General features: G+C 43.1%; 1 long non-coding RNA gene across 1 annotated transcript; it reads left to right on the top strand.

Annotated features, from left to right (window-relative positions):
• Window positions 1-41360: 41360 nt before the first annotated feature.
• On the top strand, window positions 41361-42787 carry LOC122722483. The gene is made up of 2 exons (XR_006349404.1): window positions 41361-41716; window positions 42396-42787. It is a non-coding gene; the product is annotated as an uncharacterized LOC122722483 (long non-coding RNA).
• Window positions 42788-72089: the final 29302 nt, after the last annotated feature.

Here is a 72089-nt window from a genome sequence, read left to right as displayed (position 1 = left end):
TTCTCTCTCTGATTATGGGTACCACCCTGCTGGTGATCTCTACTAGCTCAGGCCCTGCCAAGGCCTTCTCTCCAACTTCCTCCCAGCAAACAGGTGACCTGCACTTCCTTCCATACAAAGCTTCATATGGAGCCATCCCGATGCTAGCATGATGGCTGTTATTGTAGGCAAACTCCACCAAAGGTAGGTGCTGCCTCCAAGAACCGCCAAAGTCCAGCACACACATTCTAAGCATATCCTCGATAGTCTGGATGGTCCTTTCGGACTGTCCGTCCGTCTGGGGGTGGAAGGCAGTACTGAAATCCAACCTAGTACCCATGGCATTCTGCAGACTCCGCCAAAACCTGGAGGTGAACTGGGGCCCTCTATCCGACACTATTGAAACAGGAACCCCATGCAGCCTGACGATCTCATCCACATACACCTGCGCCAACTTGTCCACAGAATAGCCACTCCTGACAGGAATGAAGTGAGCAGATTTGGTGAGTCTGTCCATAATCACCCATATGGAGTCCAATCTGTTGGACGCCTCCGGTAACCCCACTACGAAGTCCATAGCTATATTCTCCCATTTCCATTTTGGAATAGGTAGCGGGTTAAGCATTCCAGCCGGCTTCTAATGTTCCAGCTTCACCCTCTGACACACTTTGCAGGCTGACACAAACTGTGCCACTTCTTTCTTCATAGCTGGCCACCAATAAACTTTCTTCAAATCTTGATACATCTTGGTGGCTCCGGGGTGAACGTTGTATCTTGCATTATGAGCCTCTCTCATAATGTCTCCTTTTAGCCCTATGTCATCTGGTACACATAGTCGACTCCCATAGTGGAGGATCCCCTTACTGTCAAATATGAACTCACTATCTTTGCCTGACTGAACAGTCCTGGCAATCTTCACTAACTCTGGGTCCTCATGCTGTTTCTGAGCCACCTGCTCCAAAAACACGGGTGCCACTCTCATCAGGGCCACTAAAGCACCTGTACCAGACAACTCCAACTGTAGACCTTCATCAATGAGCTTGTAAAACTCCTTCACCACTGGTCTCCTCTCTGCCGTGATGTGGGATAGACTACCTAGTGACTTCCGGCTTAGGGCGTCTGCCACGACATTTGCCTTTCCCGGATGATACTGAATCTTGCAATCATAGTCACTCAGCAGCTCTACCCATCTCCTCTGTCTCAAATTCAAATCTCTTTGACTCAGGATGTACTGCAAGCTTTTATGATCTGTAAAGATCTCACATTTTACCCTATAGAGGTAGTGCCTCCACATCTTGAGTGCAAAGATTACTGCTGCCATCTCAAGGTCATGTGTGGGGTAATTCAACTCATGCTTCTTTAGCTGCCTAGAAGCATAAGTAATCACCCTCTCATTCTGCATCAGTACACAACCCAGTCCCACACGGGACGCATCACAAAAGACCGTAAAGTCCTCATCACTAGATGGCAGAGCTAAAACTGGTGCTGAAGTCAACCTCTTCTTAAACTCTTCAAAACTCTCTTCGCACTGGTCGGTCCACAGAAACTTCTGATTCTTCCTGGTTAGTCTGGTCAGAGGAGCTGCTATTTTCGAGAAGTCCTGAACGAACCTCCTGTAGTAACCTGCCAAACCCAAGAAACTCCTGATCTCCGTCACTGAGGTGGGTCTAGGCCAGTTAGCTACAGCTTCCACTTTCTTGGGGTCTACCTCGATCCCATTCTCTGACACTACATGCCCCAAGAACGAAATGCTCCTCAGCCAGAACTCACACTTAGAGAACTTGGCATACAAGCCATGTTCCCTCAGGGTCTGCAAAACCAACCTCAGATGATGGGCATGCTCCTCTGCATTCCTGGAATACAGTAAGATATCATCTATGAAGACAATAACAAAGTGATCCAGGTATTGACTAAACACTCTATTCATGAGATCCATGAATGCTGCAGGGGCGTTGGTTAACCCGAACGGCATTACAAGGAACTCAAAATGCCCATATCTGGTCCTGAAAGCTGTCTTTGGTACATCCTCTTCCCTTATCCTTAGCTGATGGTACCCCGATCTCAGATCTATTTTGGAGAAACAACCTGCTCCGGCTAGCTGGTCGAATAGATCGTCGATCCTAGGCAACGGGTACTTATTCTTGGTAGTGACTTTGTTCAACTGCTTGTAGTCGATACAAAGTCGAAGGGATCCATCCTTTTTTCTGACAAACAAGACTGGTGCACCCCAAGGTGAGGTGCTCGGTCGGATGAAGCCCTTTTCTACCAGTTCTTGCAACTGTTCCTTCAATTCTTTCAACTCGGCTGGAGCCATCCTGTAGGGAGGGATAGAGATCAGTCGGGTTCCAGGCATCAATTCTATCTCGAACTCTATCTCCCTAGCAGGTGGTAAACCTGGCAGCTCGTCTGGGAAGACGTCTAGAAACTCTCTAACCACTGGCACCGAGGCGGGCTCTCTAACCTGACTGCTAAGCTCTCTCACATGAGCCAAATACCCCTGACATCCCTTCCTAAGCAACCTACGAGCCTGGAGAGCTGATATCAGACCTCTAGGTGTACCCCTCCTGTCTCCCTTGAAGACAACCTCTGACCCATCCTGACCTCTGAACCTGACTACCTTGTCCCTGCATTCCAAGGTAGCACCATGGGTAGATAACCAGTCCATCCCTAGAATGACGTCAAAATCTGTCAAATCTAGAACCACAAGGTCGGCGGAAAGGCACCTCCCCTCAACAAAGACTGGACTGCACTGGCAGACTGACTCTGCCACTGATGGATCACACTTGGGTCCACTGACCCAGAGAGGACACTCTAACTCAGAGATCATCAACCCCAACCTCTGGACGGCTCTCGGAGCAATAAAAGAATGAGATGCACCAGGGTCCATCAAGGCATACACATCTGAACAACCAATGACTAAGTTACCTGCCACCACGGTGTTAGATGCATCTGCCTCTTGCTGAGTCATTGTGAAGATCCGTGCTGGAGCTGATGGACCTTCACCTCTGAAACCCGCTGAAGAAGAGGCTGCCCCTCTCCCTCTGCCTCTGCCACTGGCCTGAGTCATGGCTGGAGCTGCTGGCTGAGCTACACTACCTGAAGCCGTCTGCTATGACTGTGTTCCAAAAGCTGCCTTGGGACACTCCCGAGCCATGTGTCCCTCTTGCCCGCATCTGAAGCAGGCTGCTGTCCCAGCCCGGCAAACTCCCCTGTGTAGCCTACCACACTTTGCACAAACTGCATTATCCGCGCCAGAGCTTGAGCCACTCCCTAGTCCCAGACTAGACTTGACTTTGTTCCAAAACTTGTTCTTCTTGGGCTTCCTAGTGGTGTTACTCCACTTTTTGCTACCTGAAGCTGCTGCACTGAAAGAAGAAGAGCCTGGGGTCTTGAAACCAGAAGGCTGTGCCACTGACTGCTTAACTGATCCCTGAACGATGGCACTGGCCTCCATTTTCCGGGCCATATCCACTATGGCATGGAAGCTCTCCCTATCTGCTGACTGGATCAAGGAGGAATATCTGGAGTGGAGTTTCATGATATACCTCCTTGACCTTTTCTGGTCTGAGTCAAGATTCTGCCCTGCAAATGGCAACAGCTCCAAGAATCTGTCTGTGAACTCCTCTACACCCATCTCATCAGTCTACATCAACTGCTCAAACTCTATCATCTTCAGCTCCCTTGAACTATCTGGGAAAGCCCATCCTGCAAACTCGTTTGCAAATTCTTCCCAAGACATGCTGTCTACTCTGGGGTTCACATAATTCTTGAACCACTCTCGTGCCTTCTTGCACTTAAGTGTGAACCCAGCCATCTGAATGGCTCTACTATCATCAGCCCCAATCTCGTCTGTGATCACCTTAACCCTTTCAAGGTACACAAACGGGTCATCCCCTTTTTCATACTGAGGAGCACCCACTGGCTGAGCTAGGTCTAGAAGGTTGAGTAACTGGGGCTGCTGGTTCTGTAGGTGGTGGAGGTGGTGCAACATTTTCTGAGTTAGGGTTTGGATAGTAAGGTGGGGGTGGATACATTGGGTATTGTGAATATGGTGGGTAGTAGGGTGGGTATGGCATCTGTGTGGGATAAGGGGTGAAGCTAGGGTAATCCGATGTACCTCCCATCGAATACCCGGGATTTTGTGAGAAGTGTGGGTAGTGGGGTGGCTGAACAAATCCCGAGGCCTGAGTGCCTCCTTGGGACTCTCCCATTCCCTCTTCTGACATATTAACTCCCAAACTGCCATCCCTCCTCTGCTCTACATCCATATCATCCCCCATGCCTTCTTACATTCCTCCCTGAACTGTTCCTCTGACTGATCTGCTTCTACCCAGATCCAAAGACCTTATAGGGTCTCTTACTGTTCTTTCTCTATTAGACCTACTAGACATTGCCCTAGGCAATGTAGGAGGACGGGCGCTCATGCCCTCATCCTCAGGTGGCACTCCAGTCAATCGTGCAGATCGATGAGTTCCTCTCATCCTGTTTTCTGAAAGGCAGCACATAACAAGCAAACATTAGCATCATATGGTTCATGTGGGCACACATGAACCCTCATCACATACATCACATATCATTAATGCACATGTATATAATCATGGCATTTCACATCATCATGCAAGACAGGACTCCACATCCTATCCTAGCGGACATGATCTTCCTATTGTGCTTGACCTTCTATAACCTCTATGAGCCCGACACTCTAGGTCCGACCATATGAACCTAGGGCTCTGATACCATTCTGTAACGACCCGAAAATCGGACCGCTACCGGCGCTAGGATCCAGATCGGCTTAAGGCCGCGGGGACCCGTAGCAAGCCTGACATATAACCTGTAAACCTGTTTAATCCCATACATGATCAACAACATACATAAAAATTAAAACTTTTCTTTCATACATTCTATCATACGCCAAACCCAACCTGTGCATGCACCGAACATAATCAACATCATAAACTTGACCCCTCTATGGGATCTCATCAATGCCCCCAATGGGTGGCATAACATGTGTTGAGTTGGCTAAGCGTCTATATCATAAAACATCCAAGATCATGTATTTAAAAGGGATAACACATCCATAGGGTCAAGCACAACCTCTAATCCTTAATATCAATATACATAGCATGACTATTCAACTTTACATTTATCTTACAATTTATCGTGTCCACTATCTATCTATTACAAATAAAAGACTTTACTCTTCTTGACTTCTCTGTCTAGCCCGAACCTGCAATCCTAGGGGATTAGGGAAAGGGGGTGAGCTACTAGAGCCCAGTGAGCAGAATAATAGAAAACAACATTTTGAATCTCATGCCATCATGTAATGCAACACATCACAACAAAATCACATCTCGGACGGTATTGTCACCAATAGTCCTCTACATTCCAAAGTGCCGGGTCGTAGAATGGGTACAACCGGGTGTTTCTCTTAATCATAACATATCATGCATACTAATGTGCCAGGGACGTAGAATGGGTACAACCTGGACTTCCATACCATATCATGCCGTAACATCATCATACCATATGAGGACTAAAGGATCATCCAATAACCAATCCACATCAACATCATAAATGCAATGCAACATATTCGTGATTTCTAATGCAAACAACCTAATTCATCACATGGCATTCATGATGCATGAACATGCTCAACTGTATAATTCATTTGTTTTAAAACATAAGAGTTGATTCTACTCACCTCTTGGCTAGCTCTGACAAAGACTGATGCAGCTAACTCACTGCTGGGGTCCTCGGTTCCTCGGGTCCGAACCTACACAGGTGGACTCAAATGAGGGACCAAACAACTAGAACATAACTCTAAAAACATCCCCCAAAAACCCCTTAAAACACCTCAAAACAATCATGCAAAAACATGCAAAGGAAGGCAGAACAGGGCAGGTTCGGCGGCACCTTCGGCGGCCGAAAGTCCTTTCAGAGCCGAAACCCAGGCAGGTTTGGCGGCACCTTCGGCGGCCGAAAGTCCCAGACAGAGACGAAAGTCTCTTTTGGGGGGCAACTTCGGCAGCCGAAAGGCCTGCCTCCCCAGCCATGTTCGGCGGCCAAAAGTTCCTTCGACTGCCGAACCTGGTTTCTGCCAAAGGGCAGAAACTTGGCTCCCTTATGCACATTTGCCTCCCAACTCATACCATCATGCATATAACTCATCCAAATCATGCAAATATACATACATTGGCTCCTAGGGGTTTCAAACTACCTAAAACCCCAACTACAACACACAAGCATACATTTGCAAGCCACATTGTTCAAAATCACATCAAATACCCATAAGCTCAACATAAGCTACACATGCATTTTCTACCCCATGAACTTGCATAAAACTTGTTTAAAACATAATGTAAGCTAGAGATCGACTCTTACCTCTTGAAGATCGAGAGTAGAGGCGATCTAACTTGGAGTTGGGAGAGATTTGAGTTCTTGAACCTCAAACCTCCAAAACTTGCTTAAAACTAGGAAATCTTCAAAACAAGATGAAAACTAGTGAAAAACTTGAAAGATCTGAAGGAAAAGACTCAATATCGGTGAGGGGTGGCGGAGAACTCACCTTGGCCGACAACGGGGAGAAAAACTCGCCCGTTTTCGGCTAAGGGACCCTTTTATAGTGGCTAGCTAGGCCACGTTCGGGGGCCGAACGTGCCTCCGCATGCATGCCATGTTCGGCGGCCGAACTTGAGGTTCAGCGGCCGAACCTGGACTTTCCTCAACCTATGCCTTCGGGGGCCTAAGGCACACCCGAAACGCCTGCATGTTCGGCGGCCGAACTTGAGGTTTGGCGGTCGAACCTGGGTTTTCCTCCAAGGTTGTTTTCATGCAAAAACTCATTTCCTCTTTACTTAAAATCATCAAAACACATTTAAACATTTTATGAAAACATGGTTTTACCCTTCTAGAGGTCTCCGACATCCGAGATTCCACCGGACGGTAGGAATTCCGATACCGGAGTCGAGCCGGGTATTACAGCAGCCTTCGGCTGCCGAAGCCTGCCCCCGAAAGAGGACTTTCATCTCTGGAGGGCAGTTTCGGCCGCCGAAAGTGCCGCCAAACATGCATGAGTTTCGTCTCTGTCTGGGAGTTTCGGCCGCCGAAGGTGCCGCTGAACCTGCCTGACTTTCGGCTCTAGAGGGACTTTCGGCCGCCGAACCTGCCGCCGAAAGTGCCCTGTCCAGCCATTTCTTGCATGTTTTCTATGATTGTTTTGAGGTGTTTTAGGGGATTTTTGGGGGATGTTTTAGGGTTATGTTTATGTATGTTTGGTCCCTCATCTGAGTCCACCTATGTAGGTTCGGACCCGAGGAACTGAGGAGGTCAGCAGTGCTAGCTGCTTCAGAGTCCTTAGAGCATCAGCCAGAGGTGAGTAGAACAGAACTATGTTTTAAATTTAATAAAATGTTTAGCATGATCCATGCATCATAAATGCTATGTTTACGTAGGTTGTATTGCATTAGTAACCACGAATATGATGCATTGCATTTTTATTGTTGATGTGGATGGATGTTGGATGACCCACTAGCTCTCAATATGTAACATATGAAGTCCAGGGCTGCCCATGCCACGCGTCCGGGAAAATGCATGATTGTTTAAGGAAATGAGAGTTATTGGTGACAAGTCCGTCCTTGATGTGAAATGTCTGTGCTATGATGCATTCCATGAAAGCATGAGTAATTAAAATGTTTTATGGTTCTGCTCACTGGGCTTTTTAGCTCACCCCGTTCCCTTAACCCCCAGGTTTGCAGGTACAGGATAGAGCAGGAGGTCGGATAGAGTAAAGTTTTGGTTATGTAATAGCTAGTAGTGGACATGATGAATGTTGTAATGTAATATTGAGTTATGTAATGTAATGACGGTATTGAGGTTTAGAAGTGTGCTTGACCCTAGCTGTGTAATCCCTTTATGAATGCATGATCTTTTATTAATGTTTATGTTTTACCAAACTTAATGCATGATTATGGCACCCCATTGGAGCATTGATGAGGACTCCATGGTGGGGTTAATGTTAATGTCTATGTTAATGCATGCACAGGTTGAGTTTGGTTCATGGATGAAAAGAAAAATTTTAATTTTTATGTATGTTGTTGATCATGTATGGGATTAAACAGGTTCTCAGGATGTATGTTAGGCTTGCTACGGGTCCCGGCGGCCTTAAGCCGATCTGGATCCTAGCGCCGGTAGCGGTCCGAATTCCGGGCTGTTATAGATTGGTATCAGAGCCCTAGGTTCATATGGTCGGACCTATAGTGTGTCGGGCTCATAGATGTTATAGAAGGTCAAGCACAATAGGAAAGATCATGTCCACTAGGATAGGATGAGTAGTCCTGTCTTTTGATGATGATATGAAATGCCATGATTATAAGCATGAGCATTAATGATATGTTATGTATGCTATGTATGTGATGCGGGTTCATGTGTTCTCATATGAACCATATGATGCTAATGTTTATGTTATGTGTACTGTTTTTCAGAAAACAGGATGAGGGGAACTCGTCGATCTGCACGATTGACTGGAGTACCACCTGAGGATGAGGGCATGAGTGCCCATCCCCCTGCATTGCCAAGGGCAATGTCTAGCAGGTCTAGCAGGGAAAGAGCAGTAAGAGACCCAAGAAGGTCATTGGATATGATCAGAAGTAGATCAGTGAGGGGAACAGTTCAAGGTGGGATGTCAGAGGATATGGAGGATCAGATGGATGTGGACCAGAGGAGGGATGGCAGTCTCGGAGTAAGTATGTCGGAAGAGGGAATGGGAGAGTCCCAAGGAGGCACTCAGGCCTCGGGATTTGTTCAACCACCTTACTACCCACCCTTTTCTCAAAACCCCGGGTATTCGATGGGAGGTACATCGGATTACCCCAGCTATAACCCTTATCACTCTCAGATGCCATACCCACCTTACTACCCACCATACTCACAGTACCCTATGTATCCACCCCTTCCCTACCATCCAAATCCAGCAAACCCTACCTCGGGGGATGCTGTACCTCCTCCACCCCCAGCATAACCCACAGTTCCAGAAACCCACATACCTAAACCTAGCTCATCTGGAGGGAGCAAGGTGAAGATGACCGACTACATGAAGCTTGGTGCTCCTCAGTATGACAAAGGGGATGACCCATTTGAGTACATTGGAAGGGTCAAAATGATTATAGATGAGATAGGAGCGGACGATAGCAGAGCCATTCAGATGGCTGGGTTCACACTCAAATGCAAGAAGGCCCGTGAGTGGTTTAAAAATTATGTGAACCCGAGGGTGGACAGCATGACCTGGGAGGAGTTTGCAAATGAGTTTGCAGGATGGGCTTTCCCTGATAGCTCCAGGGAATTGAAAATTATTGAGTTTGAACAGTTGAGGCAAACTGATGGGATGAGTGTGGAGGAGCTCACAGACAAGTTTTTGGAGCTGCTGCCATTTGCAGGGCAAACCTTAGATACAGATCAGAAGAAGGCAAGGAGGTATATCATGAAGCTTGACTCCAGGTATTCCTCCTTAATTCAGTCAGCAGAAAGGGAGAGCTTCCATGCCATAGTGGATATGGCCCGAAAAATGGAGGCTAGCGCAATCAAAGAGGGAAGGGTTAAATAGTCAGTGGATCAGTCTTCAGCTTCTAAGACACCGAGCAGTGCAAAGTGGGACAGATCCAAGTCCAAAAAGAGCAAGTTCTGGAACAAGATAAAATCTAGTCTGGGAATGGGAGGTGGCTCGAGTTCTGGTTCGGGCGGACATGTCTGTATGAAGTGTGGTAGACCACACAAAGGAATCTACCGGGCTAGGACGAACACATGCTTCAGATGTGGACAAGAGGGACACATGGCTCGGGAGTGTTCTAGAGCAGTTTCAGGGGCACAGTCTCAGCAGACGGGTTCTGGTAGTGCAGCCCAACCAGTAGCTCCAGCCATGACACAGGCAAGTGGCAGAGGCAGAGGGAGAGGAGCAGCCTCTTCTTCAGGTTCCCGAGGTGAAGGTCCATCAGCTCCAGCACGGATCTTCACCATGACACAGCAGGAGGCGAACACATCTAACACCGTGGTGGCAGGTAATCTCATCATTGGCTGTTCTGATGTGTATGCATTAATGGACCCTAGTGCATCTCATTCTTTTGTGGCTCCGAGAGCAGTAGAGAGGTTGGGTTTGATAGTCTCTGGGTTAGAGTGTCCCCTCTGGGTCAGTGGACCCAAGTGTGACCCGTCAGTGGCAGAGTCAGTCTGCCAGTATAGTCCAGTTTTTATAGGGGGGAAGATGCCTTTCAGCCGACCTTATGGTTCTAGATTTGACAGATTTTGACGTCATTCTAGGGATGGATTGGCTATCTACCCATGGTGCTACCTTGGACTGCAGAGACAAGGTAGTCAAGTTCAGATGTGAGGATGGGTCAGAGGTTGTCTTCAAAGGAGACAGGGGGAATAAACCTAAAGGTTTGATATCAGCCCTACAGGCTCATAGGCTGCTCAGGAGGGGTTGTCAGGGTTTTCTAGCACATGTGAGAGAGATCGATAGTCAAGTCAAGGAGCCCGCCTCAGTGCCAGTGGTCAGAGAGTTCTTAGATGTCTTCCCAGACGAGCTACCAGGTTTACCACCTGCTAGGGAGATAGAGTTCGAAATTGAGTTGATGCCTGAAACTAGACCGATCTCTATCCCTCCTTACAGGATGGTACCAGCAGAATTGAAAGAGCTTAAGGAGCAGTTGCAAGAGTTGGTAGATAGAGGCTTCATCCGACCGAGTACCTCACCTTGGGGTGCTCCAGTGCTATTTGTGAAAAAAAAGGATGGATCCCTCAGACTTTGTATCGACTACAGGCAGTTGAACAAGGTCACTACCAAGAATAAGTACCCGTTGCCAAGGATCGACGATCTATTCGACCAGCTAGCAGGAGCAGGTTGTTTCTCCAAGATAGATCTGAGATCGGGGTACCACCAGTTGAGGATAAGGGAAGAGGATGTGCCGAAGACAGCCTTCAGGACCATATATGGGCATTATGAGTTCCTTGTGATGCCGTTCGGGTTAACCAATGCCCCTGCAGCATTCATGGATCTCATGAACAGAGTGTTTAGCCAGTACCTGGATCACTTTGTTATTGTCTTCATAGATGATATCTTAGTGTATTCTAGGAATGCAGAGGAGCATGCCCATCATCTGAGGTTGGTTTTGCAGACCTTGAGGGAACATGGCTTGTATGCCAAGTTCTCCAAATGTGAGTTCTAGCTGAGGAGCATTTCATTCTTGGGGCATGTAGTATCAGAAAATGGAATTGAGGTAGACCCCAAGAAAGTGGAAGCTGTAGCTAACTGGCCTAGACCCACCTCAGTGACAGAGATCAAGAGCTTCTTGGGTTTAGCAGGTTACTACAGGAGGTTCGTTCAGGACTTCTCTAAAATTGCAGCTCCCATGACCAGACTAACTAAGAAGAACCAGAGGTTTGTGTGGACCGACCAGTGCGAAGAAAGCTTTGAGGAGCTCAAGAAGAGGTTGACTTCAGCACCAGTGTTAGCTCTACCATCTAGTGATGAAGACTTCTCAGTCTATTGTGATGCGTCCCGTGTGGGACTGGGTTGTGTGCTAATGCAGAATGAAAGGGTGATCGTTTATGCTTCTAGGCAGCTAAAGAAGCACGAGTTGAATTACCCTACGCATGACCTAGAGATGGCAGCAGTAATCTTTGCACTCAAGATGTGGAGGCATTACCTTTATGGGGTTAAATGTGAGATCTTCACAGATCATAAGAGCCTACAGTACATCCTGAGTCAGAGAGATTTGAATTTGAGGCAGAGAAGATGGGTAGAACTGCTCAGTGATTACGATTGCAAGATTCAGTACCATCCGGGTAAGGCGAATGTTGTGGCGGACGCCTTAAGCCGGAAATCACTTGGCAGTTTGTCCCATATTTCGGCAGAGAGGAGGCCAGTAGTGTGGGAGTTCTTCGAGCTCATGAATAAAGGTCTACAGTTGGAGCTGTCTGGTACAGGTGCTTTGATTGCTCAGATGAGACTGGCACCCGTGTTTCTGGAGCAGGTGGCTCAGAAACAGCATGAGGACCCAGAGTTAGTGAAGATCGCCAGGACTGTTCAGTCAGGCAAAGATAGTGAGTACAGATTCGACAGCAAGGGGATCCTCCGCTATGGGAGCCGACTATGTGTACCAGATGACGTAGGGCTAAAAGGAGACATTATGAGAGAAGCTCATAATGCCAGATACAGCGTTCACCCTGGAGCCACCAAGATGTATCAAGATCTGAAGAAGGTTTATTGGTGGCCAGCCATGAAGAGAGAAGTGGCACAGTTCGTGTCAGCCTGCGAAGTGTGTCAGAGGGTGAAGCTGGAACATCAAAAGCCGGCTGGAATGCTTAACCCACTACCTATTCTAGAGTGGAAATGGGAGAATATAGCTATGGACTTCGTAGTGGGGTTACCGGCGACGTCCAACAGATTGGACTCCATATGGGTGATTGTGGACAGACTCACCAAATCTGCTCACTTCATCCCTGTCAGGAGTGGCTATTCTGTGGACAAGTTGGTGCATGTGTATGTTGATGAGATCGTCAGGCTGCAAGGGGTCCCTGTTTCTATAGTGTCCGATAGAGGACCCCAGTTCACCTCTAGGTTTTGGCGGAGTCTGCAGAACGCTATGGGTACTAGGTTGGATTTTAGCACTGCTTTCCATCCACAGACGGACGGACAGTCAGAGAGGACCATCCAGACAATAGAGGATATGCTCAAAATGTGTGTGCTGGACTTTGGCGGTTCTTGGAGGCAGCATCTACCTTTGGTGGAGTTTGCCTACAATAACAGCCATCATGCTAGCATAGGGATGGCCCCATATGAAGCTTTGTATGGAAGGAAGTGCAGGTCACCTGTATGCTGGGAAGAAGTTGGGGAAAAAGCCTTGGCAGGGCCTGAGCTAGTAGAAATCACCAGCAGGGTGGTGCCCATAATCAGAGAAAGGATCAAGACTGCTGCAAGCAGGCAGAAGAGTTATGCAGACATCCGCAGAAGACAAATAGAGTTCCAGGAGGGGGATTTGGTATTGCTCAAGGTGTCTCCAATGAAAGGGGTGATTCGGTTCGGGAAGAAAGGTAAGCTGGCTCCACGGTACATCGGACCCTTTGAAGTCTTGCAAAAGATTGGGAATGTATCGTACAAGCTAGACTTGCCTGCTTCAATGGAGAGAATCCATCCGGTTTTCCATATTTCCATGTTAAGAAAGTTCGTGTCAGATCCGAGCAAGGTTCTTAGTGAGCCTGATGTGGAGATCCAAGAAGATCTCACCTATATTGAACAGCCGGTACGGATCTTAGACACCCAGATCAGAAAGTTGAGAAACAAGGAAATCCCGATGGTGAAAGTCCTTTGGAATCACCACAACATAGAGGAGTGTACTTGGGAGACACGGGAGTCCATGCTCCAGCAATATCCTCATCTCTTTTGAAGTAAGTGTTATGTGTTTTATGTTAATGTGTATGTTGCATGCTATGTATGTTTATGTTTTATGCCATGCCAAGTTTGTTGGTGAACATTCGGGGACGAATGTTCTTAAGGGGGGAAGAATGTAATACCCGGCTAGACTCCGGTATCGGAATCCCTACCGTCCGGTGGGTACTCGGATGTCGGAAACCTCTAGAAGGGTAAAGTCATGTTTTCATAAAATGTTTTAATGTATTTTATGGTTTTACTCAAGTAAGAAATGAGTTTTTACATGAAAATAATCTTGGAGGAAGACCCAGGTTCGGCTGCCGAACCTCAAGTTCGGCCGCCGAACGTGCATGCGCTTCGGTGTGCCTTAGGCCCCCGAAACCATGAGTGAGGGAAGTCCAGGTTCGGCCGCCGAACCTTATGTTCGGCCGCCGAACATGGCATGCATGCGGGGGCACGTTCGGCTCCCGAATGTGGCCTGGCCAGCCACCTATAAAGGGGTCCCTTAGCCGAGATGGGCGAGCTTTTCTCTCCATTTTCGGCCAAAGTGAGCTCTCTGCCGTCCCTCACCGATCTTGAGTTTCTTCCTTCAAATCTTTCACGATTTTCACAAGTTTTCACTTTGTTTTGAAGATTTTGAGCATTTGAGCAAGTTTTGGACCTTGGAAGACACAGGAGCTCTTTTCCTTTGGTTTCCAAGTTTAGGTCGTTTTTCTCTCGATTTCCAAGAGGTAAGGGCCGATCTTGAGCTCACTGTATGTTTTAAACAAGTTTTAAGTTGATCTATGGGGTAGAAATGCATGTTTAGGTTTTGGTTGGTTTTATGGGTTATGTTAAGTTTTGAGCAATGTATGATATTTGTGGTTGCTTGATGTGTTGTAGTTGGGGTTTAAGATAGTTTGAAGCCCCTAGGAGCTTGTTTGCTTGAGTATGCATGTTGTAGATCAGGTTTATGCATGTTTGAAAAGTTTGGGAGGCGTTTGTGCAGGTTGGAGATGAGTTTCTGCCACTTTGGAGAAACTCAGGTTCGGCCGCCGAACCCGCTTGTGTAGGGAGCCTTCGGCTGCCGAAGCCTGCCCCCGAAAGAGGACTTTCGTCTCTGGAGGGCAGTTTCGGCCGCCGAAAGTGCCGCCGAACATGCATGAGTTTCGTCTCTGTCTGGGAGTTTCGGCCGCCGAAGGTGCCGCCGAACCTACCTGACTTTCGGCTTTGGAGGGACTTTCGGCAGCCGAACCTGCCGCCGAAAGTGCCCTGTCCAGCCATTTCTTGCATGTTTTCTATGATTGTTTTGAGGTGTTTTAGGGGGTTTTTGGGGGATGTTTTAGGGTTATGTTTATGTATGTTTGGTCCCTCATCTGAGTCCACCTATGTAGGTTCGGACCCGAGGAACCGAGGAGATCAGCAGTGCTAGCTGCTTCAGAGTCCTTAAAGCATCAGCCAGAGGTGAGTAGAACAGAACTATGTTTTAAATTTAATAAAATGTTTAGCATGATCCATGCATCATAAATGCTATGTTTACATAGGTTGTATTGCATTAGTAACCACGAATATGATGCATTGCATTTTTATTGTTGATGTGGATGGATGTTGGATGACCCACTATCTCTCAATATGTAACATATGAAGTCCAGGGCTGCCCATGCCACGCGTCCGGGCAAATGCATGATTGTTTAAGGAAATGAGAGTTATTGGTGACAAGTCCGTCCTTGATGTGAAATGTCTGTGCTATGATGCATTCCATGAAAGCATGAATAATTAAAATGTTTTATGGTTCTGCTCACTGGGCTTTTTAGCTCACCCCGTTCCCTTAACCCCCAGGTTTGCAGGTACAGGATAGAGCAGGAGGTCGGATAGAGTAAAGTTTTGGTTATGTAATAGCTAGTAGTGGACATGATGGATGTTGTAATGCAATATTGAGTTATGTAATGTAATGACGGTATTGAGGTTTAGAAGTGTGCTTGACCCTAGCTGTGTAATCCCTTTATGAATGCATGATCTTTTATTAATGTTTATGTTTTACCAAACTTAATGCATGATTATGGCACCCCATTGGAGCATTGATGAGAACTCCATGGTGGGGTTAATGTTAATGTCTATGTTAATGCATGCACAGGTTGAGTTTGGTTCATGGATGAAAAGAAAAGTTTTAATTTTTATGTATGTTGTTGATCATGTATGGGATTAAACAGGTTCTCAGGATGTATGTTAGGCTTGCTACGGGTCCCGGCGGCCTTAAGCCGATCTGGATCCTAGCGCCGGTAGCGGTCCGAATTCCGGGCTGTTACATATTATGTATGACTTGTAACTTGATTTAGTGCCCTAAAAAAATATATTTTATGATATGAATTTGATACTATTTGGATCCATTATGTATTTTGAGATATTTTAAGCTTCTTAGTGTTGAACTATAGTAATGTTTTGGACCTTTAGATTGCAGAATTATGAAATGAAGTTGATGTGTATATATTGCCTTTGATGTTTTATGTATTGGAATGTGTGTACATATTGATATTAAAGCAGGTTTATGAATTTATTGAAAAAATGATATGAATTAGATTTAAATGTATTTATTAGTGACTATTCAGCCACAAAAACAAATTAAATAATAAATATTTTTTTAATTTTACTATTAATTTGCGACGAAATAGCGACTAAATGCTCTTCCCTGGTGCGATCAAATAACAACAAAACAGCGACCAAATTAGCGATCATTTCGCGACCAAAATGTAACGACCAATTTACTTCCACACAACGACTAAATGCTCTTCCCTGAGGCGATCAAATAACAACGAAATAGCGACCAAACCAGCGACCATTTCGCGACTAAAATGTAACAACCAATTTACTTCCACACAGCGACTAAATGCTCTTCCCTGCGGCGATCAAATAACAACGAAATAGCGACCAAATTAGCGACCAAAATAGCGACCATTTCGCGACTAAAATTTAACGACCAATTTACTTCCACACAGCGACTAAATGCTCTTCCCTGAGGTGATCAAATAACAACGAAATAGCGACCAAATTAGCGACCATTTCGCGATCAAAATTTAACGACCAATTTACTTCCACCCAGCGACTAATATTTCTAATACTTAATTTGCCATGACACCAAATTAGCAACCAAAAAATAGTCACTGATTGGTCGCTAATTTAGCGACTAAGGGACCCGTAGCAAGCCTGACAAAACCTGAAAACCTGTTTAATCCCATACATGATCAACAATCATACATAAAAATTTAAAACTTTTCTTTCATACATTCTCTCATGTACCAAACTCAACCTGTACATGCACTAAACATAAACATAACTATAACATTGACCCCTCTGTGGGATCTCATCAATGCCCCCAATGGGTGGCATAACATGTGTTGAGTTGGTTTACATCTACATCATAAAACATCTGAGATCATGTAATAAAAGGGATAACAATACCCATAGGGTCAAGTACAATTTCTAATCCTCAATATCATTATACATAACATGACTATTCAACTTTACATCATCTTACAATTTATCATGTCCACTTTCTATCTATTACAAACACATGACTTTACTCTTCTTGACTTCTCTGTCTAACCCGTACCTGCAATCCTGGGGGATTAGGGAAAAGGGGTGAGCTACTAGAGTTCAGTGAGCAGAATAATGAAAAACAACATTTAAATTCTCATGCCATCATGTAATGCAACACATCACAACAAATCACATCTCGGATGGTATTGTCACCAATAGTCCTCTACATTCCAAAGTGCCGGGACGTAGAATGGGTACAACCGGTCTTTCTCTTAACATAACATATCATACATTCCAATGTGCCAGGGATGTAGAATGGGTACAACCTGGACTTCCTCTTACATAGTACCAGGGACGTAGAATGGGTACAACCTGGACTTCCATACCATATCATGCCGTAACATCATCACACCATATGAGGACTAAAGGATCATCCAATAACCAATCCACATCAACATCATAAATGCAATGCAACATATTCGTGAATTCTAATGCAAACAACCTAATTCATCACATGGCATTCATGATGCATGAACATGCTAAAAAACTTTATAATTTATTTGCTTTAAATCGTAAAGGTTTATTCTACTCACCTCTTGGCTAGCTCTGACAATGACTGAAGCAGCTGACTCACTGCTGGGGTCCTCGGTTCCTTAGGTCCGAACCTACACAGGTGGACTCAAATGAGGGACCAAACAACTAGAACATAATTCTAAAAACATCCCCCAAAAACCCCCTAAAATACCTCAAAACAATCATGCAAAGGAAGGCTGAACAGGGCACTTTCGGCGGCAGGTTCGGCGGCCGAAAGTCCCTCCAGAGCCGAAAGTCAGGCAGGTTCGGCGGCACCTTCGACGGCCGAAACTCCCAGATAGAGGCGAAACCCATGCATGTTCGGCGGCACTTTCGGCGGCCGAAACTCCCACACAGAGACGAAAGTCTCCTTTCGGGGGCAGGCTTCGGCAGCCGAAAGGCTTGCCTCCCCAGCCATGTTCGGCGGCCGAAAGTCCTTCGGCTGCCGAACCTGGTTTCTGCCAAAGGGCAGAAACTTGGCTCCTCTTGCCTCCAATGCCTCCCAAACCTTATAAACATGCATAATCCTATTCTACAACACACATACTCAAGCATACAAGCTCCTAGGGGCTTCAAACTATCTTAAACCCCATCTACAACACATTAACAACACAAATCCAACATAAACCTAAAAACTCATAAAACCCTACACATGCATTTCTACTTCAAGGATCAACTTAAAACTTGTTAAAAACATGTAGTGAGCTCAAGATCGGCCCTTACCTCTTGTAGATCGAGAGGAAAACGACCCTAGCTCGGAGATGGGAGAGATTTGAGTTCTTGGACCTCAAAGCTCCAAAACTCGCTTTAAACTCGAAAATCTTCAAAACAAGATGAAAACTCATAAGAAAAACATGAAATCTCGAAGGGAGAAGCTCAAAACAGAGGAGGGGCGGTGGAGAACTCACCTTGGCCGAAAACGGGAAGAAAAGCTTGCCCGTTTCGGCCATGGGGTCCTTTTATAGGGCTGTCCTTACCACCTTTCGGCGCCTAACGTGCCCCCACAGCGCATGCAAGTTCGGCGGCCGAACATGAGGTTCGGCGGCCGAACCTTGGCTGATTCAAACAAGGCTTTCGGAAGCCTAAAGCGCTCCCAAAACCTCCTCACGTTCGGCGGCCGAACATGACTTTCGGCGGCCGAACCTGGCAAAGTCTCCAATGCCCTCTACACTCAAAACTTGGATTTATTTCTCTTAAAAACCATAAAACACCTTAAAACATTTTATGAAAACATGGTTTTACCCCTTCTAGGGGTTTCCGACATCCGAGATTCTATCGGACGGTAGGAATCCCGATACTGGAGTCTAGCCGGGTATTACAAACTCGATCCTATTTCCATTTTGGTATAGAGATTGGTTGTAGCAAACCAGAAGGAACTTGATGCTCTGCTTTTACCTGCTGACAAGTTAAGCATTTCGAAACAAATTTTGCTATAAATCACAACATTCTTACCTGACACTGGTTGTGTAAGGACAGGTGCCTCTGTGAGCATAGCCTTTAATAGATCAAAATTGGCCTGACACTTGTCATTCCATTTGAACTTGATATTTTTCTGCAACAACTTTGTCAGTGGAGCAGCTATTTGAGAGAATCCTTTTACAAACCTTCTGTAATAACAAGCTAACCCCAAGAAGCTTCTGACTTTTGTAATGTTCTTGGGTGGCTTCCATGCAAGGATAGTCTCTATCTTTTTGGGATCGACCCTCATGCCTTCTGCAAATACTACATGTCCCAAAAGAGATATTTCATTCAGGCAAAATTCTCATTTGCTGAATTTAGCATAAAGTTGTTTCTCCCTCAGCGTTTGTAACACAATCCTCAAGTGCCTATCATGCTCTTCTTTTGTCTTTGAATAGACTAGAATGTCATTTATGAACACAACAAACTGGTTTAAGTAAGGGTGAAATATACGATTCATAAGTCCATAAATGCAGTTGGAGCATTAGTTAATCTGAATTGCATGACAAAATTCATAATGCCCATATCGAGTCCTAAATGCAGTCTTTGGAATATCTGCATCCTTTACTCTGAGCTGAACAGTAGGTATATCTTGCACAATGGGTTTCTCCTTCTTAGCCTCCAAGACACAAGCTAAGTATGCCTCACAACCCTTTCTTATCATTCTTCTGGCTGCAGTAGTGGAAATAACATTGGAGAGAAAATCTAATCTCTCACCCACAACTACTACTTCTTCACCTTCTAGTGTCTTTAGTGTGATTATCTTCTTCCTATAGTCAACTATATTCTGATGTCTAAACAACCAGTCCATTCCTAGAATCACATCAAACTCTCAAAAAGGTAATTCACCCAAATCTCTATGAAAAATGTGATCGTGAATCAAGATGGGGCAATCTTTAAATACTTTACTAACAACTACACTGTGGCCAAGAGGATTAGTTACTACTATATCCTAGTCTAGTATGTCTGCTTGTATTTCTTTTTTATTTGTGATAGGTATGCAAATATAAGAGTGTGTGGAACCGGGATCTATTAAAGCATGAACAGACTGGCCAAAGATAGAAAATATACCCATGATAACATTTGGGGCATCCTGATCCTCTCTAGCTTTGATAGCATAGGCTCTGGCAGGTGCTCTAGATTCTGGTCTATCCATAGTCTCTGACACTCTTTGAGTAGAGGCACCTGTCGGCTTATTTCTACCTTTGTTTCTAGTCTTTTGAGTTATTAGTGTAGTTCTTTCTATTGCTGGTGCTGAGGTTGTCTGCTTCTTAGGACAATCCATAGAGCCACATATGAAACAAGCTCCCGTCAGTAGTCTACAAGTACTAGTATATCTCCTTCTGCAGTGGTCGCACTCTAGTGGAAGACTTCTTCCTAAGCCTCCTAAACTGGCCATAGAAGTAGTCTGTTGAACAGACCTACTTGCTAAACTTTGAGCTGATTTTTGGCCCTGCCTTTTGCGACTGGCTTGATCTAGCAGGTTGAAAACTTTTCTTTCTCTTACTAGAGCCCTGTGAAGCTATCATCTATTCTTGACTCTGATTCTAACTCTGAGTCCTTTTTTGCTGACTTCTTTGTCTTCTACTTTGGTCTTCTTCCCTCACTTTTTCTACATTTAAGGCTGCATTCGCCAGTGCTGAAAAATCTCTGATTTGAAGGGCAACTAGAAGTATTTTGACCTCGGTGTTTAACCCTTGCTCAAATCTTTTACATTTTGCCTCCTCTATAGGAATCATCTCTCTGACATATCTGCTCAATCTAATAAACTCTCTTCCATACTCAGCTACTGTCATACGTCCCTGCCTCAAATAGATAAACTCTCTTTTTCTCTCCTCCATATAAATGTCGCCCACATATCTCTTTTTGAACTCATTTAAGAAAAACTCCCATGTCCTCTGTATTGGTTGCACTGTCTGTGCCACAGTGTCCCACCATTGGTAGACTTCTTCTTTTAGTAGTGACACTGCACATACTAGACTATCTTTTGGAGAACACTGTAACTGTTAAAGAATCTTGTCTGTACTTTGCAACTAATATTCTGCTGTAGATGCATCATCTTCCTTTCATCCTTTAAATTCTATAGCACTATACTTCCTCAATTTATTGATAGGAGGCATGGCTGGTGCTGGTGCAGAAGCTGGTGGTGGAATTATAGCTGGCTGAGCTACTCCGGCCACCTGTCTAAAAATCTCTGTTAATTACTGTAATAAAATCTCCTACTCTGGTCTTCTAGCACTAGAAGGAGCCTAAGGCGGTGCATGCCAATGGCCTCAGTCGGTACATGACTTTCTACCTCTTCTCCGACTTGAAGAAGTTCTTTCCGTTCTTCAGTCATCCTACAATATTAAAATTCATAAAATAGATCTGCATCAGAGTTACATCAGAGTTACATCATATCTTTAATATATATGGCATGTACATATTCCTATACCTAACTATTTATCCACATACTGCCTAGAGTCGACTAAACCTGCTCTGATACCATTAAATGTAACACTCCCTACCCGATTATTTAATTAGCTGAGCCGAAGACATCATATTTTGTGACAGTTTTCTGTTTTTTTTCTTTAGTTTATATCATGTAATTCGTTGCCTTTTTTTTTACTAAAAATCCAACAGAGTTTCCCTTGAAATATGGGCTCAATTCCACCTATGAATAGTAAAATTACACTTCTATAAACTTCATCCTTAACTCCCAAACTTCTTTCAAGCTCAACACAATTTCAACTCAAATCAAACACTTCATAAACCATCCCATTAATCTCAATACAAAAACTTATACTAATAACCAATATTTACACCAAAATTAAAATCTTCAAATATATCTAATTCATAACCATATACAACTTCATCTCTAAAACTTTATATACATGCCATATTTTCAAAATCAACTTTATATAGAATTTTAAAAATATACCCCAAGATAATTAATGATGTAACTCTGGTTGGGTTGATACAAATCTTGATCTACTGCTTCTTGGAAATACAACCTGCGCGAGGAAAAATAAATTTCTACGCACTAATCAAATTGCTTAGTAGTGTTCAACTTTTTTTTTTTAGATAAAACATTTAAATCAGAATTCATTTATCAACAATAAATCAAACAAATGACAATAACTATATAGTAAATAATTTGAAATAATTCTAAATCATATTATTATTTCATATATATACATATTTAAATTTTATAATCTCTTTTTTTTTCTCATCATGTAAAAAGTTTTGTTTTCTCTTAATACTTTTATTTATTTATTATTTTTACTTTCTTTTTAGCCCCTATAAATTTAAATAGGATTGTTAAATCAGATAAGACAGTTATATCTATAGAGTACAAAGTGTCAAATAACTGTATAGCTCAAAAGCCGAGTCTAAATCAGTGTAATTATAGTGCAGTATTGCAAGATCTGTATATGTCATGTCACACCCTTAAACTAACTCACAATTCCTACTAAACTTACTAGGGTCAGACTTTAAATAATTTATACATTTAAACATGAGGACAAAAATTTCAATATAGCGTAATTTTAAATTATTCAATCCGTAATACTTTATCATATTACAATTTTGCTTTTAAATATGGTCATATCATATATATTTATTAATTTAACTCAACTACATAAATAACAAATTCATAATTTAATCCTTTATTAATTAACTATTATTATTATTTTTTATCATCTAATCTAATATATTTTTCTATTTATCACGTTACACCGTATCTCATTTCTCTTTTTCTTTTAATTTTTATTTTTATCCAACAATTTTCTTTTAACCCTAATTTAACTAATTTATAACGTTTAACATATAAAAAGTAGTATTTCTTATTTAGTCTAATAAATTTTCTTGTTACTATATCTTAACCAAATTACATCACATTCTACTTGGTCTATAACTTAAGTTTTGGTCAAATTACATACTAATTCCAAAATTTTTTATCTATCAAGTTTATCATTTCTTCAAACTTTGATCATGCAATATAACTAAAATATTATTCACTTGATCTAGTTCTACTAAGATAGTAAAATTTTCAAATAGAACATAATTAACAAATTCTTAAATTTATTCAAATAAAGTTGAGCACAAACCTTAAATCTTCTAAAATCTTCCACAAACTTAAAATTTCTATTCTTCCTTTCCTTTCCCTTTGGAGTTTCCACTATTCCCTTTCACTTCTTCTTCATGAAATATAAACAAATAAATCATATTAATACAATATCCCTCATAAATATTCATATAAATATGATAAGAAACATTTCTACATCAACAACCCCTAACATACCTTTAAATTTTTCAACACTTGGTTACTATTCACTCTCCCTCAACCTTGAATTTTCTCTTTGATTTCTCTTCTTTTCTTTAAGTTCTATCTTGGAAAGGTGTTAGGAGAAAATAGATAATTGATTGGAGGTGGAAATTTAAAGAAATTTGGTGTAGAAAAAAAAAAAGGAGAAATGAGAGTTTTTTCTTGGTTCACGACAAGAAGAAGAAAAATGGAAAAGATGGGTTTCTTCTTCTAGTTTTTTTTTTTTTATTTACAAAATTCATTTGGTTAAGTGGTTAGCATTGAGCCACTTGTATTTAAATTAAAATTTAATTTATCTTTTCTTTTTCTTTTTCTTTCTTTTTTATTCTTTTTCTTCTTCTTCTTTTTTTTATTTATTATATATATTTTTTTGGGATGTTACACTAATACCATGGCTAGCACAAAGTCCCTTCATAAGTTTAATATAGGCAAGCTTATTACAGTCTTCAACCAATATACAAAGCTAAACAATATGCTTCTTGGACACTTTCACACCTTCATAAAGATTCGCCTTCAGCTACTCTTTGTAGACCATAATGGTATCCTCTGCATGAATATGATTATCCACAAAAGTAGAAATAGGATCATCGAAGAAAGAGTCGGAGGCAGAACTTCTACCAATAGAAGAAGAAGAAGAAAAGAAGATGCCCTTACTCATTTCAAAAAAAGGGAAAGTAAACAGGAAATACCCTAAAATAAAAGGGTAAAAATAGAGAAGAGGAGCGGCCTGGACTTTCGTAGACATCAGTTGTAAGCAAAAGTAGAAAAGAGGGTTTTTATGCAATAGCGTAACTTGCAAAGTTTTGAATGCGGCTCGAGAAATAAGGCAATCATCATTTATGAGCAAAAGCAGGCAAAACGACACAAATAGGAAAGACCAATCTAATAATACGACATGTCCCAGATCGAGAAAATAAACTGTCATCTTCGAATATGAAGAATCAAATACTAGCGGAAAATATCTAATGCTACACAAGCATCGCCCAAAGTAAGCTATGAGCTGTCACCACAAACAAAATAGGACCACGTGGCAAGAATCTGATAAGCGGATGTGCGGTCCCGCCCAAGAAAAAGAAGACCTTGACATCGTTATACCCGGTTTTTCATCAAGACTCACCCTCCCCTGAAGAGGTCGAACCTTCACATGAAGTTACCGTTAGCAGGCACAATCGAACATACTCTCGTTACGCCTGTAATAACGGGATCATCAATAAATTAAACCGATGAGATCCCTTATCAAATAGGTAGCAACATTATTATCGAATTAGTCCTCTTACAGTATAAAAACTAATGATCACAGAGACAGAGATACGCAGTCCTCTTATACAACTATTCTCAACTTTTACATTCACTCTATTCTCTAGTTTACTAACTTGAGTGTCGGAGTAGCTGCCTTAGGCACCAACCAGCTCAATGTAACGACTCGAAATCGGACCGCTACCGGCGCTAGGATCCAGATCGACTTAAGGTCGCCGGAACCCGTAGCAAGCCTAACATACAACCTGTTACACCTGATAAATCCCACACATGATCAACCATTCACATAAAAATTTTAAACTTTTTTCATTCACAAAGCTCAACCTGTGCATGCACTATACATTAAACATACAATCCCCATACTAGAGCCCTCATCAAATGCTCTAGTTGGGTCATCATTACTATAATCAAGCTTGATCTTTATAAAACATCATTAAAACGTTTCATTAAAAAGATCATGTACTAAAAGGGATTTATATACACTAGGGCTAAGCACAATTCTATCCTCAATACAATTCGTTACATTACATCACATTATAACATTTTACAATACATGTCCACATCTAACTATTACATAAACACAACTTCAACCTCGAAGACTCCATGGTCTATCCTGTACCTGCAAACCTGGGGGTTAAGGGAAAAGGGTGAGCTACTAGAGTCCAGTGAGCAGAATAGTAAAACATTATATTAAATTCCATGTTTTCATGAAATGCATCACATCACAAACAAATCACATCAAGGATGGACTTGTCACCAATAGTCCTCTACATTCCAATGTGCCGGGACGTAGAATGGGTCAACCGAACTTTCTCTTACATTATGCTGAGACGTAGAATGGGTCAACCGGACTTCCACACTATATCATCATCACATTATATCGAGGACTAATGGGTCATCCAACATCCATCCACAACAACATCAAAGTATGCAATGCAATATATTCGTTAAAAGGGATTTATATACACTAGGGCCAAGCACAATTCTATCCTCAATACAATTCTTTACATTACATCACATTATAACATTTTACAATACATGTCCACATCTAACTATTACATAAACACAACTTCAACCTAGAAGACTCCCCGGTCTATCCTGTACCTGCAAACCTGGGAGTTAAGGGAAAGATGTGAGCTACTAGAGCCCAGTGAGCAGAATAGTAAAACATTATATTAAAATCCATGTTTTCATGAAATGCATCACATCACAAACAAATCACATCAAGGATGGACTTGTCACCAATAGTCCTCTACATTCCAATGTGCCGGGACGTAGAATGGGTCAACCGGACTATCTCTTAAACATCACATATCACAACATTCCAATATGCCGGGACGTAGAATGGGTCAACTGGACTTTCTCTTACATTATGCCGGGACGTAGAATGGCTCAACCGGACTTCCACACTATATCATCATCACATTATATCGAGGACTAATGGGTCATCCAACATCCATCCACAACAACGTCAAAGTATGCAATGCAACATATTCGTTAAAAGGGATTTATATACACTAGGGCTAAGCACAATTCTATCCTCAATACAATTCGTTACATTACATCACATTATAACATTTTACAATACATGTCCACATCTAACTATTACATAAACACAACTTCAACCTGGAAGACTCCCCGGTCTATCCTGTACCTGCAAACCTGGGGGTTAAGGGAAAGGGGTGAGCTACTAGAGCCCAGTGTGCAGAATAGTAAAACATTATATTAAAATCCATGTTTTCATGAAATGCATCACATCACAAACAAATCAGATCAAGGATGGACTTGTCACCAATAGTCCTCTACATTCCAATGTGCCGGGACGTAGAATGGGTCAACCGAACTTTCTCTTACATTATGCCGAGACGTAGAATGGGTCAACCAGACTTCCACACTATATCATCATCACATTATATCGAGGACTAATGGTCATCCATCATCCATCCACAACAACATTAAAGTATGCAATGCAACATATTCGTTAAAAGGGATTTATATACACTAGGGCCAAGCACAATTCTATCCTCAATACAATTCTTTACATTACATCACATTATAACATTTTACAATACATGTCCACATCTAACTATTATACAAACACAACTTCAACCTGGAAGACTCCCCGGTCTATCCTGTACCTGCAAACCTGGGGGTTAAGGGAAAGAGGTGAGCTACTAAAGCCCAGTGAGCAAAATAGTAAAACATTATATTAAAATCCATATTTTCATGAAATGCATCACATCACAAACAAATCACATCAAGGATGGACTTGTCACCAATAGTCCTCTACATTCCAATGTGCCGGGACGTAGAATGGGTCAACCGGACTTTTTCTTAAACATCACATATCACAACATTCCAATATGCCGGGACGTAGAATGGGTCAACTGGACTTTCTCTTACATTATGACGGGACGTAGAATGGCTCAACCGGACTTCCACACTATATCATCATCACATTATATCGAGGACTAATGGGTCATCCAACATCCATCCACAACAACGTCAAAGTATGCAATGCAACATATTCGTTAAAAGGGATTTATATACACTAGGGCCAAGTACAATTCTATCCTCAATACAATTCTTTACATTACATCACATTATAACATTTTACAATACATGTCCACATCTAACTATTACATAAACACAACTTCAACTTGGAAGACTTCCCGGTCTATCCTGTACCTGCAAACCTGGGGGTTAAGGGAAAGGGGTGAGCTACTAGAGCCCAGTGAGCAGAATAAAATATTATATTAAAATCCATGTTTTCATAAAATGCATCACATCACAAACAAATCACATCAAGGATGGACTTGTCACCAATAGTCCTCTACATTCCAATGTGCCGGGACGTAGAATGGGTCAACCGGACTTTCTCTTAAACATCACATATCACAACATTCCAATATGTTGGGACGTAGAATGGGTCAATGTAACGATCCGGAATCCGGACCGCTACCGGCGCTAGGATCCAGATCTGCATAAGGCTACCAGGACCCGTAGCAAGTCTGACATACATCCTGTAAACCTGTTTAATCCCATACATGATCAACAAATTACATAAAAATTTTGAACTTTCTCATTCAATCACCAAACTCAACCAGTACATGCACAACTCATAAACATAATCATTAACCCCACATTGGAGTCCTCAACAATGCTCCAATGGGGTAACATAATATATATTAAGTTTGGTTTGCATAAACATCGTTAAAATCATGTACTAAAAATGGATTAACAACATACTAGGGTCAAGCACAATTCTATCCTCAATAACATCATTACTTTACATAACTGTTTAATACTATTCATTACATTACTGAACTATACATTACATTTTAATCTTTATCATGTCCACCACTAGCTATTACATAACCATAACTTTACTCTAGCTGACCTCCTGGTCTATCCCGTACTTGCAAACCTGGGGGATTAAGGGGGTGGGGTGAGCTACTAGAGCGCAGTGAGCAGAATAACATAAAACATCATATTAACATTCATGCTTTCATGAAATGCGTCACATAACAAACAAATCACATCAAGGATGGACTTGTCACCTATAGTCCTCTACATAGTCCAATCGTGCCAGGGGCGTAGAATGGGCCTCACTGGTCTTTCTCTTAACATAACATAACATAGCATAACATTCCATAGTGCCAGAGGCGTAGAATGGGCCTCACTGGTCTTTCTCTTAACATAGTGCCAGGGGCGTGGAATGGGCCTCACTGGCTATCCATACCGTATCATCATCATACCATAACATACGAGGACTAAAGGGTCATTCAACATCCATCCGCATCATCATCAAATTATGCAATGCAACATATTCATGAATTCTAATGCAAACAACATAGAATATCTCATGGCATACGTGATGCATGTATCATCCTCAAAATTCATTTACTTTAAACATAAAGTTTATTCCACTCACCTCTGGCTGATACTCTAAAGACTCTGAAGCAGCTAACTCACTACTGGGGTTCTCGGTTCCTCGGGTCCGAACCTACACAGGTGGACTCAAATGAGGGACCAAACATACATGAACATGACTCTAAAATACTTCCCAAAAACCCCCTAAAATACTATAAAACAATCACATAAATCATGCAAAGGAAGGCTGAACAGGTCACTTTCGGCGGCAGGTTCGGCGGCCGAAAGTCATGCACCTTCGGCGACACTTTCGGCTGCCGAAGGTTCCCTCCAGAGACGAAACTCATGCATGTTCGGCGGCACCTTCGCGGCCGAAACTCCCTTCCAAAACCGAAAGTCCTCTTTCGGGGGCAGGGTTCGGCAGCCGATACATGCTATCACAGGCAGGTTCGGCGGCCGAAAGAGCCTTCGGCTGCCGAACCTGAGTTCTTCCCAAGGGCAGAAACTCAGCCTCTAACATACACAAAAGCCTCCCAACTCATTCAACATGCATTTACCTATTCTACAACATGCAAACTCAAGCATATAAGCTCCTAGGGGCTTCAAACTATCCTAAACCCCAACTACAACACATCAAACATACATATATAACTCACATTGCTCATAAACTCAACATAAACCAAAAACTCAACATAAACCTATACATGCATTTCTACCCTAAGAAACTTCATGAAACTCAACTAAAACATGAAAAGAAGTATGGATCTACTCTTACCTCTTGAAGATCGAGAGGGAAGACGATCCCACTCGGAGATGGGGGAGATCTCGCTCCTTGGGTCTCCAAGTTCCAAAACTTGCTCTTTTTTGCTCAAATATCATCAAACCAAGATAAAACTTGTTAAAACATGAAAGATTGGAGGAAAAACATCAAAAACGACCATGGGAGGGTATGGACTCACCGTTGGCCGAAAATGGGGAGAAAGCTCGCCCATTTCGGCCATGGAGCCATTTTATAGGGGCTGCCAGACCACCTTTCGGCAGCCTAAAGTGCCTCCAAAACTCATGCAAGTTCGGCGGCCGAACCTTTGCCTCTTTCGGAAGCCTAACTTGCCCACCCTAAACCATCCAATGTTCGGCAGCCGAACTTTAGGTTCGGCGGCCGAATCTGGAAATGCCTCTGTAGTCTTTTTCATTCAAAACTCAATTTCCTTTTTACTTAAAATCATAAAATACATTAAAACATTTTATGAAAACATGGTTTTACCCTTCTAGAGGTTCTCGGCATCCAAGATTCCACCGGACGGTAGGAATTCTGATACCGGAGTCTAGCCGAGTATTACATTCTTCCCCCCTTAAGAACATTTGTCCCCGAATGTTCACCAAAGAAACATACATAGCATCAAACATGAACATACAAGAAAAACACATAACACTCACCTTAGAAGAGATGAGGATATTGCTGGAGCATGGACTCCCGTGTCTCCCAGGTACACTCTTCGATGTTGTGGTGATTTCAAAGGACTTTCACCATCGGAATTTCCTTGTACCTTAGCTTCCTGATTTGGGTGTCTAGGATTCGTACTGGCTGCTCAACATAGGTGAGATCTTCTTGGATCTCCACGTCAGGCTCACTAAGAACCTTGCCCGGATCTGACACAAACTTTCTTAACATGGAAACATGGAAAACCGGATGGATTCTTTCCATTGAAGTAGGTAAATCCAGCTTATACGATACATTCCCGACCTTTTGCAAGATTTCAAAGGGTCCGATGTACCGTGGAGCTAGCTTACCTTTCTTCCCGAACCGAATCACCCCTTTCATTGGAGACACTTTGAGCAATACCAAATCCCCCTCCTGAAATTCCACTTGCCTTCTGCAGATGTCTGCATAACTTTTCTGTCTGCTCACGGTAGTCTTGATCCTTTCCCTGATTATGGGCACCACTCTGCTGGTGATCTCTACAAGCTCAGGCCCTGCCAAGGCCTTTTCTCCAACTTCTTCCCAGCAAACAGGTGACCTGCACTTCCTTCCATACAAAGCCTCATATGGAGCCATCCCTATGCTAGCATGATGGCTATTATTGTAGGCAAACTCCACCAGAGGTAGATGCTGCCTCCAAGAACCGCCAAAATCCAGCACACACATTCTGAGCATATCCTCTATTGTCTGGATGGTCCTCTTTGATTATCCGTCCGTTTGAGGATGGAAACCAGTGCTAAAATCCAACCTAGTACCCATGGGTTCTGCAGACTCCGCCAAAACCTGGAGGTGAACTGGGGCCCTCTATCAGACACTATTGAAACAGGAACCCCATTCAACCTAACAACCTCATCAACATACACCTACACCAACTTGTCCACAGAATAGCCACTCCTGACAGGGATGAAGTGAGCAGATTTGTTCAGTCTGTCCACAATCACCCATATGGAGTCCAATCTATTGGACGCTGCCGGTAACCCCAACACGAAGTCCATAGCTATATTTTCCCATTTCCACTCTGGAATGGGTAGTGGGTTAAGCATTCCAGCCGGCTTCTAATGTTCCAGCTTCACCCTCTGATATACTTCGCAGGTTGACACGAACTGTGCCACTTCTCTTTTCATAGCTGGCCACCAATACACTTTCTTCAGATCTTGATACATTTTGGTGGCTCCAGGGTGAACAATGTATCTGGCATTATGAGCCTCTCTCATAATGTCTCCCTTCAGACCCACGTCATCTGGTACACACAATCTATTCCCATAGCGGAGGATCCCCTTGCTGTCAAACCTGAACTCTTCATTCTTGTCTGACTGAACAGTCCTGGCAATCTTCACTAACTCTGGGTCCTCATGCTGTTTCTAAGCCACCTGCTCCAGAAACACAGGTGTTACTCTCATTTGGGCTATCAAAGCACCTGTACCAAACAACTCCAACTGCAAACCATCATTGATGAGTTCGAAGAACTCCCTCACTACTGGCCTCCTCTCTACTGAAATATGGGACAAACTGCCAAGTGATTTCCAGCTTAAGGCGTCTGCCACAACATTCACCTTACCCAGATGGTACTGAATCTTGCAATCATAGTCACTAAGCAGTTCTACCCATCTTCTCTGCCTCAGATTCAACTCCCTCTGACTCAAGATGTACTGTAGGCTCTTATGATCTGTGAAGATCTCACATTTTACCCCATAAAGGTAATGCCTCCACATCTTGAGTGCAAAGATCACCGCTGCCATTTCTAGGTCATGTGTAGGGTAATTCAACTCGTGCTTCTTCAGCTGCCTATAAGCATAAGCAATCACCCTTTCATTCTGCATCAGCACACAACCCAGTCCCACACGGGACGCATCACAGAAAATCGTGAAGTCTTCATTACTCGTTGGCAGAGCTAACACCGGTGCTGACGTCAACCTCTTCTTTAGCTCCTCAAAGCTCTCTTCACACTGGTCGGTCCACACAAACCTCTGGTTCTTCTTAGTCAGTCTGGTCATAGGAGCTGCAATCTTAGAGAAGTCCTGAACGAACCTCCTGTAGTAACCTGCCAAACCCAAGAAGCTCTTGATCTCTGTCACTGTAGTGGGTCTAGGCCAGTTAGCTACAGCTTCCACTTTCTTGGGGTCTACCTCGATTCCATTTTCTGACACCACATGCCCCAAAAATGAAATGCTCCTCAGCCAGAACTCACACTTGGAGAACTTGGCATACAAGCCGTGTTCCCTTAAGGTCTGCAAAACCAACCTCAGATGATGGGCATGCTCCTCTGCATTCCTAGAATACACTAAGATATCATCTATGAAGACAATAACAAAGTGATCCAGGTACTGGCTAAACACTCTGTTCATGAGATCCATGAATGCTGCAGGGGCATTGGTTAACCCGAACAGCATCACAAGGAACTCATAGTGCCCATATCTGGTCCTGAATGCTGTCTTCGGTACATCCTCTTCTCTTATCCTCAGCTGATGGTACCCCGATCTCAGATCTATCTTGGAGAAACAACCTGCTCCGGCTAGCTGGTCAAATAGATCATCGATCCTTGGCAACGGGTACTTATTCTTGGTAGTGACCTTGTTCAACTGCCTGTAGTCGATACAAAGTCTGAGGGATCCATCCTTCTTTTTCACAAATAGCACTGGAGCACCCCAAGGTGAGGTACTCGGTCGGATGAAGCCCTTATCTACCAACTCTTGCAACTGCTCTTTAAGCTCCTTCAATTCTGCTGGCGCCATCCTATAGGGAGGGATAGAGATCGGTCTAGTTCCAGGCATCAACTCAATTTCGAACTCTATCTCCCTAGCAGGTGGTAAACCTGGCAGCTTGTCTGGGAACACATCTAAAAACTCACTGACCACGGGCACTGAGGTGGGCTCTCTAACATGACTATCCAGCTCTCTCACATTAGCTAGAAAACCCTGAAAACCCCTCCTGAGCAGCCTACGAGCCTGTAGGGCTGATATCAAACCTCTAGGTGTACCCCTCCTGTCTCCTCTGAAGACAACCTCTGACCCATCCTGACATCTAAACCTGACTACCTTGTCTCTGCAACCCAAGGTAGCACCATGGGTAGACAGCCAATCCATCCCTAGAATGACGTCAAAATCTATCAAATCTAGAACCACAAGGTCAGTAGAAAGGCATCTTCCCTCCACAAAAACTGGACTACACTGGCAGACTGACTCTGCCACTGACGGGTCACATTTGGGTCCACTGACCCATAGGGGACACTCTAACCCAGAGACCATCAACCCCAACCTCTCGATGGCTCTCAGAGCAATAAAAGAATGCGATGCACCAGGGTCCATTAAGGCATAAACATCAGAACAACCAATGATGAGATTACCTGACACCACTGTGTTTGATGCATTTGCCTCCTGCTGAGTCACGGTGAAGATCCGTGCTGGAGCTGATGGACCTTCACCCCTGAAACCCGCTGAAGAAGAGGCTGCCCCTCTCCCTCTGCCTCTGCCACTAGCCTGAGTCGCGGCTGGAGCTGCCGGCTGAGCCACACTACCAGAAGCTGTCTGCTGAGACTGTGCCACAAAAGCTGCTCTAGGACACTCCCGAGCCATGTGTCCCTCCTGCCCACATCTGAAGTAGGCTGTCGTCCCAAACCGACATACTCCTTTGTGCGGCTTCCTACACTTCATACATACTGCATTATCTGCACCTGAGCTCGAGCCACTTCCTAATCCCAGACCTGACTTGATCTTGTTCCAGAACTTGTTCTTCTTTGACTTCTTGGTGGTACTGCCCCACCTCTTACTACCTGAACTCAAAGATGAAGGGTCTAACGTTCCCCCACCTGGGGTCTTGGAACCAGAAGGCTGTGCCACTGACTGCTTGACTTTCCCTTCGATGATTGCACTAGCCTCCATTCTCCGAGCCATATCCACTATGGCATGGAAACTCTCCCTCTCTGCTGACTGGATCAAGGAGGAATACCTGGAATGGAGCTTCATGATATACCTCCTTGACTTCTTCTGATCTGTGTCCAGATTTTGCCCAGCAAATGGCAACAATTCCAAGAACCTGTCCGTGTACTCATCCACACTCATCTCATCTGTCTGCCTCAACCGTTCAAATTCAATCATCTTCAGCTCCCTTGAACTGTCAGGGAAAGCCCATCCTGCAAACTCATTAGTAAACTCCTCCCATGATAGGCTGTCCAACCTCGGGTTCACATAGTTTTTAAACCACTCTCGTGCCTTCTTGCACTTCAGTGTGAATCCAGCCATCTGAATGGCTCTACTATCATCAGCTCCTATCTCATCTGTAATCGTTCTGACCCTCTCAAGGTACACAAACGGGTCATCACTGGTTTCATACTGGGGAGCACCCAGCTTCATGTAATCGGTCATCTTGACCTTGCTCCCTCCAGATGAGCTAGGTTTTGGTATTTGAATTTCTGGGACAGTAGGTGCTGCTGGTGGTGGAGGAGGTGCAACATCCCCTGGGGTAGGGTTTGCTATACCTGGGTAGAAAGATGGGGGTGGGTATATAGGGTACTGTGGGTATGGTGGGTAGAAAGGTGGGTATGGCATGTGTGAGTGGTAAGGGCTAAAGCTAGGGTAATCCGATGTACCTCCCATCGAATACTCGGGATTCTGTGAAAAGGGTGGATACTGGGGTGGCTGAACAAATCCTGAGGCCTAAGTGCCTCCTTGGGACTCTCCCATACCCTCTTCCGATATACTCACTCCAAGACTGCCATCCCTCCTCTGGTCCACATCCATATCATCCCCTACATCCTCTGACATTCCTCCTTGCACTGTCCCCCTTCTACTCACATCAAAAGACCTTCTAGGGTCCCTTGATGTTCTCTCCCTGCTAGACCTGCAGGACATTGCCCTAGGCAATGCTGGAGGACGGGCATCTGTGCCCTCGTCTTGGGGTGGTACTCCAGTCAATCGTGCAGATCGACGAGTTCCTCTCATCTTGCTTACTGAAAAACAACACCCATCACAAAAACATTACCATCAAATGGTTCATGTGCAAACACATGAACCCGCATCACATACATCACATACATAGCATATTATTAATGCACATGCATATAACCATGGCATTTCACATCATTATTCAAGACAGGACTCTACATCCTATCCTAGTGGACATGATTTTCCTATTGTGCTTGACCTTCTAGAACATCTATGAGCCCGACACTCTAGGTCCGACCATATGAACCTAGGGCTCTGATACCAATCTGTAACGACCCGGAATCCGGACCGCTACCGGCGATAGGATCCAGATCGGTATAAGGCTGCCGGGACTCGTAGCAAGCCTGACATACATCCTGTAAACCTGTTTAATCCCATACATGATCAATAAGTTACATAAAAATTTTGAACTTTCTCATTCAATCACCAAACTCAACCTGTGCATGCACAACTCATAAACATAATCATTAACCCCACATTGGAGTCCTCAACAATGCTCCAATGGGGTAACATAATATATATTAAGTTTGGTTTGCATAAACATCGTTAAAATCATGTACTAAAAATGGATTAACAACATACTAGGGTCAAGCACAATTCTATCCTCAATAACATCATTACTTTACATAACTGTTTAATACTATTCATTATATTACTGAACTATACATTACATTTCAATATTTATCATGTCCACCACTAGCTATTACATAACCATAACTTTACTCTAGCTGACCTCCTGGTCTATCCCGTACCTGCAAACCTGGGGGATTAAGGGGGTGGGGTGAGCTACTAGAGCCCAGTGAGCAGAATAACATAAAACATCATATTAACATTCATGCTTTCATGAAATGCGTCACATCACAAACAAATCACATCAAGGATGGACTTGTCACCTATAGTCCTCTACATAGTCCAATCGTGCCAGGGGCATAGAATGGGCCTCACTGGTCTTTCTCTTAACATAACATAACATAGCATAACATTCCATAGCGCCAGGGGCGTAGAATGGGCCTCACTGGTCTTTCTCTTAACATAGTGCCAGGGGCGTGGAATGGGCCTCACTGGCTATCCATACCGTATCATCATCATACCATAACATACGAGGACTAAAGGGTCATTCAACATCCATCCGCATCATCATCAAATTATGCAATGCAACATATTCGTGAATTCTAATGCAAACAACCTAGAATATCTCATGGCGTACGTGATGCATGTATCATGCTCAAAATTCATTTACTTTAAACATAAAGTTTATTCCACTCACCTCTGGCTGATGCTCCAAAGACTCTGAAGCAGCTAACTCACTGCTGGGGTCCTCGGTTCCTCGGGTCCGAACCTACACAGGTGGACTCAAATGAGGGACCCAACATACATGAACATGACTCTAAAATACTCCCCAAAAACTCCCTAAAATACCATAAAACAATCACATAAATCATGCAAAGGAAGGCTGAACAGGGCACTTTCGGCGACAGGTTCGGCGGCCGAAAGTCCCTCCAGAGCCGAAAGTCATGCACCTTCAGCGGCACTTTCGGCTGCCGAAGGTTCCCTCCAGAGACGAAACTCATGCATATTCGGCGGCACCTTCGGCAGCCGAAACTCCCTTCCAGAGCCGAAAGTCCTCTTTCGGGGGCAGGGTTCGGCAGCCGATACATGCTACCACAGGCAGGTTCGGCGGCCGAAAGAGCCTTCGGCTGCCGAACCTGAGTTCTTCCCAAGGGCAGAAACTCAGCCTCTAACATGCACAAAAGCCTCTCAACTCATTCAACATGCATTTACCTATTCTACAACATGCAAACTCAAGCATATAAGCTCCTAGGGGCTTCAAACTATCCTAAACCCCAACTACAACACATCAAACATACATATATAGCTCACATTGCTCATAAACTCAACATAAACCAAAAACTCAACATAAACCTATACATGCATTTCTACCCCAAGAAACTTCATGAAACTCAACTAAAACATGAAAAGAAGTATGGATCTACTCTTACGTCTTGAAGATCGAGAGGGAAGACGATCCCACTCGGAGATGGGGGAGATCTCGCTCCTTGGGTCTCCAAGTTCCAAAACTTGCTCTTTTTTGCTCAAATATCTTCAAACCAAGATAAAACTTGTTAAAACATGAAATATTGGAGGAAAAACATAAAAAACGACCATGGGAGGGCATGGACTCACCGTTGGCCGAAAATGGAGAGAAAGCTCGCCCATTTCGGCCATGGAGCCCTTTTATAGGGGCTGCCAGACCACCTTTCGGTAGCCTAAAGTGCCTCCAAAACTCATGTAAGTTCGGCGGCCGAACATGAGGTTCGACGGCCGAACCTTTGTCTCTTTCGGAAGCCTAACTTGCCCACCCTAAACCATCCAATGTTCGGCGGCCGAACTTTAGGTTCGGCGGCCGAACTTTAGGTTCGGCAGCCGAACCTGGAAATGCCTCCGTAGTCTTTTTCATTCAAAACTCAATTTCCTTTTTACTTAAAATCATAAAATACATTAAAACATTTTATGAAAACATGGTTTTACCCTTCTAGAGGTTTCCAGCATCCGAGATTCCACCGGACGGTAGGAATTCCGATACCGGAGTCTAGCCGGGTATTACAGTCAACCAGACTTTCTCTTACATTATGCCGGGACGTAGAATGGGTCAACCGGACTTCCACACTATATCATCATCACATTATATCGAAGACTAATGGGTCATCCAACATCCATCCACAACAACATCAAAGTATGCAATGCAATATATTCGTGAATTCTAATGCAAACACCCTAATATATCTCATGGCATTCGTGATGCATGAACATGCTCAAATTTAGTTTACTTTGAAACATAAAGATCCATTCTACTCACTTCAGGTTGACTCTGAAGAGATTCTGAAGCAGCTAACTCACTGCTGGGGTCCTCGGTTCCTCGGGTCCAAACCTACACAGGTGGACTCAAAATGAGGGACCAAACATACACTAACATAACTCTAAACTACTCTCCAAAAACCCCCTAAAACATCATAAAACAATCATAGAAATCATGCAAAGGAAGGCTGAACAGGGCACTTTCGGCGGCAGATTCGGCGGCCGAAAGTCCCTCCAGAGCCGAAACTCAGCCACTTTCGGCAGGCGAAACTCCCCTCCAGAGCCGAAAGTCCAACTTTCGGGGGCAGGGTTCGGCAGCCAAAAGCTTGCCTCCACAGGCAGGTTCGGCGGCCGAAAGTGCCTTCGGCTGCCGAACCTGAGTTCTTCCAGAAGTGGCAGAACTCAGCCTTTATGCACACTTTGCCTCCCAAACCTTCCAAACTCAAACACAACACTCCTAAACATGCATTTCTACCCCGTAAACCTTCATAAAACTTGTTTAAATCATCGAAGGAGGCGAGGATCGACGCTTACCTCTTGAAGATCGAGAGAAAACGTGACCCAACTTGGAGATTTGGGGAAAATGGGTTCCGGAGGTCTCCAAGCTTCCAAACTTCGATCTTTGCTCAAAAACTTTAAAACCAAGTTAAAACTTGTTAGAAATTTGTAGGATTTGAAGGAAAACCTCAAAACCAATCATGGGAGGGCATGAACTTACCTTTACCCGAAAATGGAGGAGAAAGCTCGCCCATTTTCGGACATGGGGCCTTTTATAGGTGGCTGGCCAGACCACCTTCGGAAGCCAAAGGTGACTCCAAAACTCTACCAAGTTCGGCGGCCGAACATGAGATTCGGCAGCCGAACCTTGATTTTCCTCCATGATGCTTTTCTTTTAAAAACTCAATTTCTTTCTTACTTAAAACCTTAAAACACTTGAAAACATTTTAGAAAAACATATTTTACCCTTTTAGAGGTTTCCGACATCCGAGATTCCGCCGGACGATATGAATTCCAACGTCGGAGTCTAGCCGGATATTACACTCAAGTTCTCTTTGTTGCAAATTTAGCTAATCACAATACAACTATATTTTCTGGTCACATCAATAACCAATCTAACCCAATGGTTAAAATTGGTTGGATATTTTAGATTGAATGGATTTTCATTTAGATAAAACACAAGGAGATTGAATGGATTTTCATTTGGATAAAACACAAGGATTTTGATAGCTCATTTTTTTAGTTATAAAATATCATATTCATAATACATTTATCACAATGATGTCTATTAAAATTATAATGAAAATAAATTCATTACACATTGTTATGTTTTAAAATATTAAAAATAATAATAAAATAAAAATATCGCATCCCCTAAATGAGACTTTTATTTTCAAATGATAGAAGCAACATTCAAATCCATTAATTTTATAATTTAATATTTTTAAATTATGCATATATTCTCTTATTTCGGAGTGTTGGATGGTTAGTTTGGATAAATTTAATAAAAAAATCAAAATATTTATTATTTTATAATTTAATCTAAATTTTAAAAATTAGTATAGCTCAACTTAAAATTTTTAAATTTATTTTTTTTCATCCCTGTTTAGTTTAATGCAAAAGGCTACAAGTTAAATTTCTTCTTATTTACTGCTAGTTTCAACATAAATTGCAACAAATTATATATATATATATCTTTTTTTACCTTTCACATAATTTAATTTGACATCTATATTTTTCATTAAGTTATAATTAGATCATTTTTATGATTCTATTTCATCATTAAAGCGTTCTATAAAAGAATAATGTTTTCATTATAGAGATTCTGAATCCAAATTAAAATAGAATTCTATCATATCCAAATAATTAAAATTTAATTCAACTCATAATAATGGCAGATAAATAAATCAACTTAAAATTAATTTGATTATTAACTAGAAATATATTAATTTAAATTAAATAAATTTATCTAAACTAATTATATAAAATTTTTTAAAAACTTCAGTTATTATTTTATTTAATTTTAAATTTTAAAATATGCAGTTATTATTTCTTTTTTAAAATATGCATCTGTACGTATCAAAGACAAAGACTAGAATTTATTTTGAACTCTAATTTTTTGATACAAATGCATTTTACCATGAGTTAAAGTTATGGGCGTAATAAAATTCAAGGAAAAAAAAGCCAAGAGTCCTATTTTGAAAGAATGACAGACACGAGATTAAGCTGAACTTTCCTATCAACAGCCAGTTAGCGCTTTTAGAGGGTTTAAAATGCACCTTTTCTATTTATTTTGGACTTTTAGAAATTAAAAAATTATTATTAGTATTTAAAGGATAGTTTTTTTTTGAATAGACGCATCATCTTCTACTCTCGATTAAGTTTGGGAGACTGAAAATATTTTTTTTTTTATGTACAACTAAATTATCCTTTCGGTCCAAGAATGATTAAAATTTTAATTTAATTAGTCGTAAGATATAATTGATTTTATTGTTTCATTATTAATTTTTAATATTTATATTTTTCATGAATATTTATTATTATTTTATTAATTATTACAATACGAGTTGGTTATACGATTATTAAAATAATATACTACTATTTAAGTTGATTAAATTTATAATATTTAATTTAATTTAAAATAAGGGGTGAATTTTATAATTTTCATTTATGTGGGGCATATGATTTTTTTTTAATAACATTTTGTGTTAATAAACTAGCTTACTCTAATAATATTATAAGGTAGAACTATATTTGTAATTTTCTACTTTGCTGAAACAAGAAATTTTGAATGCCTGTAGTTTGAGTTCATGTCTAAACGTAATTTCAATTATAATTTGTTTTAAAATTTGAAATTCCCTTATATATCTTATAGATTTTTATTTCAATATATGTGTCTAACATATAATACAGTTTGTTAATTGCATGACTTTATTTGAATAAATAGATGTAATAAATAGTAAATGAAGACAGTTTTCAGTTACATTATGTTTTTAGCATGATTACTGTCAATTAATATTTTTTTTTTAAATTGAAAATTAAAAATTAAAAGAGTATAATATGAAATCTCTTAAATTTACTCGTGCAATCAATGTTTTATATGAAATTATTTCTTAAGAAACTTGTATTTACACATGGAAAAACGTTACTCTCTCAAGGATTTTAATTTATTGAGGATATTGCAAATGAAGCTATCAATTTAGTGTATAAAGAAGTTTTTCTAATTTAATTTGAGAGATGCATTTTTTTTTATTAAGTTATTATGTGTTATCATTTATTTTAATCATATTATATTTCAATTAATATCAAATTAATTTTAATATACTTTCAAAAGCATATTTTGTTTTGCCATAATTAATTTTTTTAATATTACATGAGGGTACTAATAATAATAAAAGTAAATAAATAAATCCGATGGTCAAGATTGGGTAAACTACCAGCTAGACATTGTTGATGATACTCTAAGACAGAGTTGAAAGAATTCCGGCAAAACTGCAGTAGTGGAGAAAATCAAGGCTATTTTGGAATCTGGAAACATCTAAATCCATTATCGTATCCCAAGCGTAAGAAAATGAAGAACAGCGTAGTCGGCAGCCGTATAATAACATAAAGAAAAAAAAACAATTCTATCACAAAAACCAACAAATATTTTTTTTTTTAAGGAAAAAAAAACGTCCCACCACTCATTTTACTCATTCTTATTTCACTGAAATTTCACTTATTTCCTCTTTATAAATAGACTCTTAATGCCCTCTTCTTCCCACTCCTACCATTCAAGTCCTGATAGAGTTTCTATATATAGAGTATGGGAGACTCTGTAAAGCTCAGGAGGGATAGCGCCATAAGCAATGATAATGGTTATTGATTTTTGGGTTAATCTCAAAAAAAAAAAAAAAAAAAAAAAAAATCATTAATGGCGCTATCTATCCTGAGTTTCACAGGTTCTTCTTGCTTTCTTTCTTCTTTTACAGTGCAGTTTCAACTTCAGAGATCACATAGCTGGTATCTGGGTGTGTTTGGACTTCAAAGATGTAGCAAGATTAAAGATCTTTCTGTACAAAAAGGTAGCTAACAAGCCTGGATGCTTCATCATATTCTTTTTCTTTTTTTGACAGGAAACACAATTATTTGTTTAGCATGTCGTTGGGTTTCTTTCGTTGTTAGAATAATTATCAAAAGCAAACTTTTATTTTATTTTTGGGTTTGGAATGAACTCAGTTACATATAATGATTCCCCCCCCCCCTCTTCTATATGGCTTAGCTTTCCTTTTTTCTTTCGTGAATTAGTATCAACTAGCTAGTTTTAGTCTTTTAAATATTTATATTATTTAACAAATTATAATTTTAATTATTTAGTCCCTATATAATTTTAATATTCATACCGAACAAAATTAAAATAAAAGTAAAAGAAACATTGGATTTTACAAAATGTTTAATGATTTTGAAATGAAAATAAACTAATAAATTTTTTTAAGTTGATAGAACTTAATTCTTCCTAGTTTGTTTATCTAATTTAGGTTTTTCTGCATAAATTGAATGATCTGTGGTCTTTCTTAGCGTTTTCTATGTTGAAGGGTCAGGTTTTGCCGAGATTATCATAGCATGATATACGATCTGTGGTTACCCTGATTTTCAGCTATTGGTTGTTCTAGTTTTAATGGCTGAACCTGAAACTCTGAAACCCTAGTCTTCTCCAGAAGATTTATGAAGCAAGGGGTTTTATGTTCTGACTTAAAATTGCAGGCTTTTCAATAATGGGATTAATTACTGAGGATGTTGACTCTTCGCCAACTTCGTTCAGCTCATGGTCTCGTCGCTTTCTTTTCTAATTGCATTTTTAAATTTCTTTTTTCTCTCTCTACTTCTGGATCATCATCATTATATTAATTAAAGAATATATACAATAATAATTTATTTTTATTTATTATTCTGATGCAATCATAGATATAAAAATTACCTAACTTTGCATTTTTTTTCTGATGGTTGTTGATGGCGAGGTTGACTCATAGGAGCAATTCTTTTGTGTTATGTAGTTATCTAGTCTCTGTGCAGATGCAATATGCATCATTGGGTTGGCCATTATAACCAAAATGTAAGGTTAGAATATATAATTATTGTATTCTCTTTTACTTTGATTTGCATTTTTTTAGAAATTTGATCCAACTTTAGGGTACAAAGTGTGCCTTCTTGTTTGGGAACAAAGGAACAGAATTACGATCTCCAAGTTTGTGATATGAATAATATGATCATCATCACAGGATAGTGGACAATGTGCATCAACAGAAACACCCACCTCTCTACAGTATGACCAGTTTTCTTTTATATATAATGCCCACTTTAACTAACTACTAACTCCATAGTGTTAAACAGCTGAGCTCATTTAGAGAATATATAATATTGTTCACTACTCATATCATGTTTTGTCTGCCCCTAACTAAGGGTGGGATGGGAAAGAATTGAAAATGATATTTATAATAATATTTTATTATATATAAACAATTATATGGATTGTAAATAATATTTATAATACAAGTGAAAGAAAGTATATTTATGGAAGATAATTAATTTTACCAAGGACTTAGAAATACACAAAAGAAAAAGGAAAAGAACTCCTATTTGCTAGTATGGTAGGAACTTCCCTTCCTTTCTCACTCCTATTGTCTCCTCATAATATATTGTGCTGATTTAATTAGGCGTGGGAAAGGGTTGATTTGAACTCTCATGAAGATTAGGGAAAGATTAGGTTTTTGACAAAAATAAGTTCTTATCTCATCATCTTTCTCTATCTTCCATATATTCTTAGATTCTTATGAGTTAAACGTGTGAAATTAAAGTGAAAAAATAATATTACCTTTTATATCAAATGCATATCGCGTACATGTGCGTGAGTCTAGTCAAAGCACACAAAAGCATTGGCACTTGCTAGACGAGAAATACAAATAGCATGACTGAAACTTTTTTTCTTTTTCTTTTTTCACACTTCTTTGAGAAACTAAATACTAAAACAACTATAGAAAAATGAAAAAATAAGTTTGTCAATTCTATACATAAAATATGTTGTATTAAAATAATGCATCAATGACAATGAAATAAGAATAAGAAAAAGGCTAACAACCTATGTAACATGTAAGCAAAATACCACTGATGCATGTGAATAGGAGGAAATGAATTTGATAATTAATATATCAATTAATTTGTAATTTATATTAACACATCTTATAACATAAGGATAACATAACCAGTTAAAATGATGACATGTGTACATAAAATATAGAAAAATTTTATGAACCATGCCATTCGGTCCGACCGAATAGTGAAAAGTCCAACCTATACAATATGAAAATTGGACCTCTAGCACCCTGATCTTACTGATATCCAAGACGGGCTGGATGACCCCTTCACAGCCTGGAGTCAATGAGCAAACCTCTTTGAAACATGCGAGACCTTACTAGGATTGTGATTGCGTGTGTGGTAGAGCTAACAGACATGACACACACGATGGACATGATATGAGCTAACTAGTTCAGCATTTATTAGCTTACTGCCAATAATTAATGAGCCGCTTGACATATCTGCCACGACATATTACTATCTAATCCGATGAGACGTCAGCCAGAGGATACCAAGATGATCGGGGTATAAATACCCCTGAACCAACCATACACTATACACACAGATCCTCCTCCAAACCTCAATCTCCACTAACCAGAATTCTACCTTATTAACTTCCAACCACCCATCCAGATCTATTAATTTTTTTGTAAAATCAAATCCCTTTGCCCATGCTTACACATCTCATTAAACCCACTGGATCTCACATCATCAATTAGCACCGTTTGTGGGAAACGAAGGAAGATTATCCAATCACCAGAATTTTTCAAATAAAACTCATTGAGATCCATATGGCTAACTAAGAAAAAAGCCCATCAACACCCGTCGGAAATAAAAACCCAACTCTAAAAACTCCTAACCCTTAGGGATTTCCTATGACATTATTCCCACTCCCCTCAACCCAAACAATGTCTAACATTCCTTATACTAGCAACTGTACTCTAATAAACAGCATTCCTCAAACTCACATATCAAATTAAGACTTACAAGCTATGTTAATGCAACTATAACAAACTATGATGTGGATGAACCAGACCATACAGCAAAGGGGCCTTGCTCCACCAATGGTTATGAACTCGATACCAACTGCAACTCTTAGCCAAATACCCACACCTACATTTATCTCAAAAATAGAAAACGCGAGCAATTAACCAAAGTCCATATGACCAGAAGAAGAAGAGAGGACGAGCCTGTCAGGGAGCCCCCAACTAAATCTAGGAGCTGAGCAGTGAGGAACCTAATAGAAGAGGACGCTAACATGAGTAGAAGTGCAGCATTGGAGAGATACAAAGTAGAGAGCAAAGAAGAAGGAACTAGTTCAAAAACCCTGGGGAATGTCAGAAAAACTGACTTGAAAGAAGAAAGAGTGGCTGAGAAGCTGGAAAGGCTAAAGGAAGAGTTGCTAGCCGAACTAAAAAAGCAAACAGGAGCACATGCAAGTCTGAGGACATCCTCCCTATTCGTGGCCCATATTCAAGAAGAAACCATTCCTAAAAAGTTCCTAATGCTGACCATGGGAGCATGCAATGGCACAGGAAATCCTAGGGACCATATAATCAACTATAAGACTTTCATGGAGCTGCAAACTCACTCTAATGTCTTGCTCTGCAAGGTATTCCCAACTACCCTAACAGGGGCAGTCTTGACTGGTTTAACAATTTGAAAGAATAAAGCATCAAGACTTTCTATGACCTGGCCAACTCGTCCATGAGAAGATTCATAGCTAGCGTCTTAGCTCAAAGAAAAACCAGCTACCTGGAGACAATCAGACAAAGGAAAGACGAAACCTTGCGAGAATACATGGCTCGCTTTAATGCGGAACCCTTCAGATTCCAAACTTGGATGAGTCTAGAGCTATAGAGGCAATGTAGAAGGGGACCATCTCTGCCTAGTTCTTTGGGTCTTTAAGCAGGAAGCCACCAACCATATTGGCAGAACTGATGCAGCGGGCTGAGAAGTACATTAGGCAAGATGATGCCATGATGATCAGTAGATTTGTTAAGGAGTCTTGGGAAAGGGATTTGATGAGGGGATGTCTAGAGGACTGAAGGAGGGAACACATAGATCAAAGGCCTAATCGAAGCTTGGGAGCATTGGGAAAATACCACGGTAACAGAGAAGCTGAGCAGCAACCTAGACCCCCTTAACACCGGACGTCACTCCCCTAAACGTCTCCATAGCGGAAATCCCGGTAGTGGTGCAAGATAAAAACTTGATATCATGGCCTCAACCTCTATGGTCCAACCCCAAGACTTAGGACCCAAAACAATACTGCCAATTTCATTGAACCAATGGTCATGACACAAAGAACTGCTGCCAGTTGAGAAATGAAATATAAAAGTTGATAAAGAGGGGACATTTAAAAAACTTTGTCAAGAAGGACGCAATGGCCATAAACAGGTTGGAGGAGAGAAGGGAGCCCATAAGAGAAAGGGCGATAAGGCCCGTGAATAATGGATCAAGCGAAACTATCAGCATGATAGTCAGAGATGAAGTAGTGCAACCTCTCCGGGCAAACAAATAAAGAAGAAAGAGTGGCAGGTTGAAAGAGTTAGAAGTTATACAGGTTGCCGAACACATCCCTAGGGTAGTAAGCTTTTCTGTAGCCGACGGAGAAGGGGTGAAAATGCCCCACGATGATGCTTTGGTAGTAGAAGCCATCATCAACAACTTCAAAGTCCAGAAAATTCTGGTGGATGATGGGAGCAAGGTAAACCTCCTACCCTACCGGGTGTTCAAGGCCATGAAAATAGCCGATGAAGACATGATAAAATACCAAGCCCTAGTAAAAGGAATAGGCAGGATGCCTATGCTGGTGGAAGGAAGATTAAGTTGTTACTAACTCTAGGCACTCTGCCCACCACATGAACCCAATATGCCTAGTTCCTAGTAGTCAAGTTACTATTGGCATATAACGCCATCTTGGGCCGATTTATCTTGTATGACTTTGAGGTAGCCACGAGTATCCGATACTTGTGCATGAAGTTTCCCATTGAGGGAGGAGTGGCCACCATGAAGGGAAGATAAGAAGAATCACAGTTGGTGTACTTGGCAACAATGGAAAGGGAAGAAGAAGAGGAAGTACACCTTGAAATTATAGAAGTCAGGGATGAGGAGAAAGAACAAAGAACCCAATTGATCGGGAAGCTTGAAAATTTCAGCCTAGATGAAGAGAATCCAAAAAAAAATGTTCAGCATGAACACAAGCCTGAGGGAGGAGCAAAAAATATCAATAAAGGACCTGGTATGAGGACATGCGAAAAGTTTTGCTTGGAAGCCGGCCGACATGCTCGGCATCAACCATTAGATCATGTCTCACCAGCTGAACATACGCCCAGACGCGAAACCAGTGAACACTCTTCCCCTGTTACCTCTGTAACTCATTCCAATTAATAAAGATTTTGAGTTTTTGCTATTTTCCCTTTGTCTGCCTTTATTTTTCTTACTTATTAAATTCTGCTTGCATTTTCATACTTGGGCTATTTTTATGTGTATTGTCTGTAAACAGTCTCGGGCTGGTAGTTCTTTGGCTTATTTTGCTTGTGAAACGTTTTGCTTGTTATATTATGCTTTCTGCCTATCGAATGCTTTAGTATTTTTTTTGCCTTTTGTTCTCTTGAAGCCTTTAGCTGGCTGGGTGTAATTTTCTTTCAGCTCTTTATCTCAGCTCATATTGCCCTTTAATTTACATATATATATATTTTCTTGACTTGTACTCTGTCCTTCGTGGGTTTGCTTCTAGAATTTAGTGATAAGGCTTACTTTTATTTTGATTTTGCCCTGGTTCTATTTTCCTTTGGGCTTTAGGAGCACTGAGCTCTTTTTTGAGGTCCGCGTTATGCCTTAGTTTTGCAAGCCTTAGATTAATTTTCCAGTGAGTAGTACTCTCACATGGAGTTGGTATTAGAATTCCTTAGATTAATTTTTCTATGTGTTGGGCTCTGTCATGAGGTCGGCCTCATGCCTCAGGTTATTTCTCTACGAACTGGGCTCTTTCATGAGGTTGGAATCTTGTTTCCTTGCGATCCGAGCCCATTGGTGAGGTTGGAGCCAGGTTTTTTACTTGTATTCCTGTGATCTAAGCCCTTTTGTGAGGTCAGAGCCAAGTTTTGGCTTATACTCCTGGGTGATTCGAGCTCTTTCTATGAGGTCGGAACCAGGTTTTGGCTTATACTCCTGGGTGATATGAGCTCTTTTTGTGAGATCGGAACCAAGTTTATGCCTTGTTTCTTTAGTCTTATGTGTGCCGGGGTTCCTTCCTGAGGTCGACATCATATTTCTCAGTTTGCTTTTCTTTGAGCTTATAGCCTTGCTGATGTGGGCCTTCATCATTCGCCTTATTTCCCCAACCGGTTTTGTGGTGCCCGCCATCTTATTTCTAAGACCGATCACCCACCTCATTGGGCCTTCATCTCCTCAACCGGTTTTGTGGTGCCAGCGGTCTTATTTCCAAGACCGGTCACCTACCTCATTGAGAGCTTCATCTTCCCAACTGATTTTATGGTGCCGGAGGTCTTATTTCCAAAACTGGTCACCCACCTTATTGGGTTCTTCGTTTTCCCAACCGGTTTTGTGGTGCCGGTGGTCTTATTTCCGAGACCAGTCACCCACCTCATTGGAGTCTTCGTCTTCCCAACCGATTTTGTGGTGCCAGCGGTCTTATTTCCAAGACCGGTCACCTGCCTCATTGAGGGCTTCGTCTTTCAAACCGATTTTATGGTGCCAGCGGTCTTATATCCGAGATCGGTCACCGATCTCATTAGGGTCTTTGTCTTCCTAACCGGTTTTATAGTGTCGACGGTCTTATTTTTAAGACTGATCACCCACCTTATTGAAGTATTCATCTTCCCAACTGGTTTTGTAGTGTCGGCAGTCTTATTTTCGAGACCGATCACCCACCTCATTGGGGTCTCCACGTCATTGGGGTCTTCATCTCCTTAACCGGTTTTGTGGTATCGACGATCTTATGTCCGAGACTGATCACCTACCTCATTAAGGGCTTCGTCTCCTCTGTAACGACCCGAAAATCAGACCGCTACCAGCGCTAGGATCCAGGTCAGCTTAAGGCCGCCGGGACTCGTAGCAAGCCTAACATACATCCTGTGAACCTGCTTAATCCCATACATGATCCACAACATACATAAAAATTTAAAACTTTTGCTTTCATTCATACACCAAACTCAACCTGTGCATGCACTGTACATAATCATAATCATAACCATGACCCCTCTGTGGGATCTCATCAATGCCCCAATGGGCAATACAACATATGTTGAGTTGGTTTATATAAACATCACAAAACATCTAAGATCATGTATAAAAAAGGATACCTTACACATTGGGTCAAGCACAATCTCTAATCCTCAATATCATTACATACATTACTATTCATAACTTTACATCATTTTACAATTTATCATGTCCACACTCTATCTATTACGAACACATGACTTCATTACTCTTGTGGACCTCCTGGTCTACCCTGTACCTGCAAACCTGGGGAATTAGGGAGAGGGGTGAGCTACTAGAGCCCAGTGAGCAGAATAACAAAACATTCAAAACATATGATAACATGGAATGCATCACATCACAGCTAATCACATCAAGGATGAAGTTGTCACCAATAGTCCTCTACATAGTCCAACTGTGCCAGAACGTAGAATGGGTCCTGGTCTTTCTCTTACATGGCATAACATAACATTCCAATGTGCCAGAATGTAAAATGGGTCCTGGTCTTTCTCTTACATAGTGCCAGCGAACGTAGAATGGGTCCCACTGGTCTTACATTCCGTACCGTACATATCACATCGTCACATCATAGATCGAGGGCTATGGATCATCCAACATTCATCCACAACAACAACAGTAGAGTATGCAATGCAACATATTCGTGAATTCTAGTGCAACAACCTAGTATATCTCATGGCATTAATGATGCGTGAATCATGCTAAAATGTCCATTTATTTGCTTTAAAAACGTAATAGGTTATTCCACTCACCTCTGGATAGCTCTGACCAGACACTGGAGCAACTGACTCATTGCTGGGGTCCTCGGTTCCTCGGGTCCGAACCTATACAGGTGGACTCAAATGAGGGACCAAAAATACATGAACATAACTCTAAACTACTCCCCAAAAACCCCCTAAAACATCATGAAACAATCATAGAAAAACATGCAAAGGAAGGCTGGACAGGGCACTTTCGGCGGCAGGTTCGGCGGCCGAAAGTCCCTCCAGAGCCGAAAGTCAGGCAGGTTCGGCGGCACCTTCGGCGGCCGAACCTCCCAGATAGAGACGAAACTCATGCATGTTCGGCGGCACTTTCGGCGGCCGAACTGCCCTCCAGAGATGAAAGTCCTCTTTCGGGGGCACGCTTCTGCAGCCGAAAGGCTTGCCTCCCAGGCAGGTTCGGCGGCCGAAAGTCCTTCGGCTGCCGAACCTGGTTTCTGCCAAAGGGCAGAAACTTGGTTCCTCATGCACATTTGCCTCCCAAAACCATCCAAACATGCATTTCTCCTAATCTACAACATACATACTCAAGCATACAAGTTCCTAGGGGCTTCAAACTAACTTAAACCCCATCTACAACACATCAAGCATTCACATTGTCCAAAATCATAACATAAACCCATAAACCTAACCATGAGCTAAACATGCATTCTACCCCATAGATCTACTTAAAACTTACTTAAAACATGCCATAAGCTCAAGATCGACCCTTACCTCTTGAAGATCGAGAGGTGAACGACCCTAGCTCGGAAAATAGGAGAGAGAGTGTTCCTTGAACCTCCAAGCTCCAAAACTTGCTCAAATGCTCAAAATTTTCAAAACAAGGGTAAAACTAATGAAAATCGAGAAAGATTTGAAGGAAAAAACTCAAAACCGGCGAGGGATGGCGGAGAGCTCACCTTGGCCGAAAATGGGGAGAAAAGCTCGCCCATTTTCGGCTAAGGGACCCCTTTATAGGTGGCTGGCCAGGCCACGTTCGGGAGCTAAAAGTGCCTCCGCATGCATGCCATGTTCGGCAGCCGAACATGAGGTTCGGCGGCCGAACCTGGACTTCCCTCACTTATGCTTTCGGGGGCCTAAGGCACACCCGAAGTGCATGCATGTTCGGCGGCCGAACCTGAGTTTTCCTCCAAGGTTGTTTTCATGCAAAAACTCATTTTCTTTCATGCTTAAAACATAAAACACATTAAATCATTTTATGAAAACATGTTTCTACCCTACTAGAGGCTTCCGACATCCGAGATTCCACCGGACGGTAGGAATTCCGATACCGGAGTCTAGCCGGGTATTACATTCTCCCCCCCTTAAGAACATTCGTCCCCGAATGTTCCTCAACTAACACATGCAAGGCACACAACATAACATACATACAAGCACATGGGTTCACAAAGAACTAACCTTAGAAAAGATAAGGGTATTGCTGGAGCATGGACTCCCGTGTCTCCCAAGTGCATTCTTCCAAATTGTGGTGGTTCCACAGGACTTTCACCATCGGGATTTCCTTGTTCCTTAGCTTTCTGATCTGGGTGTCTATGATCCGTACTGGCTGTTCAACATAGGTGAGATCCTCTTGGACCTCCACATCAGGCTCACTGAGAACCTTGCTCGGATCTGACACAAACTTCCTCAACATTGAAACATGGAAAACCGGATGGATTCTTTCCATTGAAGCAGGTAAATCCAGCTTGTACGACACATTCCCAATCTTTTGCAAGATTTCAAAGGGTCCGATGTATTGTGGGGGTAGTTTACATTTCTTCCCAAAGCGAACCACTCCTTTCATAGGAGACACCTTGAGCAATACCAGATCCCCCTCCTAAAACTCTACCTGTCTTCTACGGATGTCTGCATAACTCTTCTGTCTGCTTGCAGCAGTCTTGATCCTTTCTCTGATTATGGGTACTACCCTGCTGGTAATCTCTACTAGCTCAGGCCCTGCCAAGGCCTTTTCTCCAACTTCTTCCCAGCAAACAGGTGATCTGCACTTCCTCCCATACAAAGCTTCATATGGAGCCATCCCGATGCTAGCATGATGGCTGTTATTGTAGGCAAACTCCACCAAAGGTAGATGCTGCCTCCAAGAACCGCCAAAGTCCAGCACACACATTCTGAGCATATCCTCTATGGTCTGGATGGTCCTTTCTGATTGTCCGTCCGTCTGTGGATGGAAAGCAGTGCTAAAATCCAACCTGGTACCCATGGCGTTCTGCAGACTCCGCCAAAACTTGGAGGTGAACTGGGGCCCTCTATTGGACACTATCGAAACAGGAACCCCATGCAGTCTGACGATCTCATCGACATACACCTGCGCCAATTTGTCCACAGAATAGCCACTCCTGACAGGGATGAAGTGAGCAGATTTGGTGAGTCTGTCCACAATCACCCATATGGAGTCCAATCTGTTGGACGCCGCCGGTAACCCCACTACGAAGTTCATAGCTATATTTTCCCATTTCCACTCTGGAATAGGTAGCGGGTTAAGCATTCCAGCCGGCTTCTGATGTTCCAGCTTCACCCTCTGACACACTTCGCAGGCTGACACAAACTGTGCCACTTCTTTCTTCATAGCTGGCCACCAATAAACCTTCTTCAGATCTTGATACATCTTGGTGGCTCCGAGGTGAACGTTGTATCTTGCATTATGAGCCTCTCTCATAATGTCTCCTTTTAGCCCTATGTCATCTGGTACACATAGTCTGCTCCCATAGCGGAGGATCCCTTTGCTGTCGAATCTGAACTCACTATCTTTGGCTGACTGAACAGTCCTGGCAATCTTCACTAACTCTGGGTCCTCATGCTGTTTCTGAGCCACCTGCTCCAGAAACACGGGTGCCACTCTCATCTGGGCTACCAAAGCACCTGTACCAGACAACTCCAACTATAGACCTTCCTCAATGAGCTTGTAAAACTCCTTCACCACTGGCCTCCTCTCTGCCGATATGTGGGATAAACTGCCGAGTGATTTCCGGCTTAAGGCGTCTGCCACAACATTCGCCTTACCCGGATGGTACTGAATCTTGCAATCATAGTCACTCAGCAGCTCCACCCATCTTCTCTGTCTCAAGTTCAAATCTCTTTGACTCAGGATGTACTGTAGGCTCTTATGATCCGTGAAGATCTCACATTTAACCCCATAGAGGTAGTGCCTCCACATCTTGAGTGCAAAAATTACTGCTGCCATCTCCAGGTCATGTGTGGGGCAATTCAACTCATGCTTCTTCAGCTGTCTAGAAGCATAAGTAATCACCCTTCCATTCTGCATTAACACACAATGCAAACCCACTCGGGATGCATCACAGAAGACCGTGAAGTCCTCACTGCTAGCTGGCAAAGCTAACACTGGTGCCGATGTTAATCTCTTCTTAAGCTCTTCAAAACTCTCTTCGCACTGGTCGGTCCACACAAACTTCTGATTCTTCCTGGTTAGTCTGGTCAGAGGAGTTGCAATCTTTGAGAAGTCCTGAACGAACCTCCTGTAGTAACCTGCCAAACCCAAGAAACTTCTAATCTCTGTCACTGTAGTGGGTCTAGGCCAGTTAGCCACAGCTTCTATCTTCTTAGGGTCCACCTCTATCCCATTTCCTGACACTACATGCCCCAAGAATGAAATGCTCCTCAGCCAGAACTCACACTTAGAGAACTTGGCATACAAGTCATGTTCCCTCAAGGTCTGCAGAACTAACCTCAGATGATGGGCATGCTCCTCTGCATTCCTAGAATACACTAAGATATCATCTATGAAGACAATAACAAAGTGATCCAGGTATTGGCTAAACACTCTGTTCATGAGATCCATGAATGCTGCAAGGGCGTTGGTTAACACGAACGGCATCACAAGGAACTCAAAATGCCCATATCTGGTCCTGAAAGCTGTCTTTGGCACATCTTCATCCCTTATCCTTAGCTGATGGTACCCCGATCTCATATCTATTTTGGAGAAACAACCCGCTCCTGCTAGCTGGTCGAATAGATCATCGATCCTTGGCAGAGGGTACCTGTTCTTGGTAGTGACTTTGTTCAACTGCCTGTAGTAGATACAAAGTCTAAGGGATCCATCCTTCTTCCTCACAAACAAGACTGGAGCACCCCAAGGTGAGGTACTCTGTCGGATGAAGCTCTTTTCTACCAGCTCTTGCAACTGTTCTTTCAATTCCTTCAACTCGGCTGGGGCCATCCTGTAGGGAGGGATAGAGATCGGTCTAGTTCCAGGCATCAACTCTATCTCGAACTCTATCTCTCTAGCAGGTGATAAACTTGGAAGCTCGTCTGGAAAAACATCCTGAAATTCTCTGACAACTGGCACCGAGGCTGGCTCCCTGACCTGACTATCTAGCTCTCTCACATGAGCCAAATACCCCTGACATCCCTTCCTAAGCAGCCTACGAGCCTCAAGAGCTTATATCAGACCTCTAGGTGTACCCCTCTTGTCTCCTCTGAAGACGACCTCTGACCCGTTCTGATCTCTGAACCTGACTACCTTGTCTCTGCAGTCCAAGGTAGCACCATGGGTAGATAGCCAATCCATCCCTAGAATGACATCAAAGTCTGTCAAATCTAGAACCACAAGGTCGGCGGAGAGGCATCTTCCCTCAATAAAAACTGGACTGTACTGGCAGACTGACTCTGCCACTGACGGGTCACACTTGGGTCCACTGACCCATAGGGGACACTCTAACCCAGAGACTATCAGACCCAACCTCTCAACGGCTCTCGGAGCAATAAATGAATGAGATGCACCCGGGTCCATTAATGCATACACATCAGAACACCCAATGATGAGATTACCTGACACCACGGTGTTGGATGTGTTAGCCTCCTGCTGTGTCATGGTGAAGATCCTGGCTGGAGCTGATGGACCTTTACCTCGGGAACCAGAAGAAGAGGCTGCCCCTCTCCCTCTACCTCTGCCACTGCCATGAGTTATGGCTGGAGCTGCTGGCTGCGCCACACTACCGGAAGCTGTCTGCTGGGGCTGGCCCATAAAAGGTGCTCTAGGACACTCCCGAGCCATGTGTCCCTCCTGTCCACATCTGAAACATGTATTAGTCCCAGCTCGACACACTCCCTTGTGTGGCCTCCCACACCTTAGGCATTCTGTACCATCTGAGCCTGAGCTCGAGCCACCGCCTAATCCCAGACCAGATTTCAACTTACTCCAAAACTTGTTCTTCTTTGGCTTCTTGGTGGTGTTATTCCACCTCTTGCTACCTAAGCTCTGAGAAGAGGGACCTGGCCCTCCTCTGCCTGGGGTCTTAACCCCTGAAGACTGGGTCACTGACTGCTGCACTGACCCCTCAACTATAGCACTCGCCTCCATCCTTCGAGCCATATCCACCACAGTGTGGAAACTTTCCCTCTCAACTGACTGAATCAAAGAGGAGTACCTAGAATGCAGTTTCATAACATATCTCTTGGCTTTCTTCGAATCTGTATCTAGAGCTTGCCCTGAAAAAGGCAATAGCTCCAAGAATTTATCCGTGTACTCCTCTACACTCATGTGTTCTGTCTGCCTCAGCTGCTCAAACTCAATCATCTTCAGTTCTCTGGAACTGTCTGGAAAAGCCCATCCAGCGAACTCATTCGCAAATTCCTCCCATGTCATGCCGTCTAGTCTCGGGTCCACATAACACTTGAACCATTCCCATGCCTTTTTGCACTTTAAGGTGAACCCTGCCATTTGAATGGCCCTGCTATCATCTGCCCCTAGCTCATCAGTTATTGTCTTCACTACTCTCAGGTACTCAAAGGGATCATCCCCTGACTTGTATTTGGGAGCATCCAGCTTAAGGTAATCTGTCATCTTCACTTTGCTCCCACCGGCTGAGCTAGGTCTAGAAGGTTGAGTAACTGGGGCTGCTGGTTCTGTAGGTGGTGGAGGTGGGGGTGCAGCATTCCCCGAGGTGGGGTTTGCCGGGTTAGGATAGAAGGGTGAGGGTGGATAAGCTGGGTACTGTGTGTAAGGTGGATAGAAAGGTGGATAAGGCATGTAGGTAGGGTAGGGGTTAAAGCTGGAGTAATCCGATGTGCCTCCCATCGGATACCCTGAACCCTGTGGGAAGGGTGGATAATGGGGTGGAAAACCATACCCCGAGGCCTGAGCGCCTCCTTGTGACTCCCCTGTCCCTTCTTCCGCCATGCTGACATCCAGATTCCCATCCCTCCTCTGATCCTCTTCCATAACCTCCCTCACATCTGAAGAACTTCCTCCTCTATCAGTCCCCCTTCTGCTAGCATCAAAAGACCTTCTAAGGTCCCTTGACACTCTTTCTCTGTTTGATCTACATGACATTGCCCTAGGCAATGCAGAAGGACGGGCGCTCGTGCCCTCATCCTCAGGTGGTACTCCAGTCAATCTTGCAGATCGACGGGTTCCTCTCATCCTGTTTTCTGAAAAACAGTACACATCGCACAAACATTAGCATCATATGGTTCATCTGGAAACACACGAACCCACATCACATATATATCATTCATATCATAGCATCAATGCACATGTATATAATCATGGCATTTCACATCATCATACAAGACAGGACTCAACATCCTATCCTAGTGGACATGATGTGTAATACCCGGCTAGACTCCGGTATCGGAATCCCTACCGTCCGGTGGGACCTCGGATGTCGGAAACCTCTAGAAGGGTAAAACTATGATTTTATGAAATGTTTTCATGTATTTCATGTTTTTAAGTAAGAGATTAAATGAGTTTTTACATGAAAAGTCTTTGGAGGGAAACCCAGGTTCGGCCGCCGAAAGTCAAGTTCGGCCGCCGAACATGCATGCGTTTTGGAGGCACGTTAGGCCCCCGAAAGCATGGGTGAGGGAAGTCCAGGTTCGGCCGCCGAAAGTCAAGTTCGGCCGCCGAACCTTGCATGCATGCGGAGGCATTTTCGGCCCCCGAACGTGGCCTGGCCAGCCACTATAAAAGGGACCCTTAGCCGAAATGGGCGAGGTTTTCTCCCATTTTCGGCCACAGCAAGCTTCCGACCTTCCCTTAGCAAATCTTGTGTTCTTCCTCCAAATCTCTTCCATTTTTCTTGAGTCTTAAACTCACCTTGCAAGTTTTGAACATTTAAACCAAGTTTTGGAGCTTTGGGAACTCAGGAGCTCATTTTCATGGATCTCCAAGTTTGGGTCGTTTCCCTCTCGATCTTCAAGAGGTAAGAGCCGATCTTAAGCTCCTTATGTGTTTTAACTAAGTTTTATGCAAGATCTATGGGTAGAAATGCATGTTAGGGTATATGTTGAGATTATGGGTTTTGATGCTTTGATGAGCAATGTATGTTGGAAATGTGTTGTTTGAAGTGTTGTAGTTGGGGTATTTGATAGTTTGAGACCCCTAGGTGTGATGTATGTGAAGTATGCATGTTGTAGATCAAGTTTATGCATGATTTATGGTTTTGGGAGGCAGGAGGTTCATTTGAACCAAGTTTCTGCCCGTTTGGCAGAAACCAGGTTCGGCAGCCGAAGGGAGTTTCGGCCGCCGAACCCCTCTTGAGGAGGCAGCATTCGGCTGCCGAAGGTGCCCCCGAAAAGAGACTTTCGTCTCTGTCTGGCACTTTCGGCCGCCGAAGGTGCCGCCGAACCTGCCTGACTTTCGTCTCTGGAGGGACTTTCGGCCGCCGAACCTGCCGCCGAAAGTGCCCTGTTCAGTCATTTCTTGCATGTTTTCATGTGATGTTTTCAGGATGTTTTAGGGGGTTTTTGGGGAGTATTTTAGAGTCATGTTCATGTATGTTTGGTCCCTCATTTGAGTCCACCTGTGTAGGTTCGGACCCGAGGAACCGAGACCCCCAGCAGTGAGCCAGCTGCTTCAGAGTCTCTTCAGAGCTAGCCAGAGGTGAGTGGAATGAACTTTAAGTTTTAAAGCAAATTAATGAAATGTTTTAGCATGATTCACGCATCATGAATGCCATGAGAGATATTAGGTTGCTTGCATTAGAATTCACGAATATGTTGCATTGCATACTTTGTTGTTGATGTGGATGAATGTTGAATGATCCATTAGCCCTTGTATGTCATGATAGCCTATGTGAGTCCAGGTGTGCCTGCTACGGCTCTACGCCCCTAGCACTATGACAGATTATGGAAGTCCGGGTGTGCCTGCTACGGCTCTACGCCCCCGGCATGTTTAAGTAAGAAAGATAGGGGCTAAATGGTGACAAGTTCATCCTTGTTATGAAATGTTTGTGTTATGGCGCATACATGAAAGCATGATTTAAATTGATGTTTTATTATTCTGCTCACTGGGCTCTAGTAGCTCACCCCACTCCCTTTATCCCCAGAGTTGTAGGTACAGGGTAGATCGGGAAGTCGGCTAGAGTGAAGTTAAGACATGTATGTTGTAATAGATAGTAGTGGACATGAATATGATGTAATGAGTAATTTATGACCATGTAATGTAATGAATAATTTGATGATGTATTGAGGATTATAGTAGTGCTTGACCTAGAGGTGTGTGAATCCCCCTTTATGTACAGAGTGTTTAATGAGTAATGATGTTAATGACCATGATTATCCAAGCTGATATGTATGATGATGATACCCCATTGGAGTATTTGATGAGGACTCCAGTGTGGGGTTTATGTATGATTTGTGCATGCACAGGTTTTGCTTGGATAAGAGAAAAGAAAAATTTTTACAGATCATGTATATGTTGTTATGTATGGGATTCCACAGGTTTACAGGAGGTATGTTGGCTTGCTACGGGTCCCGGCGGCTTTAAGCCGATCTGGATCCTAGCGCCGGTAATGGGTCGGATTTCCGGGTCGTTACAAAGTGGTATCAGAGCCCTAGGTTCATATAGTCGGACCTAGAGTATCGGGCTCATAGATGTTCTAGAAGGTCAAGCACACTAGGAAAGATCATGTCCACTAGGATAGGATGTAGAGTCCTGTCTATATGATGATATGATATGCCATGATGATATGCATGTGCATAAATGCTATGATGTGATGCTATGTATGTGATGAGGGTTCATGTGTTTCCACATGAACCATATGATGCTAATGATTGCTTATGCTATGTGTTGTTTTTCAGAAGATAGAATGAGAGGAACTCGTCGATCTGCACGATTGACTGGAGTGCCACCTCAGGACGAGGGCGCCGATGCCCGTCCTTCAGCTTTGCCTAGGGCAATGTCCAGTAGGTCCAACAGAGACAGAGTAGCAAGAGACCCTAGAAGGTCTTTGGATCTGGGTAGAAGCAGATCAGTAAGGGGAACAGTGCAGGGAGGAATGTCTGAGGATATGGAAGTAGACCAGAGGAGGGATGGCAGTCTCGGTGTGAGCATGCCGGAAGAGGGCATGGGAGAATCAGAAGGAGGCACTCAGGCCTCGAGTTATGTCCAGCCACATCACTACCCACCCTACTCACACCATCCAGGGTATTCGATGGGAGGTACATCGGATTACCCCAGTTTTAGCCCTTATCCTCCACACATGCCATACCCACCTTACTACCCACCATACTCTCAGTACCCCACGTACCCACCTCCACCTCCCTATACCAGTACAGCAAACCCTACCCCAGGGGATGTTGCACCTCCACCACCACCAGTACCTACTGTCCCGGAAACACAAGTACCCAAACCTACCTCATCTGGGGGGAGCAAGGTCAAGATGACCGATTACATGAAGTTGGGTGCTCCTCAGTACAGAGCAGGTGATGACCCATTTGAGTATCTGAACAGGGTCAAGACTATTACCGATGAGATAGGGGCTGATGACAGTAGAGCCATTCAGATGGCTGGGTTCACACTGGAGTGCAAGAAGGCACGTGGTTGGTTTAAGAACTATGTGAACCCGAGAGCGGACAGTATGTCCTGGGAGGAGTTCGCAAATGAGTTTGCAGGATGGGCTTTCCCTGAGAGCTCTAGAGAGCAGAAGATAATAGAATTCGAACAGTTGAGGCAGACTGAACAGATGAGTGTGGAGGAGTACACAGACAGGTTCCTGGAGTTGTTGCCATATGCTGGGCAGAATTTGGACACAGATCAAAAGAAGTCAAGTAGATATATTATGAGGCTACACTCCAGGTATTCCTCTTTGATACAATCAGCAGAGAGGGAGAGTTTCCATGCCATAGTGGATATGGCTAGGAGAATGGAGGCTTGTGCCATCGTTGAGGGGAAGGTAAAACAGTCAGTGGCACAGTCTTCTGGTTCCAAGACCCCAGGTGGGGAAAGGTTAGACTCTTCTTCTCTGAGTGCAGCAGTTGCAGGCAGTAAGAAGTAGGACAGAGGCCACAGAAAATCTAAGAAGAATAAGTTCTGGAACAAGATCAAGTCAGGTCTGGGTTTAGGCAGTGGCTCAAGCTCTGGCGCAGAGGTTACAGCATGTATGAGATGTGGGAGACCACACAAGGGAGTATGTCTGGCAGGGACAAACACATGTTTCAGATGCGGACAGGCGGGTCATTTGGCTCGAGATTGTCCTAGAGCAGCCTTTGCCGCACCGTCTCAGCAGACAGCCTCCGGCAGTGTGGTGCAGCCAGTAGCTCCAGCCGCAACACAGGCCAGTGGCAGAGGCAGAGGGAGAGGGTCAGCCTCTTCGTCAGCAGGATACAGAGGTGAAGGTCCATCAGCTCCGGCACGGATCTTCACTATGACTCAGCAGGAGGCCAACACATCCAACACCGTGGTGGCAGGTAATCTCATCATTGGTTGTTCTGATGTGTATGCCTTAATGGACCCGGGTGCATCTCATTCTTTTGTTGCTCTGAGAGTCGTGGAGAGGGTAGGATTGATGGTCTCTGGGTTAGAGTGTCCCCTATGGGTCAGTGGACCCAAGTGTGACCCGTCAGTGGCAGAGGCAGTCTGCCAATGTAGTCCAGTTTTCATAGAGGGAAGATGCCTTTCCGCCGACCTCGTGGTTCTAGATTTGACAGATTTTGACGTCATTCTAGGGATGGATTGGTTATCGACCCATGGTGCTACCTTGGACTGTAGAGACAAGGTAGTCAGATTCAGAGATCAGGATGGGTCAGAGGTCGTCTTCAGAGGAGACAAGAGGGGTACACCTAGAGGTCTGATCTCAGCTCTTCAGGCTCGTAGGTTGCTTAGGAGGGGATGTCAGGGGTTTCTAGCTCATGTGAGGGAGTTAGATAGTCATGTCAGAGAGCCCGCCTCAGTGCCTGTGGTGAGTGAGTTCTTAGATGTTTTCCCAGACGAGCTGCCAGGGTTACCACCTGCTAGGGAGATAGAGTTCGAGATTGAGCTAATGCCTGGTACCAGACCGATCTCTATCCCTCCCTACAGGATGGCACCAGCTGAATTGAAAGAACTGAAGGAACAGTTGCAAGAGCTGGTAGATAAGGGTTTCATCCGACCGAGTACTTCACCTTGGGGTGCTCCGGTTTTGTTTGTGAGGAAGAAGGATGGATCCCTCAGACTTTGTATCGACTACAGACAGTTGAACAAGGTCACTACCAAGAACAAGTACCCTTTGCCGAGGATCGACGATCTATTCGACCAGCTAGCAGGAGCAGGTTGTTTCTCCAAAATAGATCTGAGATCAGGGTACCATCAGTTGAGGATAAGGAATGAAGATGTACCGAAGACAGCTTTCAGGACCAGGTATGGGCACTATGAGTTCCTTGTGATGCCGTTTGGGTTGACCAACGCCCCTGCAGCATTCATGGACCTCATGAACAGAGTATTCAGTCAGTATCTGGATCACTTCGTTATTGTCTTCATAGATGATATCTTAGTGTATTCCAGAAATGCAGAGGAGCATGCCCATCACCTGAGGACAGTTTTGCAGACCTTGAGAGAGCATGGCTTGTATGCCAAGTTCTCCAAGTGTGAGTTTTGGCTTAGGAGCATTTCATTCTTGGGGCACATTGTGTCAGAACAGGGTATTGAAGTAGACCCTAAGAAGGTAGAGGCTGTAGCTAACTGGCCTAGACCCACCACTGTGACCGAGATCAAGAGTTTTCTGGGTTTAGCAGGTTACTACAGGAGGTTCGTTCAGGACTTCTCAAAGATTGCTGCTCCTATGACCAAATTGACAAAGAAGAATCAGAAGTTCGTATGGACCGATCAGTGTGAGGAAAGCTTTGAGGAGCTTAAGAGGAGGTTGACTTCAGCACCGGTGTTAGCTCTGCCAAAAAGTGATGATGACTTCTCAGTATATTGTGATGCGTCCCGTGTGGGACTGGGTTGTGTGCTAATGCAAAATGAGAGGGTGATCGCTTATGCTTCTAGGCAGCTGAAGAAGCATGAGCTGAATTACCCCACACATGACCTAGAGATGGCAGCAGTGATCTTTGCACTCAAGATGTGGAGGCATTACCTTTATGGGGTAAAGTGTGAGATCTTCACCGATCATAAGAGCCTGCAGTACATCCTGAGTCAGAGAGAACTGAACATGAGGCAGAGGAGATGGGTAGAGCTGTTGAGTGACTATGATTGCAAGATTCAGTACCATCCGGGTAAGGCGAATGTTGTGGCAGACGCCCTAAGCCGGAAATCACTCGGCAGTCTATCCCACATTTCAGCAGAGAGGAGGCCGGTGGTGAAGGAGTTCCACAGACTTATGAATGAGGGATTACAGTTGGAGTTGTCTGGCACAGGTGCCTTAGTGGCTCAGATGAGAGTGACACCCGTGTTTCTAGAGCAGGTAGCTCAGAAACAGCATGAGGACCCAGAGTTGGTCAGGATTGCCAGAACGATTCAGTCAGGCCAGAGTAATGAGTACAGGTTTGATGATAAGGGGATCCTCCGCTACGGGAACAGATTATGTGTGCCGGATGACATTGGTCTGAAGGGAGATATTATGGGGGAAGCCCATAATACCAGGTATAGTGTTCACCCTGGAGCCACCAAGATGTATCAGGATCTGAAGAGAGTGTATTGGTGGCCAGCTATGAAGAAGGACGTGGCACTGTTCGTGTCAGCCTGCGATGTGTGTCAGAGGGTGAAACTAGAGCATCAGAAGCCGGCTGGAATGTTGAATCCACTACCGATTCCAGAGTGGAAATGGGAGAATATAGCTATGGACTTCGTAGTGGGGTTACCGGCGACGTCCAACAGATTGGACTCCATATGGGTGATTGTGGACAGACTCACCAAATCTGCTCACTTCATCCCTGTCAGGAGTGGTTACTCTGTGGACAAGTTGGCGCAGGTGTACGTAGATGAGATTGTCAGACTGCATGGGGTCCCGGTATCTATAGTGTCAGATAGAGGGCCCCAGTTCACCTCCAGGTTTTGGCGGAGTCTGCAGAACGCTATGGGTACCAGATTAGACTTCAGTACTGCCTTCCACCCACAGACAGACGGACAGTCAGAGAGGACCATCCAGACAATAGAGGATATGCTCAGAATGTGTGTGCTAGATTTTGGCGGTTCTTGGAGGCAGCATCTACCTTTGGTGGAGTTTGCCTACAATAACAGCTATCATGCTAGCATAGGGATGGCTCCATATGAAGCTTTATACGGGAGGAAGTGCAGATCACCAATCTGCTGGGAGGAGGTAGGAGAGAGGACTCTTGCGGGTCCGGAGTTAGTAGAGCTTACCAGCAGGGTGGTACCCATAATCAGAGAAAGGATCAAGACTGCTGCTAGTCGGCAGAAGAGTTATGCAGATACCCGCAGAAGACAGCTAGAGTTTCAGGAGGGGGATTTGGTTTTGCTCAAGGTGTCTCCTATGAAAGGAGTGGTTCGGTTCGGGAAGAAGGGTAAGTTAGCTCCACGGTACATCGGTCCTTTCGAGGTGCTTCAGAGGGTCGGTAATGTGTCGTACAAGCTAGACTTGCCTGTTTCGATGGAGAGAATCCATCCGGTTTTCCATGTTTCTCTATTACGGAAGTTCGTGTCGGATCCTGGAAAGGTTCTTAGTGAGCCTGATATGGAGATCCATGAGGATCTCACCTATGTAGAACAGCCAGTGCGGATCCTAGACACTCAGATCAGAAAGCTGAGGAACAAGGAAATCCCGATGGTGAAAGTCCTTTGGAACCACCACAATATTGAAGAATGCACCTGGGAGACACGGGAGTCCATGCTCCAGCAATACCCCCATCTGTTTTGAAGTGAGTGTTAGTTGTTCTATGTGTTGCATGTATGATATATTGTATGCTATGTTGTATGTTATGATTGATGACATGCTTTGTATGTTAGTTGAGGAACATTCGGGGACGAATGTTCTTAAGGGGGGGAGAATGTAATACCCGGCTAGACTCCGGTATCGGAATCCCTACCGTCCGGTGGGACCTCGGATGTCGGAAACCTCTAGAAGGGTAAAACTATGATTTTATGAAATGTTTTCATGTATTTCATGTTTTTAAGTAAGAGATTAAATGAGTTTTTACATGAAAAGTCTTTGGAGGGAAACCCAGGTTCGGCCGCCGAAAGTCAAGTTCGGCCGCCGAACATGCATGCGTTTTGGAGGCACGTTAGGCCCCCGAAAGCATGGGTGAGGGAAGTCCAGGTTCGGCCGCCGAAAGTCAAGTTCGGCCGCCGAACCTTGCATGCATGCGGAGGCATTTTCGGCCCCCGAACATGGCCTGGCCAGCCACTATAAAAGGGACCCTTAGCCGAAATGGGCGAGGTTTTCTCCCATTTTCGGCCACAGCAAGCTTCCGACCTTCCCTTAGCAAATCTTGTGTTCTTCCTCCAAATCTCTTCCATTTTTCTTGAGTCTTAAACTCACCTTGCAAGTTTTGAACATTTAAACCAAGTTTTGGAGCTTTGGGAACTCAGGAGCTCATTTTCGTGGATCTCCAAGTTTGGGTCGTTTCCCTCTCGATCTTCAAGAGGTAAGAGCCGATCTTAAGCTCCTTATGTGTTTTAACTAAGTTTTATGCAAGATCTATGGGTAGAAATGCATGTTAGGGTATATGTTGAGATTATGGATTTTGATGCTTTGATGAGCAATGTATGTTGGAAATGTGTTGTTTGAAGTGTTGTAGTTGGGGTATTTGATAGTTTGAGACCCCTAGGTGTGATGTATGTGAAGTATGCATGTTGTAGATCAAGTTTATGCATGATTTATGGTTTTGGGAGGCAGGAGGTTCATTTGAACCAAGTTTCTGCCCGTTTGGCAGAAACCAGGTTCGGCAGCCGAAGGGAGTTTCGGCCGCCGAACCCCTCTTGAGGAGGTAGCATTCGGCTGCCGAAGGTGCCCCCGAAAAGAGACTTTCGTCTCTGTCTGGCACTTTCGGCCGCCGAAGGTGCCGCCGAACCTGCCTGACTTTCGTCTCTGGAGGGACTTTCGGCCGCCGAACCTGCCGCCGAAAGTGCCCTGTTCAGTCATTTCTTGCATGTTTTCATGTGATGTTTTCAGGATGTTTTAGGGGGTTTTTGGGGAGTATTTTAGAGTCATGTTCATGTATGTTTGGTCCCTCATTTGAGTCCACCTGTGTAGGTTCGGACCCGAGGAACCGAGACCCCCAGCAGTGAGCCAGCTGCTTCAGAGTCTCTTCAGAGCTAGCCAGAGGTGAGTGGAATGAACTTTAAGTTTTAAAGCAAATTAATGAAATGTTTTAGCATGATTCACGCATCATGAATGCCATGAGAGATATTAGGTTGCTTGCATTAGAATTCACGAATATGTTGCATTGCATACTTTGTTGTTGATGTGGATGAATGTTGAATGATCCATTAGCCCTTGTATGTCATGATAGCCTATGTGAGTCCAGGTGTGCCTGCTACGGCTCTACGCCCCTAGCACTATGACAGATTATGGAAGTCCGGGTGTGCCTGCTACGGCTCTACGCCCCCGGCATGTTTAAGTAAGAAAGATAGGGGCTAAATGGTGACAAGTTCATCCTTGTTATGAAATGTTTGTGTTATGGCGCATACATGAAAGCATGATTTAAATTGATGTTTTATTATTCTGCTCACTGGGCTCTAGTAGCTCACCCCACTCCCTTTATCCCCAGAGTTGCAGGTACAGGGTAGATCGGGAAGTCGGCTAGAGTGAAGTTAAGACATGTATGTTGTAATAGATAGTAGTGGACATGAATATGATGTAATGAGTAATTTATGACCATGTAATGTAATGAATAATTTGATGATGTATTGAGGATTATAGTAGTGCTTGACCTAGAGGTGTGTGAATCCCCCTTTATGTACAGAGTGTTTAATGAGTAATGATGTTAATGACCATGATTATCCAAGCTGATATGTATGATGATGATACCCCATTGGAGTATTTGATGAGGACTCCAGTGTGGGGTTTATGTATGATTTGTGCATGCACAGGTTTTGCTTGGATAAGAGAAAAGAAAAATTTTTACAGATCATGTATATGTTGTTATGTATGGGATTCCACAGGTTTACAGGAGGTATGTTGGCTTGCTACGGGTCCCGGCGGCCTTAAGCCGATCTGGATCCTAGCGCCGGTAATGGGTCGGATTTCCGGGTCGTTACATGATGTTCCTATTGTGCTTGACCTTCTAGAACATCTATGAGCCCGACACTCTAGGTCCGATCCTATGAACCTAGGGCTCTGACACCATTCTGTAACGATCCGAAAATTGGACCGCTACCGGCGCTAGGATCCAGGTCGGCTTAAGGTCGCCGGGACCCGTAGCAAGCCTAACATACATCCTGTGAACCTGCTTAATCCCATACATGATCGACAACATACATAAAAATTTAAAACTTTTGCTTTCATTCATACACCAAACTCAACCTGTGCATGCACTGTACATAATCATAATCATAACCATGACCCCTCTGTGGGATCTCATCAATGCTCCAATGGGCAATACAACATATGTTGAGTTGGTTTATATAAACATCACAAAACATCTAAGATCATGTATAAAAAGGGATACCTTACACATTGGGTCAAGCACAATCTCTAATCCTCAATATCATTACATACATTACTATTCATAACTTTACATCATTTTACAATTTATCATGTCCACACTCTATCTATTACGAATACATGACTTCATTACTCTTGCGGACCTCCTGGTCTACCCTGTACCTGCAAACCTGGGGAATTAGGGAGAGGGGTGAGCTACTAGAGCCCAGTGAGTAGAATAACAAAACATTCAAAACATATGATAACATGGAATGCATCACATCACAGCTAATCACATCAAGGATGAAGTTGTCACCAATAGTCCTCTACATAGTCCAACTGTGCCAGAACGTAGAATGGGTCCTGGTCTTTCTCTTATATGGCATAACATAACATTCCAATGTGCCAGAACGTAGAATGGGTCCTGGTCTTTCTCTTACATAGTGCCAGCGAACGTAGAATGGGTCCCACTGGTCTTACATTCCGTACCGTACATATCACATCGTCACATCATAGATCGAGGGCTATGGATCATCCAACATTCATCCACAACAACAACAGTAGAGTATGCAATGCAACATATTCGTGAATTCTAGTGCAATAACCTAGTATATCTCATGGCATTAATGATGCGTGAATCATGCTAAAATGTCCATTTATTTGCTTTAAAAACGTAATAGGTTATTCCACTCACCTCTGGATAGCTCTGACCAGACACTGGAGCAGCTGACTCACTGCTGGGGTCCTCGGTTCCTCGGGTCCGAACCTACACAGGTGGACTCAAATGAGGGACTAAACATACATGAACATAACTCTAAACTACTCCCCAAAAACCCCCTAAAACATCATGAAACAATCATAGAAAAACATGCAAAGGAAGGCTGGACAGGGCACTTTCGGCGGCAGGTTCGGCGGCCGAAAGTTCCTCCAGAGCCGAAAGTCAGGCAGGTTCGGCGGCACTTTCGGCGGCCGAAACTCCCAGACAGAGACGAAACTCATGCATGTTTGGCGGCACTTTCGGCGGCCGAAACTGCCCTCCAGAGATGAAAGTCCTCTTTCGGGGGCAGGCTTCGGCAGCCGAAAGGCTTGCCTCCCAGGCAGGTTCGGCGGCCGAAAGTCTTTCGGCTGCCGAACCTGGTTTCTGCCAAAGGGCAGAAACTTGGTTCCTCATGCACATTTGCCTCCCAAAACCATCCAAACATGCATTTCTCCTAATCTACAACATACATACTCAAGCATACAAGTTCCTAGGGGCTTCAAACTAACTTAAACCCCATCTACAACACATCAAGCATTCACATTGTCCAAAATCATAACATAAACCCATAAACCTAACCATGAGCTAAACATGCATTTTACCCCATAGATCTACTTAAAACTTACTTAAAACATGCCATAAGCTCAAGATCGACCCTTACCTCTTGAAGATCGAGAGGTGAACGACCCTAGCTCGGAAAATGGGAGAGAGAGAGTTCCTTGAACCTCCAAGCTCCAAAACTTGCTCAAATGCTCAAAATTTTCAAAACAAGGGTAAAACTAATGAAAATCGAGAAAGATTTGAAGGAAAGAACGCAAAACCGGTGAGGGATGGCGGAGAGCTCACCTTGGCCGAAAATGGGGAGAAAAGCTCGCCCGTTTTCGGCTAAGGGACCCCTTTATAGGTGGCTGGCCAGGCCACGTTCGGGAGCCGAAAGTGCCTCCGCATGCATGCCATGTTCGGCGGCCAAACATGAGGTTCGACGGCCGAACCTGGACTTTCCTCACTTATGCTTTCAGGGGCCTAAGGCACACCCGAAGCGCATGCATGTTCGGCGGCCGAACTTGAGGTTCGGCGGCTGAACTTGAGGTTCGGCGGCTGAACTTAAGGTTCGGCGGCCGAACCTGAGTTTTCCTCCAAGGTTGTTTTCATGCAAAAACTCATTTTCTTTCATGCTTAAAACATAAAACACATTAAATCATTTTATGAAAACATGTTTCTACCCTACTAGAGGCTTCTGACATCCGAGATTCCACCGGACGGTAGGAATTCCGATATCGGAGTCTAGCCGGGTATTACATCCTCAATCGATTTTATGGTGCCGGCGATCTTATTTTTGAGATCGTCACCTATCTCATTGAGGGCTTCATCTCCTCAACCAGTTTTGTGGTGCCGGAGGTCTTATTTTCGAGACCGGTCACCCACCTCATTGGGGTCTTCATCTCCTCAACTATTTTTGTTGTGCCGGCGGTCTTATGTCCGAGACCGGTCACCCACCTTATTGGGGTATTCATCTCCTCAACCAGTTTTATGGTGCCAGTGGTCTTATTTCTGGGACCAATCACCTACCTCATTAAGGGCTTCGTCTTTCCAACCGGTTTTGTGGTGTTGGCAGTCTTATGTCCGAGACCAGTCACCCATCTCATTGGGGTCTTCATCTCCTCAATCGGTTTTGTGGTGCTGGCGGACTTATTTCTGAGACCGGTCACCTACCTTATTGAAGGCTTCTTTATCTGCTCAGGAGTGCTAGTAAAAAGAGGATAGATGATAATTTTATTCATATCTTAAGCACAGTGGTTACATTTTACACTTCTATGGGAAATACCTCTTTAAATGTTGGATGTTCCAGGCATGAGGCTTTAGATTCCCTTGCAGGTCTTCAATTCGGTACACCCCAGGTCTGATTACTTTGGTGATTTTCAATAGACCTTCTCAAGTTGGCGTTAGCTTCCCAATAGTTGCTTTCTTTCCGTGGCTTCTAACCTCCTTAAGGCTAGGTCCCCAACCTTCAAGTTCCTCTTACGGACTTTCTGATTGTAATATCGAGTTGCCTTCTGTTAATAAGGAGTTATTCGTACTTGTGCCTCATCCCTAATTTCTTCTAAGGCATCCAGGCTGCTTCTCAATTTCTCACTATTGGTGCTTTCATCATTGAATTGGACTCGCTGGGTAGGGATTTGTAGCACTACAGGGACTACAACTTCTATCCCAAATGCTAGTGCAAACAGTGTCTCCCCTGTTAGTGTCTGAGGTGTAGTCCGGAATGCCCATAGGACGCTATGTAGCTCTACTGCTAGTTTTTTTTTAGCATCATCTAATCGCTTCTTTAGCCCTTAGAGGATAGCTTGGTTTGTCACTTCGGTTTGAGCATTCGTCTGCGGGTGAGCCACTAAAGAGAACTTGTGCCATATGCCCATGTTTCTCATGAAGTCCCTGAAAGAATTGCAGTCAAATTGTTTCCCATTGTATAATATGAGTGTCTTAGGTATCCCAAATCGATATATAATATTGCCCTATATGAAATCTATTACTTTTCGAACTATGATGGTGGGTACAGCTTCTGCCTCATGCCACTTAGAAAAGTATTCCATGACTATGATCACAAACCTCTTCTACCCTACAATCTTAGGGAATGGGCCCATAATATCTATCCCCCATTGTGAGAATAGTCATGGGCTTGATATGCTTGATTGCGGTGTTGCTGGGCTACTGATAGCATTGGTGAACCTTTGGCAAATATCACACCTTTTTACAAACTCCCCAGCTTCTTTCTGTTAGTGTATATGCCCTAGGCCATTATCTTGGACCTTTCTGTATGTCGTTTTGGTTATTAATAAAAGAGGTTTTTATCATTATTATTTGTTTGCATGTTACATAATAATGATTATCATCCCTGGTTACTTATTATTATGTTGATAATAATAAAATATAGCTAGTATGATTATTGATTGATAATCATGAGATGATTATGTATATGTTGATATATTTCAATAATCATAGATACTTGTTAGAGAACAAAGTATTGGATGGACCCGCATTGAGATCATTACATAGGTCATTGTCATAAGTGAATCTCAAAGTAATTATGTCTTAATCCTTTGACTTGAGATTGTCATAGTTTGCAACATAAGGACTGTTATGTTTTGACATAACCAAACATTGTCTTTAATCGGACAATCATAAAGGTTATGATTGAGCATAATAGAAATTATGTAGAGGATAATGAACAATTAAGATAGGATTTGTCTCTCTCTCTGAGAGAGATATCTTATGAGCCCCTCGATAAGTGAGACTGAGAAATGCAATTCTTATTAATATACTTTATTTCCAGGGGTAGAATGGTAATCGGGGCATCCAAGCAATTCTCCACAGCCAACCGCCTTCCAATTACCAGCACAGCCCATCGCCAATTGTCGCCATGTCCGTCTTTGGTTATTGCCGACCAACCAGCCCACTGCTCGTCGACCAGTCCAGCCACTGGAGGGACGCCACCGACACGCGATGGGCCTGCGCATAGTGGTCACACCATCTGCAGCTTCACCATCTGCCATCGCTCATCACATGAGCAAGGCAGCTGCGTACCTCGATGGTGGTCGTCGACCCGCAAGGAGATCGCGAACCGAGACTTTCTCGGCCTTCTCCACAGCGCGACAAGCCTCCAGCTCCCACCCACGATAGCCATGCAATCACTATCGCTGCCAGCAGGCTCAACCATCGGTGATGGAGCTCTCGGTGCCGATTTGGTCTGTTGGGTTTTGTGACCATGCAGCGGCAATGAGATGTCACCAGCGAGAGGGACACGTGGTTCATCCTCTCGCTGGACATGGCCGCCCATAGTCACGCCACAGATCACCCTGATTTTGAAGATTTCAAAAACCTTCAAATCTTTCCTTTTTTTTAATTTTATTTTTCTAAAAAAAATTAAAATTATCTAAATGATCCAATCATTCATCCATAATTATCATGCCATTCAAATAAGCATATATCGCATATATAATATCAATCATGGCATAATTAACTTAAACGAAAAACACAGGTTGCCTCTGATACCACTGTTGGGAAATCCCGAGATTATTGCAACCCAAAGGCGCAGCGGAAAAATAAAATTTCTCTGATTTCCTTTCCTAGAATCTGAGTGCTTCGTTTATTCACAAGAAGGATATGAGACTAACCTGTTAATCTCGTCGAGAAGATACAATGTTGGACTGATGGTGCTGCTTTTTCAAACGAACACCCTCTATGGTATCCACACGAACGTCTTCTATCCTTCTAGAGTGCTAGCTCTCTCAAAGATTGATAGATTATGTGCTCCACAATCTGCAGCCTTTTTAGACTTAATTTTCTCAAAAATGTCATCACTCCTAAATTCGTAGAAGGAGTATTTATATGTTTCAGTCTTTTGTTTTCACACAAATCCTTTTCCTAAAAGGAGTTGTGTTTTTCCCACAACTCCTTTTCCTAAAAGGAAATGTGTTCATCCCACAATCTCACAGATACTCAAATATCTTATGTGATAGAGTCCTTTATCTGTAACAGTTACAGATAGACTGCAGATTTTTTAAATATTATTATCTCATAATAATAAATGATTAATAATAATAAAATGATTAATATTAATAATAATAACACTTATTATTATTAATTATATTAATGATTAATAATAATAATACTTTATTATTATTAATTATATTAATGGGCTTTAATGATTAATATTAATAATAATAACACTTATTATTAATAATTATATTAATGATTAATAATAATAACACTTTATTATTATTAATTATATTAATGGGCTTTG

This window comes from Manihot esculenta, chromosome 18, assembly GCF_001659605.2.
Source record: "Manihot esculenta cultivar AM560-2 chromosome 18, M.esculenta_v8, whole genome shotgun sequence".
Lineage (NCBI taxonomy): Eukaryota > Viridiplantae > Streptophyta > Magnoliopsida > Malpighiales > Euphorbiaceae > Manihot > Manihot esculenta.
The sequence above is the reverse complement of the archived record's forward strand: the minus strand, read 5'-3'. Positions and strand labels throughout refer to the sequence as shown.